General features: G+C 39.7%; 3 protein-coding genes across 7 annotated transcripts; all 3 read left to right on the top strand.

Annotated features, from left to right (window-relative positions):
• Positions 1-30,229: 30,229 nt before the first annotated feature.
• On the top strand, positions 30,230-36,535 carry paplnb (papilin b, proteoglycan-like sulfated glycoprotein). 2 transcript variants are annotated; one of them, XM_042503760.1, is made up of 13 exons: positions 30,230-30,307; positions 30,505-30,603; positions 30,954-31,063; positions 31,681-31,741; positions 31,866-31,968; positions 32,237-32,367; positions 32,528-32,860; positions 33,263-33,439; positions 33,519-33,669; positions 33,750-33,830; positions 34,214-34,370; positions 34,491-34,569; positions 35,894-36,535. In XM_042503760.1, exons 2-13 carry the CDS (start codon positions 30,547-30,549, stop codon positions 36,179-36,181), a joined length of 1,728 nt encoding a protein of 575 aa, XP_042359694.1. In that variant the 5' UTR covers positions 30,230-30,307; positions 30,505-30,546; the 3' UTR covers positions 36,182-36,535. The 2 variants fall into 2 exon arrangements, with proteins under 2 accessions (XP_042359694.1, XP_042359695.1); XM_042503761.1 differs by having other exon boundaries at positions 30,264-30,307; positions 30,521-30,603.
• Positions 36,536-37,211: 676 nt separating this feature from the next.
• On the top strand, positions 37,212-39,473 carry LOC121955614 (enhancer of rudimentary homolog). Its single transcript, XM_042503646.1, has 4 exons — positions 37,212-37,345; positions 37,783-37,870; positions 38,483-38,603; positions 38,700-39,473. The coding sequence occupies exons 1-4, from the start codon at positions 37,343-37,345 to the stop codon at positions 38,800-38,802; spliced, it is 315 nt and encodes a 104-aa protein (XP_042359580.1). The 5' UTR covers positions 37,212-37,342; the 3' UTR covers positions 38,803-39,473.
• A 1,328-nt stretch (positions 39,474-40,801) lies between these two features.
• Positions 40,802-56,971, top strand: smek1 (SMEK homolog 1, suppressor of mek1 (Dictyostelium)). Of its 4 annotated transcripts, none has more exons than XM_042503203.1 (15): positions 40,802-41,902; positions 42,869-42,924; positions 43,016-43,114; positions 43,241-43,858; positions 45,078-45,155; positions 45,256-45,372; positions 48,900-49,016; positions 49,117-49,248; positions 50,266-50,386; positions 50,477-50,635; positions 50,762-50,931; positions 51,426-51,568; positions 53,537-53,727; positions 53,942-54,153; positions 55,780-56,971. In XM_042503203.1, exons 1-15 carry the CDS (start codon positions 41,761-41,763, stop codon positions 55,903-55,905), a joined length of 2,481 nt encoding a protein of 826 aa, XP_042359137.1. In that variant the 5' UTR covers positions 40,802-41,760; the 3' UTR covers positions 55,906-56,971. The 4 variants fall into 4 exon arrangements, with proteins under 4 accessions (XP_042359137.1, XP_042359138.1, XP_042359139.1 ...); XM_042503204.1 differs by having other exon boundaries at positions 51,429-51,568; XM_042503205.1 differs by having other exon boundaries at positions 50,266-50,368.
• Positions 56,972-72,089: the final 15,118 nt, after the last annotated feature.

Genomic DNA, 72,089 nt, shown 5'->3' on the forward strand with positions numbered 1-72,089 from the left:
TCTCAACATCGACCAAAGATAATCGTGATTGAGTTTTGCTGCCTTATGTACAGACTTCACCCCTGTTATCAAATTCTGTGCAACAGACTCCACAATGCCATGCATAAATACATAATTCCTGATTTTTGTCTTTTTAGGGGTATTTTTTTATTATCAGTCACACAGGCATTGTGACGTATTGTAAATGATTGTCTTGCACTCTATCACAGAATTGCTGTATCATAATACAGTTTTTATCATAGGAAACGTATCATGATAGTATTATATTGCAGGTTACTCTGTTTCCTACCTCTTTCCTACAGACACTCATAGATCACTGCTTTGAGCTCTATGAGAGAGTGTTTCAAGTAAAACAGTACAGAAATAAGACTGTTAAAGTAACTAACTATAACTAATTCTGTAACTTCTCCCTCTCCCTCTTTTCCCATCCTCCTTTGCCCCCCCTTTCTTGTCAACTCCTTCACGCCTCAGCTCCTACATGTGACCTCCCGGCAGGAGGGACAGCCAGCAGCAGGTGAAAGATCATGACCCCCCGCACAAAGACTTACTGCCCTCCTCCTGCGGGCAAAGAGAGCTCAGCTCCAGCCTCAAGCAGAGATTAGGAAAACGGAGGGATATCACATCTCTCAACACCAACAGTTTATCAGGGAGGGTTTCGAAAACACTAACAGAGGGTAGCCCTAAGTAGAAAACGGAGATTCAGCAAATCCCATCATCAACCTGCCTTCATATTAGGGGTCACCAGATTATTGGCCTGGCCGATTATCAGGGCAAAAATTTGGCATTTTGCCAATTATCTGTATTAGCATTTTATTTTAATAATCACCAATAAAATGATTTAATGAAAAAGCGTGTATATTACACTTATCCAACACCAGGGAAGGCAGTCTGTAATACATGCAAAGAAAGAGTCAGCATGAGAGGAACCTCAGGGAGCTATTTTCATTCATTCATTTTTATTCAAATTTTCACTGCACTTTATAAAACACGTTGGAGGGAACCTACAGTATATGATGTTGAAAGGTTTGCTAAAGGTATTTAAACACACTTTTGTGTTGGAGCTTGTTTTATTCCAAATTCTAAATTTTGACATACATATTATCATTTTTATTGTAAACGCATCCATATATCAGTTATCGGTCTCATTAAGTACTAATAATCAGTATTGGTTGACCCCTAATTCATATTGCTACTACAATTCACACAGCTGTGGACTGACACAGAAGAGCTGATACAGAACAACAGAGAAAATAGTTTGTTCTCAGTTTGTCTCTAAAATTAATTCAACCATTCATTTCATTCACTGTCTGGTGAACTTTCCTTCTACTCTTTGTTACTGATGTATCACACTCCCAAAAGGTACTGCAACTGCTCTTGTCATATATTATACTCAAGATATGTATCATGCCACATATGGGAGCACAGTTGGGTCTCTTCCGCATGCGCTGCGTTTGAACTCTGCACGCTATCTGGAACTGCTTTAGGCAGAGCAGAGATAAAAGTGTTGGATAACACTGGACATCGGGATAGCAGGTATGTAATGATTAAATACAGCATACATTTACACACACTTCACTGTTTTTCCTATAAACCATCAATATCAAACACACGAGTGTCGTACACCCGCACACACAACACCTGGACCTCAGTATAAACAGGGCAGGTTGCGGAGTGATTTAAGATCATCTTCAAGGGAGAGAAACATGATACAGCACGGGACCAAAGACATCCTGTGGAGCCATCCGGCTGAAAGACCTCCAGTAAAAACATCAATCAGGTGATAGAGAGAGAAAGCGACCTGACAGCTGCAGCTCTTTATAAACTTGACCAGCCGTCACTTCTACGAGTTTGTTTCCATGTGAAAAAGATGAGTACAGTAGGTTGGCCAATGGCTGTTTGAGCAATGACACACGAGGACACCTGTCCCTTCTGACTTTATGCAGAACTGATATCATGATTACATGGAAAGATCTTGTCATAAAATATTTGTGTACAGTATGAATCATCAACTACCATCGTCCAAGGGACAGAATTTTTGCAGACACTATAGGGGCCGCCTTTCAGATAAATAAATAAATAAATAAAGTGAAAGTGTGTGTTTGAGACAAGAAAGGAGAAAGTGAAAGGTTGACTATTGCATGCATGCAATATTTCAGTACGTTATCAATAACTTACTCGGATGCTGCTTTGTCACTTCTTAATGTATCACTGCTACTTGCTTATAATAAGCTGACAGATGGATCTAGAGCATCTTTAGTGGTATGCACATGAACATAAATGTGATCGGTAAATCGTTCCTAATTAAATTATTTCTATCTCAATTGTTTATGGTGTGTTCCTCCTCACATTTTCTGAACTGGTTAATATTCTGTGGGCCAGATGAGACTGTACTTTGGGCTATGCTGACGTTCAGCAGGTAAAATGTTTATCGTCTTAGGTTAAGGTATCAGCATACTAACATTTGCGAATTTAAAAAATATAGTTTTACCATGGTACCTGATGCAAAGTTAAGCCTCTAACAGACTGAGATTTTAGCAATCTCATTAGTTTAGTGCTGGCTACACTGTGCCACATGGATCTACAAAACTTGGGAACGACATCAAGTCTGATGTATGCAGACTATATGATGACAACACAAATTGCAGGCTACAACATACGTCCATCGACGTCAATACACAATACATAAAGAAAACATCATCACTGTGTGTCGTGCATCTATGCCGCTATAGTGTTGTAAATGTAAATGGAAACAAACGAATCAAGTCCTTTCTATAATCGCATTTTTGTGTGTCAAAAAAGTCTGAAGAAAAGGAGGAGTATGTGGACGCAGTCGTGGCTGGTGAAAAGAAGATAACCTAGCATGCCAAATTTACAATGAGCATTTCGCCTTCAGTAGTCGGGCTGATCAGGGAGTCATTTAATGCTGCATTTCTATTGGCTGGTTGGTAGAAGTAGGTCACAACAGCCGTCACACAGCGAGATGCTTCTCCCAAATTTCTGACACTTTTTTATTTTATCCCTGACTGTTTTTAATCGCAAGGCTGTGACAATGTCGACCATCCTTGAACCTCTCTAACTGTACAATGTAGGACCCTCGTTTCAGAGTCACAACCAAAGATATCACCACGCTTCTTTCACCTTGGCCATCTTTCATCTTGGACAGCCCAAAACCATAATAGGAGGAGGGAACATAATTAAATGGTTTTAGAAACCCAGAGCCACACTGTCATTGAGGAGACTAGCGGAAGACAGTAAATCACTAAGACCAAACTACTGACGGGACATGAGAGGAGAGGGTCTGGTCTGTCCTGGGTTTACCGTTACAGGGTGGCACACCGGGGGGCGAAGGTGCTAAGGTCGTCCAATCTCAGATTACATTCTCACGAGATTTAGAGGCGGGAAGAACACCTGCCATCCTTCCTTTAACTGTGAGGGAGGAAACTGCCATCTAACTGTCTCCTCTCTGGTCAGGGACATTTAACATTTAAAGATGATCTAATCAATTTTTCAATGTTGATATGACTATACTGCACAAAAAACGATCTTTGCTAAATAAGGTTTATAATATAAAGGACTGGTTAGCCATTAGAGCTAAATGTGATTGATATAAGTCTGTACGGTAAATATGAGTTAGTTTTCTATTCCATACAAAAATGTAAGTGTAAAAAACGAACAATTCCTCATTTTACTAGGGATGTTCCTGAAACTAATTTCCCTGATGTTAAAACGGACATCTCGACTTAGAATAGTTGGCAAGTCAAAATTTAAGAAAACACTCAGAGACAGGGTTAAAATTGAGTACAATTTGATCTATAAGTTTAAACATTTCCCCACAAAAATTGCATATAAGAGTCATTTGAATTTATTAATCACATTTTTCAGAAACCAAATCCTATTTTAAATACCACAGAAATGTGCAGCACTTTACCTAAAAAACAACAATGCAACAATTTACTGAATAAAAGTTAATGAGTTGAATATTCTTTATACTTCCTTTGTTTCGTCTTTTCTCTAAATAAAAGCCTCCTGCTACTTTCATGTTTTTTATTGGAGGGACAAATGCACATGTTCTAAATATTGAAAGGATATGTCCCCCCCCCCACATGTCTGGTGTAAAGACATGAGAGTGATCTCGATCGTCTCAACCAACTCTGCAAGAAAACAAATAAGCGAATCAGCCAAAATGTCAATCTTTTCATTTAACTCAGGATGTAACAGCAGGAGCGGATGTTATGGTTGCAAAAGGGCCTTGTCAATCAAAAAAGGCTCAAACTTAATACGTGTTTTTCTGTGTTGATGTTCAGCATTAATCACCACTTGTGAAGATTAAAGTGTGATAGTCACCTGTGAATATCAAAAACACAGCTCAGTTTTACCTCATTCCTCCATCTGCTGCTGTTGCATAACAGCCTGAAGTCTGTCCAAGTTACAAAAAAAATCCTGGCTTATCTGAAACTGACAATCATGACACACCACCGTGTCCAGAGAAGAGCATCAATCTCTGGCCCAACAGGTCTTTTGTGAGCTGATGCTCCAGTTATGTAAGATCAATTTCAAACAGGGTCAGTGTCAGAGTTCAGCATGTCTCATCACATGACCTTATTGACAGCAGAAGAACTCCATGTCCTCTCTGTCCATCACACACATTTTCAATATGACTGGCTCATGGTCTTAATTATTTCCCCCTCTTATGCAACCTGTTCCACCATCAATCTCCCTATTATCTCCTATCAGCATTCATCTGTCAGCAGTTATCTGTCTGCTCTGCAGTCTGGCCTGCAGGCTGCGAGCACGCGCCCTACCTGAGCAACAATACACGACACAACACTACACAACACATAAGTAGGCCTGCACCTGAAAACACAAAAACATGTGTTTCTACTGTGCCAGTGGGCCTTTTTCTTTTTAGACAAAGCAAAAAGGGCTCGACATAAGGTTATTTATACTCACTCTTTTTCGTCCAAGATGTCTTTGCAGAGAGCACATGAGCAAATCTCCGTCTCCCTCCTCCTGCTGGAGACAAGTCTTTCTTCATTAAAAGCAGCTAAAAGTTCTCCTTCACACTTCACTAAACTGCTTTCACGTTAACCCACTTGGCAAGTTTGCCAGCTCGAACGCGGTGTCCTCGTGTGTCCAAAACCTCAATCACACTGCACAGGTCCTGTGGTATTGCGTCATCGTCAAACGGCTCACCTCACGTGAGTGACGTCGCAAATTTGAATTTGAGACGGTTCAAGTTGCGATCAATAGACGCAAAAAAAAAAATAAAAAAAAAATAGGCCTACTAGTTTTTAGGTCCATTAATGTGCTCTTGCTCTTTTAATTAAATCAAACACAAATTATAATTTATAATAAGCACAAATTATTATTACTTTTATTTATTTATTTTTTAATTTAAATTGAATCAAACTTTATTTGCAAAACAATAGGTTGGGGCAGATGTAAGTGCTTTAAAGGGAGAGTCCACCCCAAAATCAAATTTACAAACTTTACCTCACTAGATGGCACTCGCCTTGTGGTGGCCAAAGCACAAAAAAAAAAAAAAAAAAACCTGACAGAAATGTATCTAGACAGAAATCATGCTTGACCTGGCTACTACTACTACTACTACTACACACACAAACACACACACAAGTGCTTTAAAGGGAGAGTCCACCCCAAAATCAAATTTATATATATATATATGTATACATACAACATATTAGTTAAAAAGTACCACACAGGTAAAAACCAAATTAAAAACCAAACAAAACAAAAACTATATAAAAAGATAGATGGGGTACAAGCATACTAACATTATGGTTTATTCAGTCAGAGGATTCAGGGGGAAAAAAAATGCATCATTTTCCAAAAGCTTGACACTTTTTAAAATTGATGTATTAAACCTGAGTGAATTAAAGTGATAGTTCATGATCTTTGAATTTTTGTAATATTACTAAACTTACTTAGTGTTCTGGCCCTAAGGTCCTAAAATTCTGTAGAAGAAAATAACATTAAAAATCATAAATCTATGCAAAAATATGAGTGTGTTTTTCTTTTGTTTGGTAAATGTAATGTAATTAATTTTGTTTTCACAATATTTTATTCATTTTTTACCATATGTCATTATTCCCATAAATACTGCAGAATCCTAGTTTGTGTTGGAAAACAAGTCCAGACACAAAGATAACAACTTAAAGATACTGCTATGAGTGGAATTCCCTCTTCAAAAATGCCAATCAAAATGTTTTCAGAGCCCACAAACAACACATAAGAGAACCTGTTTATGCTACCATCTCCGCACCGAGCCCATAACATGTTGATCTAAACTTTCAACCTCACGGTTTAGTTTTCTCTTCAACAGTTTGCTCAAGGGAGTTTCAGCAACTTGTGTGAAAATTAGTCCCTGAAGGTCCATTCAGAATTACAAACAGTAGCTGAGGTCACATTGTTAAAGGTCATGTCAGTTTGACCTCTTAAAACATTCTGTGCAAAACATTTTCCGTTATGTAATCTCGTCATGCGCTCGGAGAATATGGAAACCTATAGTGACCAACATTACATTCCCAGATGTGATCTTTTTGAACTGATATCTTTATCCTCCCTTTGTTTTAGACACTTTCCTCAGTTATATAATAGTGATTGCCAGATAAGGCAATGATTTCTTCAGTCAGGTCAAATTATATGACCAAATTACACTACAATGATGATGATGATAATGATGATGATGATGATGATGATGAAATTAGAGAAATTGGACTGAATGTCACCCATCTGAATTTTTGAAGTGTACCCGTAAATTAATGTTTGCCACTTATTTAACCCCTGAAAACCTGAGAAAACTGACTTGATTTCTATCAAAAACATGGTATGAGGGCAATGAGCAGTTTAAAAAGAAATGACCCAAAAATTTACAAGCAATTAGAAAAAAATTTTTTTGATAATTTACAGAAATTATCAAAAAGGTAAAAGAACAAAAACAGGAAATGACCTGAAACGTGCTAAAAAATAAAAAGTATTTATAGAATAATAATATTTTTCCCTGTAACCCCATTATAAATATACAATTATAATTATTATTTTTTTCTCAAGGTTTTTCACGAATTATTCAATAATTTTCTAATTTTCTCGCTCTTTTTTAAGCTAATTGTCAGGTCATTTTCTTGTCACCTCCTTCATTTTATTCCAAGTCATTGATTGTCTTTTTCCCATGTTTTTGAAAGAAATTAATTAATTTGCTCACATTTGAAAGGTTTAAATGCTTGTGAAAAGTGTCGGAAAGCAGCACTCGAAAATTAATGTTGACTTGACTACCCCCTTCAGAGTTCATGTTGCTTTACCTCCTTGGACAACCGTTACTCCTCTTTGTTGTTATGCTGACATTTACAATACCTGTAATTGACTCCAGTAACCTCCCTGCATGCAAACAGAATGTAAAGAGAAACTGAAAACCAAACTCAGTTTCTTCGTCTTTATTAATAGCATAAGGGCACAAAAACAGTGCAGGGGCAGGACGAGTCTGAGATCACTAAATGGAAACTGGGCCATTGTGAGGAGCCCATGGGGATGGAGGACACTGAACCTGTTCCTCATATCTCTGCCCCTCCTTCCTATCGACTTCAATGTATCTTATTTTCTTGAAAAATGCTGAGATAAACAGGATGTTAGCCACAGTTTGCAGCTTGTGTTTGCAAGAGAACCATATCATTTTGTCTTGATAATATTGTATATAAAAAAGACCCTTTCTTCATATTGTGGCTTATTGGCTGCACTTTTTCTGGTGACTGGTGAGTCACGTCTTGGCACTGGTATGGTCACAGCCTAAATGACTGTCCCACTGGGGATAGGCTTGGCCCCGCAGCCTTTTCATACAATATCATTTTTCTCACAGCGAGATGACTTCATTGTCATATGAAACCGCTGAAATCCTGAAAGTGATAAGTATTTCCCCTCAGGTAGCAGCCGAATAGACAAATAATACCAAAGCTGTCTGTTAACACCGCTGTCCTCTCAACATGTCAGTGTCTAGTCCTCCAGTGAAAGAAATTATAGTCAGCTAATAACTGTTTTTCCCCATACGTGTAGAGGCGTGCCTGGCCATTTTCAGTTAAGTGGAAGTCCCATAGTCCAAATAGTTTTGAGTTCAAGTAAGAAGGTTGCGGTCATGAACCTTCAGCAGCCTCAAAACTATTATAGGCGGTGACTACACCACCTGAAAAATACTTTTTCTATGAGTATATCAATCTGGCTGTTTTGCTAACATGAGCATTTCTGCTTTAGTTAATCATTTGATGGTGAATTCCACGTTTGAGCATCCTGCATTTCCTGTGCGGCTTTCCAAAATAAAGGATATTCTGATGAAATAAGTTTAATATGGTTGTGTCCTTACAATGTGCCCAGCTGTGCTATGTTGCGCTGTGCAACATCAGGAAATAATGTGCTGTTCAAAAACAAGCATTTATCTCAGATGACTAGGGCTGTGAGACACACAAAATGACTTCCTGGCTTCAAAATAGATATTTCCTGTGTTTAACGATGTTTATGCATGTGTGATAACGTGCGCACATTAGCTGTTTTGTCATTTCCAGCTACAGTAATCCATTTGTAGTCACTGTTTTTTGAAGAATATTGTGTACAGAACTTGCTGCCATTTCTGTCTGAATGACTGGATGTTAAAGTTCCCATGAAATCAAAACAGATGCTCAAGTTTTTGTTTTTTTCAATCAACACAAGTTTTGCCCTGATCATTATCATTATATCAGTATCTAGACCAACAATGACCAAAGAAAGATGTTTTGTAGGTAGGCCTATTCATTGTTATATTTTAGAGTTTTTAATTCCCTGGATTTTTTTTTTTTATGTTGATGACTCATCCTGCACTCTGGGGCGTATACTACTTTTGCATCCAATGGCATTAATACAACATTCTAGGTAACTGTTTATTTCTAGTTACCTTGGGCCTACATTCGCTAGATTAATTGTACTGTATTGTACTTTCTTTTGGGACTAAATGTTAATATTTGACTGGTGTTTTTTTCCTGGCGTAAGGGTCAATGTAACTTTTATACTTTTGTGAATCTAGTGTCCATGTTACTGTACAAATCTATTTTCTCAGTTAGGTGAACTTTGGTCCAACTAGCTATTGTTTATGGTGTCAAATGTTGTCTTCATCTTTATTTTTAAGTGTTTTTTTTTGCTTCTTGCAAAATAATAGAATTGTGTTTTCAAGAAGTTGCGTAACAGGATGCTATGTTCTCGCCATGCATTATGTCACTGGTTGATGTGGTTATAAGTGGAAGTACATCATATACCTGAGCTACCTGAAATTAGCAAGTTCAGCAATAAAGTAGCAGGTTTACACAAGAAGAAAACACTGCTTTATGTGCCAGTGAAATGCTTTAAAGTCTCTGTATGGCTTTTTTATTATAACCAGCACAATAATGTGAAAGTGTTACTATTAAAGCTTGAACTCCAGGAGCACATCTTGTTGTGATCCCATGAATATCAGTTACATTTTAATGAAGATGAGTATGCAGCCATGTAAATTAGTTTGGTATGTTGTTGACATAAAACTGATAAGAACATTGAAATAATTGCAGTTCATACCCAACATCAATTAGCCTACAGCTGGTTTTCTTTGCATGTTTTCAGAGTTTCAATCACTTTATTGGTGTGTGACTCAGCTGGCTCGTGTAGGCCTAATACTGAAAGGCGAGATGGTTAACTGTGAGCTTATCTGTGACAGACTGAGGAGGAGATATGGCGAGGACTGCTGAAATGATGCCAGCGATAAAAAATGTCTTGTGTTTATGGTGTTAAAGGGCATTATGACAAATGAGAATCCAAAAATAGAAAAAAGATTTTCCTCTCCCATAAACAAAGGGTGTAACTGACAGAAAGATGAGGGCAGCCACATAAAAATCGAATAGACTTTGACTGAAACTGTACATGTTAGATATGATTAGATGACACATGAAGTTGGCTTCAAAAAACTCTTTATAAAGCCTTGCAGACATAACAATACAGAAAAAAAGCACTGCAGGCTCAAACACTGTGCTAAGCTCATGCCCTCATGTCTTTAGCCTCAGTACATCCGTTTGTGAGCACTCCGACGTTTTTGACACAGATTTTGTGCCGCTTGGCATCAGTTTTACAATTTCCCAGACAGTTTTTCCCCTCGGGCTGAGCAGTGCACTGTTTGTGTTCTTACACATGCACACACAAGAATCTGTGCATGTACACCTACACACACTAGAAAGCTTATCTCCACCATCGGCTGTGAAATACTGGGAGCCCCCGGTCTGCTGCTTTCAATTCAGAGCAACGACTGTGAGAGAGAGAGAGCCTTTGTGATATCAGACCCTGAGACAGAGAGAGCTGTCGAGAGTTTGCCAGGATTAATGGACATTAGCACATGAAGTCGTGAAGAAAGCAGGAAACGCCACAGGAAATGCCTCAGAGGGTGTGTAATGCTATCTCTGATCACTGCCCATGTGGCACCCGCATTATGTATGCTGATGTGGTGGGAAAATAGTGGGGGCTTTTGTACGTTAAGAACATCAGTGAGATGCTAAATATACTGAGATATTTTGGGGAAAAGTGATTCTATCATTGCTGTTATAGGACACCAAGTATTCAAGGGAGGGCAGAAATAACAAAAACAAAACTCACATGGAGGGACAAATCTTTATATTTATATAATATTTTGATTACATTTTCACCAATATTTTTTAACAATCAGAAGTTTGATATAGAATTTAACCGAGGCATTTCCTCAAAATCAAAGTTCAAAGTTATTTGTTGTCAAATGTACCACAAACATAAGCATTGGTGGGTTATGAAACAACATATATGCAAAGGGCCCCTTTTGTTTGTTTTTTTAAGATTTTGTGTGTGTGTGTCTTTTTTAATAGGATAGATTGAGCGTGAAAGAGGGAGAGAGAAGGGATAACATGCAGCAAAGGGCCACAGGCCGGAGTTGAACCTGTGGCCACTGCGGCAAGGACAAAACCTCTGTACCAGGTGAGCTAATGGAGCCCTTTTATGTCCCTGTGGTCGAGAGAGATCGCCATTCTTCCGGCCGTCTTCAGAGCCTCCCCCCACACTCAACATCTCTTCTGGGTGAGTGCCTCTGGTGTTTATTGTTTTGATGGTGCTTTGAATCCTCACCTGTTCTCATTAATCCCGCTTCCTGCTCCCACTGAATTCGTCTGCTCCTCTGCCTGCCTGACGCCAACTCTGCTTCCTCCTCGACCACGAGCCCTGCCTGCCCCTCTCTGGAGTCCCAGCTTTTCCCACAAGCTCTGTGCTGTAAGTATTCCTGCAACTTACCTGATACATTCATCTGCCAGTCCGCTCCCCGTTCACCATTTCCCCACCCGAACTTTGAACTATCACCTGTGAACGTGAGCTCACCCCAGTCTCTCAATGAACTCTGCTCCACCATGAACTGATAACTGTCCCTACTTACCTGCAACCTGATTATTCTCACCTTTGCTCCATTCAACCTGCCAAAACATAACACAGAAATAAAGGTCATTACCAACTATTCACTTGCTCTGTTGTGCTGTAATTTGGTCCTTCCACACCCTGTTACATCTACACAGTGAGTTTTATACAAAGTATTCTTTGTGCTTTTGTCTGAATTACTGTCTCATTGTCACATTACACTTTAATTCTAACAGGTATTAATTCTGGGCATTATTTGTACAACAGATCTACAAACTATAAAGTCCATGTTAAAGGATGACTTCATGAGTGCCTGAGCCCAGTCTCGTCTGTCCCCTATGTGTGTTTTTCACACTCACTGAGACAGAAAGACAGCAAGTTGCTATCTAATCAGCACAGGAAGAGACTACTGTGGGTCTGTCATCACTGTCATCAGGCTCATACAAAATCCTCAGGAAACGCAAGTTCACACTTTGTTATTCTTTTGAGTTCACTGATTAACAATGAAACACTTTTCTTTGGGCTCTGCAGTCGTAAGAGAATCAAAATAAAGAAGGTGGGCATAGAAGCAGCTGGTAGGCAGGTGCCAACATGAGCTGCATCACATGATCAGATAATGTTAAGAGCGTGTTTTACAAATCCATTTTGTACAGTTTGTCCTTCTTTATGGGCCAGTGATGGCTGCATTTTTGCTATATAAGCTGGGCACAAGATTGGATGATAAATTTAAGGTCCCTGTGCAGAAATATGACAGGAGATGTTATGTAAAAGACATCAGTGTAAGAGGACCACAGACACACCCGCAGCACAATCCATGTGTGACCTTCAATAGAGAACATTTCCATTCATCATGTCTGGTGTCCCGTCCTTTTCTTCTATTTTTAACATATGTTTCGTTACATCACTACCTGGTGTCAAGTTGTCCAGAGGTAATGATGTCATCTGGGTAATTTAACTGGCTGCATTGAAAGGATGATCCTGAGAACTCCTTAACACATATGTTCTTTATGTTGTCTCTAGATTCTGTTGTTCAGGCTATTCAATGATTGAAATGATTCAAGAACTAAATAATGCGCTACCTAAATGATGATGCATGATGCAGACTTATGAGACACAAATTTTAATTGTGTATCACAGACACAGTGAAGAAACCCAAGACACAGACTCATTGACTCTCAGGTTTCATTTTCCTTTCTCGTTTTACTTCCTCTCACATCCATTTTTCCTGTTGACATTGGCTCTATTTACTCATTGTTTGGGGTCCTGAAGACTTAACCCAGCTGGAATCAGATGTCAATATGATGTCAGAAAGACGCTGGACTCTTATGTCAGACAGATCTTAAACTTTGGTAAGAATGAAAATTTGGGTTGACGATACTTGAGATGTGTAAAGACATTACAATGTCACATTGTGTGGATGTTAACATCATGACGTGCAAATGTTGGGTTATGAACTCCATACCTTATAACTAAATGTTGTTGTTCTACGTCAAGATGACATGGGCACGGAAACTTCGTAAGTTGTTGGATTTTGGTTACTACACAACAACTTGAAATTCACAACCTAAATTCAAACGAATATCATAATCTTACGATGCTGGTTGTTAGCTAGGAAACAAAATTAGATGCAATAACGACAATAATATTAATTTTAAAAACCTGTCAGTCAGTCAGGGTCCTGATGAAAGATTGAACTGAGTGTAATAGACTTATTTAAGTTGCCTGTATTAGTTAGTTTGCCTTTGCTTTTTACTCAATCAGTTTATTATTAAGAGGATTGTGTTTTGGGGTTTTTGTTTACTGTGGGTCTAAACCATTTCCATGCTGTCACGAGTCCGCACACCATTTGACAGATATTGTCGCTGGCAGACACCTCATCTGCTGCTAAATTTGAGCAGCGAGAGCAGCATTTGTCACCACAACCACATGTCAAGTCAGTTTCAAGTCAAGTCAGTTTTATTTATATAGCCCATTATCACAAAACATGGTTTGCCTCAGAGGGCTTTACAGTGTACGACATCCCTCTGCCCTTAGACCCTCACATCACCCAAGGAAAAACTCCCCAAAAAGAACCCCTGTAACGGGGAAAAAAAAGAGGAAGAAACCTCAGGAAGAGCGGTAGAGGATAGTGAGGGATCCCTCTTCCAGGACGGACAGACGAGCAATAGATGTCGTAAATAGCAAGTGAAATACAATCATGGCAAAAAAGGAAAGAGAAAGAGAGGGGGGGGGAGGGGGGAGGGGGGGGGGGCACAGAACAATAGAAACAGATGCATGTCATTGTCCAGTACAAACACAAAAAAATAGATGGAGATGGATAAAACAGCAAACTGCTGAATGTTGTTCAGGCTTTAATAACATCATATTATGAACATTACCGTCCATACAGGCAATTATTTGTCAACTGGGAAAGCTTCCATGGCTTTTGTCTTATAGACCGACAGTTGTTTACTTGTCAGTTGAGAGTTACTTGGTCAGATTATTTCTACAATTAGATAGATTACAGATTACACTCCATTTAAATAGCTCTCCTGACCCTCGCAGTTACATGTTGAGCAGTGCACCGGCACACCAAAATACAGAAGACCCAGTTCTTCCCCTCCTGTGTTTCTGCGCTGCCTTTCCCTCCTTTGCTCAGCTGCACACCTGCTCTGCAGCAGCCTCGGTAGTCCTCCCTGCTCCTCAGTTTTTCTCAGACAGTCAGCTCCCTGCCTGTTCTCCTGCCTCATCACTTAATTCCCCTCACCCGGGTTTCTGCACCTGCGCTTCATGCCCTTGTCAGACTAGTTTGTATTTGAAGTCCTGGTTTTCAGTTCAGACTTTGTTGGCTCCTTGTTTTGGTTGGGTGATTTTCTGTTTGCTTTTTCCCTGTTCTGACCTAGTTATCTGTTTGATGTTTAAGTTGCCTGCAGTCTCCTGTATTTGGGTCCACCAGCTCTATCACGCTTGCACACACGATTTGGTCCATGCAGACTGGCTCATTTTTGGCACTTTTTAACATTGGCCTTGTTTTTCGACCCTTGAGGTTGCTGACATCTAATCTCAAATAACACCTTTCAAGAGGATTTCACTTTGCACCTGGTTTGGGAATTTCTAAACTAGGTGCCATTTTACCACCATCTCCTGCGACTGATATGTTTATATGTTCACTTTAACAAGTAAGCTGAACGTGAAGTCCCACTGGTTCCCCATCTCCTCTGTGTGACCCCACAGCTCACTTTCCCAGAAACCTGATCCACCGCTACCTTACAAACCTTGACTTTAAATCCACCCCTCATAACCTTGTTTCATCTTCTTTCTCCTGTCATCTGTTGCGTTACATATCATATTTGAGTCTCATCCACAGACCCAGACTCCACTGCAGGAAGGAAAGTGACAGGTGGGGTCTGTTCGAAGAGGGTGTCTGTTCTCTTCATCAGGGGAAGTCTAGGTCATCAAACCACAAGAGCCTCTGGCTCACCTCAGACAAACTTTGGTTTCATCTGCCACAAAGGCATCAGTGTTTAAAACTTTAAACAATGGCTATTATTATCAGGCTGCGAATGTGAGAACATGTGTGAAATCATTCAATTTGAAGACCTGGTGACAAGGCAAAATTTCTCCATCGCAGTTTCCAATTCTTGTGAGCAAGTACTGAGTACTGTGCAGTTAGAAGGAAATACTAGAAAACACAATAACTGAGCAAAGACTTGATTTTAATAGCAGACTTTAAAGGTGCAGTGTGTAGGATAATACAATAAGTACTCTTTCTTTAGTGTTACATCTGAAAATAAGGATTGTTGTGTTTTTGTTACCTTAAAATGAGCCATTTGTATTGACACAGGGGGGCAAGTCCTCATCTACAGAGATCGCCATATTGCACCACCATATTTTTACAGTTACCCAAAATAAATGTGTTTTTCATGTCCACTGCCATAACCAGAAACCCCACCACAACAAGAGCATTGGGGAAACACTGATTCGTAACATGAAACTGCTTTATTTAGTGTTTTTACTAGCTTAAATCACCAGCTCCATTTGTTTTGGAGAGAAAGAGACCTCAGTGGATAATCTGGCTCCTGGTAAAAACCTCCTGAATGTCTGAATCAGAAATAAGAAACATTGATTTGTGACGTGAAACTTCTTTATTAAACATTTTGGCCCGATTTATCCACCTGAGGAAGAGACCTCTACAGATAATTCAGCAGTTCACAACACCTCCTGAACACTGAACACTGAAATGTATACTAACCAGAAGTTTCAGTTGGTTGCAATCTGCAATCCTCACCACTAGATGTCACCAAATTGCCCTAAATCTTACACACTGTTTCTTTAAAGGGCTCGCTTACTTTTATGATCTATCTCCCTTACAGCAATGAAAACATCTGCATAAGGACCATTTCCCCCATAGAGAAACTAGTTGCAGCTTGAAGTTTCAATAAAAACTGTTCATAGTAAGGTCTGTGGATGCTCAGAGTTTAATTATTTCCGATGCCATGAACTCACAAATTAATATTAATTTTCCCACATTGTATTGGAACAGAGGCAGAAATTTAGGAGATGGATCATGATGTATCACAATGAACTGTTACACCACTTACAGCAAGTATAAATGTTTCAAAGGGAAATCAATTTTGGGAAATAGGCTTACACATATTCACTTTCTTTCAGAGAATTAGATGAGAAGATTCAAAGCACTCTAATGTCTTATATTGGTATTCATCTTCTTATCTTAGTCTTGGCACAAAAAGGAATAATTTCCCAAAATGACTAATTATTTCTTTAATAGGCTACATGAGAGGTCCAGCTGTCTGATGGATGCTCAGAGCAGCTGTGTTTAAAAAGATTTAATTTGTCCATCTTCCAAGACACAACACCATGTTTGGAAAGTCTCAGTAAAATCACATGCATGATTGTGGTCAGTTGCAAAAGGTCTCAGTCTCCTTCAGTGTATCACCAAACTGAACCAGGCTGGACCAGCTTACAGGCTCCCGAGATAAAAGTTCTTGCTAGAATATTCTAAAAGGAGTCAGGATGTCACCAGCAGGCTCGCCTCCATCTCCCTCCCTACTTTATAGATAGCGGACAGATGGAACCAGGCTGTCGCTTTGCTAAAGTTAGCAATGCAATTAGTTCACACACTAATTAGCTGTGAGAGGAGCAGAGGCACACCAGATTTCCCTGGTGTCTCAAACCTGTTTCCCAGCCCTGAATAAGAGTAAATGAGGTCCTGGCAGCAGCAGCAGCAGCAGCAGGAAATATCCAAAAAGAAAAACACGGCAGCTCCTATAAAGGTTTATCAAAGAGTTGATGCAAGTGTGGTTTAGTGATGAGACATGGGAATTTTTATTCTTCTGTGTCGTATGACAGGGACAAATATTTCACGTTGCCTAATCAGATTTGACTAGAATGACTTTTTCCAGTTTATAGAACCACAATAGGTCTGAACTTTTTTCTAACTTTACACCCACAGATTATTTTTATTTTCAAACTTACAGTCGTCAATCTTGACCAACACTTACTCAAGTGACTTGAGGTAATTTACCAGACTGTCTTCATACAGTTTTTTTTTTGTTTGTTTATTGTCTTACACCTCTGCGCTGATGATAGCTGTGGCCGGAGGCACTATGCTTTTGTGTTGTCCCTCCATCTATCCATCCAGCCCATTCTCGTGAATGTGATAACTCAAGAACTCCTTAAAGGGTTTCTTAAAAATTGGCTCAAATTCCCACTTGAATGTAACGATAAACTAATTCAGTCTTGGTGGTCATATGTCAAAGGTTAAGGTCACTGTGACCTTGTGTCCATCTCATTTTTTTAAGCGCAATATCTCAAGAAGGCCTTGAGGCCATAACTCAAGGATTCCTGTGCTTATTATGACAAAATCTCTCTCACACATATAAGAATAGCATAAAATGATGAAGGGATGACATTGTATATCCAAAAGGTCAAAGGTCAACTTCACCATGTTAGGCCTGAGTGAAAACTCAGGTAACTAATGTAACTTCAGAGTGGACAAATGTGTTCAAGAAAACGAGAAGAGCTGTAACACAGTTCATGTTATCCAACTGAGTTTTGTGTCTTCCTATGAGATCTGTGGGCCTGTTTTGAAAAAGGTTGTGAAACCAGTAAAAAAGTGTCAACACAGTTGCAAGAAAAGACTTCTGGTGTGCTGACAAGGTGATAATGAAGAACAAGTGGATCTCACTTTCATTAAGCATGCTTTAGCAATCAAGTAAAACTATAAATGTGTCTCAGTCTGCCCTCTTTGCTCAACGCGGCTTTGATAAAATGTGCTTCCACTTAAGGATGAGCGATTCCTGTGAAGGCCACATTCCCGCACACTTTTATTTGTTAGAACTGCTGGCCAACCGTAGCACTTCACTGGAAGGGAAAAATAATGTCTGATGACTGGTGCCTCAATCTGACCACATGTGTGTGAGTGTGTGCTGAGGTGAAACGGCAAGCCCAAGAATGTGGAAGGAACATAAAACAATTACAGCTCTGTTAAGGGAGTGCAGCGCTGGCAGGCGTCACACATCAGGTGCAGCAGAGACCCAACAATGGAGCGCTCTGGGCTGGTGAGCAGATCATATGTAGCGCTTATCATGAAAAGGGCCAAATGCTTCTCTTGACTGACACTCTGGACACATTAGACATTCATAATGGACACGAGTCACAAGAGGGTCAACTCAATACATTCTGCCTTGAATTACACGCCTGTAGTTTTAAAAGGATTCTCCTGGTTATCTTCCAAGGTCTTCGATTGGGGTCACTACTGTTTGCACTGATTTCAGGTCACACATTGAGAGACAGTTTTATTGCCTTTATTTATGTAAAAGCATCCAAGTAATCATTCCAATAAGTTGAGTCATTCCTTTGAACATGTCCCAAAAAAGACCACAAATCACACATTTTCCACAATCTGTTTCTGTTCTTCCAAAGAAATCACGAGAAAAAAACTATTAAAACCTTCCGTCTTATTCAGACAACCATAGTTTCAAAACTACACGTTTCTCTGAGAGTGAAGACGAAATTCTCTGGCACCAAATGAAAGCGGAGGAGGTCTCACTGGAACATTAGCTATTCATACACTTGTACTCCCCTGGAGGGACGGGATCAGGAATCCCACCCATTTACGAGAAAAAGGCAACATCTCAGGAAAACTGATCCAGATCTGAGGGCCCAGGGTGGAGCGCCGCTTAGCTGTTTTTCTTTCACTTTTTTCTTTAAAACTAAATCCCGTTTTTTTACAGTGCTTTTCAACATCATCACAAAAGGCATTAACTCTTTCTTTTGTGGGGATTTAGCTGTCAATCACACCCAGAGTGACTGACATTTGAAAGGAACTGTAAAGGACAGTTTTGTTAGAAATATCTTTTAAATCACCAAGGTAAAAATGCTCCCCGTCTGAAGGCCAATTTGTTTTTGTTCAATGATTTTTATCCACAAAATGTTTCTCATATTGCTTCACACTGCATATTCATCATTCTCTAGATAGCTGGGGATACCGGCAACATTTGGTCCTTGATCCAAAACATGAGTGTGTGGAGACCAAAAAATACAAGAAACATGTGGTGGCATGTGTCCCTCATCAGCATCATGAACACATGGATGGTGTTCTTGCACAAAAAAGTGACTTATTCTAGTGTAGCTGAGTGATGTAGCAGGTCAGTTGTTTGGTCACACAAACTGTGTTGTTGAACATGATCCTGAACCAATGACATCCTTCTTTCCTAGTTTTTTATATCTTTAATTTATTTTAAAAAAAAGTTAAAACCTTTTGAAAATATCTGTGTAAATCACATCTATGTTTTGTCTTTTTTGTGTATGTAGTGTTGGTTCCACATCTTTGAGGTTTTGATGCTGTTGTGTGGTTGTTTATTTTTGAAGCCGTGTTTACTTATATTCATACAATGGTTCATATATCTTATACAAAAGTTATGCTCATGGTTCATGTGATATCTAACTAATTAGCGCCTCTATCAGTTATATTAGATTAGTGTTTAAGAAAAGAATGGGCGTGATCATGTAATGTGACCGTGACTTTGTATGTACCTTTAAAGAACTTTTTTTGTTTTCACACAGGACAGGAGCAGCAGCCTCCTGGGTCAAAGTCCTGTGCTGTTTGATTTCTCAAACACCCCAGCCTTCCTCTATTTGCAGAATTTATCACTCTTTATACTATGTGACCTGACTTCCTCCTTGGCTGTCATTATACAATAGATGATAGTAAATAGGTCATGTGATCACAGCCTGCTGATTCATGATTATGTCAGCTATGCACAAATTATTGTGCATTACTTTTTGTATGTATACAAACAGAGAATGAAAGCAGTTTTTAAATAAACTGGCAGTAATTGATTTTTTTGGCCACTTGGGGGCAGCACAACAACAACAAACTTGTGTGACAATGAAACAAAACTTTAAAGTTGCTGGCCATAAGACCAAAACAACGAGTTGAAAGTTGCTAAAACGCTCCATGAACTGAGGGCGACCGTAAAATGGATGATAATTGACGGTGGGTTCATCACACCCCCATTGCACATAGTAATTTCATACAATTTTGATATAAACATTTTTATTAATGTAGATTTAATGTTTTCAATGCATTATGTAAGTACTTTGTGTTGTATTTTTGTAATACAGGCAACAAAATTCTCTCACCTCTCACCTTACCTGATAGTCTTGCCCTTCATGCTGAGTCATTACAGTTTTATTTTTAAAGCCCAAATATCAAAGATTGGTCTTAAATGGCTTCATATTTTCAGAGGTCACTTCTTTTAGGGTTTCCATCTTTTCAAGCTTTTCAGTGTCCTCTGCCTTTACAAACCACTTCATATCCATAAATACACACTTTATTACCCCACACTCAGTCCCCAGCCAAACCACCCCATTTACCCCATTTAACCACACACTGATCCCTACAATTCATCCCATGAACGTCCCAGCAGAGAGACTCCATCTTTAACTCCATGTCCCAAGTATCGACAACAATGCCCCCGCGGCACCAGATGGAGAGCCATAAATCACAGGCACATGCACACCCAGGAGACTCCATAAATAGTGTAACAGTTATGAGGGTAGCCCCTGGTCCCCCAGGGGTCTGCAGAGTTGGGGCAGCATGTGAGCCACTGGCCCATAACTCTCCCATTCTTTCAGTGACAGAGAGATTTTTTTAATGCCCTCATTTACTTGTGAGTATATCATAGAGGGGAAACGTTACCATGCATGTTCGACTGAACGACCAGTGACGATGGTGGGTTGCCTGGAAGCGTTCTGCAGAGACAAACCAGATGTCGGGGTGGAGACTGTGTGAGACAAAGAAAGACAGAGGTTAGGAGTTATTTAGTTATTTTCAAGTAATTAATATGACTGTTTTCTAGAGTTTCGCAACTCTGTGGGACAGACTAAGTGCTAGAAAGTGCTATGGTTTAGAAACTTGAACTGAAAAAATCAACCACCTGATGCTCAGAGGCAATGTAGTGTAATTAAAAGTGGGACAGACTTAGTTATGTCACTAATTAGTGACATAACTAACTAAAAATTGGATGAAGAAATTGGTTGAAAAACTAAACTTTGTATATTAAAATAGTGGAGCTCTCTGATGCCCCTCTTACCCCTTAAAGGTGCAAAATGGTCTAGTCTGCCCCTGCACTAAGATTCATTTCTAAACACTGCCAGAGCTAAGTAACTGATTATGCTGCATAGGTTTCCAAAAAAGAAAAGAAAGAAAGAAAAGAAAGATAAAGGGAAAAAAGCAAACTGACCTCAAATTCAAAAGGTGTGTTAGAGAGACATGGATCAAGAGATGAAGGGTGGGGGTCCCACAGAGACTGCTTATGGATAGGGTCCAGAATTCGGTGCTACGCCCCTGCTGATGCTTCAAATGAACAAAAACAACCACCAACAATTCCCCCTTTAGTCATAAAGTGATATTTCAGATCAGATTAAACACACTGTGGTACTAAAAGCACTGAAACACCAGTGACAAGCAGCCACATACAGATGCCAGACTATAAAAACTGATACATTTAATCCCTCCACTTTTATAAAAGAAGTTCAAGCATGATCATAATCTAAAGGGTCAGGTGGTTCCTGCAAGTGTGTTTCGGTTAAACCCCCATGAGCGAATGTATTTTCTGAGGCACCTATGACACTCATCTGGACCGCAACAATGCCCCCTTTCTCCTCTCCGCCTCACGCTCGGCTGGCTCCTCTGAATACGACCCAGGGTGAAATAATCCATACCCCTGAACCCCCCACACAGCACTCACATACAGAGAAACACACACAAGAATACACATGTTGGCACTTAAATGGTCACACGTGTTGGAGGCTGATTGAAAGTCTTACTTCTTGCAGAATTTCCAAGCACATGCATGAAATACCTACATATGATGTGTTCACATTCACACAGAGGAGCAAATAAAACAGAGACAATGCACATAATATATATGTAGGAGCACTCTGCAAGAGTGCAAACCAGAATCAGAAACTAAGAATAACAACACTGCCCTCATGTGATGACAATGAAGAAATACAAAGGTTTTGATATATGTATTTCTTCTTCTCAGTTAAATTTGTATAAAACAGAGGTCCAACAATGGCTGAAAAAAAGGCTAAACCAAGGCACTCTTCTTGCCTGTTGACCCCATGTTTGACCCCTCTCCCTTATTAATGTCTCCGAAAGAATACATACTTCTTTTAAAAAATGTAATAGATTGGTTAAATATTTCTTTAAGGGGTCAATATTATACCATGTTTCAAATTGTTACCACTGTCTCTATGTTATTTGTATTCATATACTGTGTGTTATTTGATATGTTAAATTGTTTGCAGAGGTTTACACTGGGCTGTAGTGTGAGTAGGTCTACTGAGGTAGCCTTACCAGGTGTTTCTCTTTTCCTGGGCCTGCTCCTCCACCAGCTGATGTTCATCTGACTAATTACAACCTGGTTAGGTAGTCATGTTGCACCCCTTTCTTTGTCATGCCTTAATGAAGGACGTGTGTGGTAGAAACATATTGGCTTAATTTTATCTGTTTCACCATGAATTTGCCTTCATTAAGCTTTTTTTTCAGTTTTGCTTAAGTTGATGTTTATCTAACACAATAGTATTGATTGTCTCTGCTTTTGACGCTTTGCTCCATTATTTTTCTAATGTCTGACAATATGTTTGCTGGACTTCCCAACTGTCAAAATTTGTGGAATTAATGGTGTCTTGTAAGCCCATGCAGGTTGGGCCTGTTTATTTGCATGATACATTAATATAGAAATTAATTAATTCATTTATTCATTCATTCAGCATTACAATCTATAGCCAGTTCATGCACTTTTAAGATATAGCACCGTTTCAGCCTTAATAAATATCTGATTAATTCAAGAAAATAAATGCGTTTGCATTTGGTTTTTTTTTAAAAAAAAAAAAAAAAAAAAAAAAGACATTCATTAATTTAAACTTTATTTGAACAGGGTGGCTCAATGAGAGCAATTCACTCTCTTTTTAAATACTCTGTTTACAGAGGACAATAAATAACAGACAAACATAAAAACATACAAGACTGGAAATAAATGAAAATGACAAAATTGAGAAAGTGGAAAAAAGTGATTAAACTGGCATCTAATAAAATCTGAAACACAACGATATGTGATTAACGGGGGGTGTCCCTTAACGCTAACTTAAGTTTCTGTGTGACTTGCTGATAAGTGTTCAGTCTAAAACAGGAACATTACGACCGTCATGAGTGAATATGGTTGCTGTGAGTTGGGCAGAGCCACTGTGTTGTGGACAGGATTCATGTTTCAGACCTTCATCTAGTCTTCAGCCTGCATGTTGAAACATCCTGGATGCTCACATTACATAACAACAGGAACAAGTGAGTAACACGTTCACTTTCTCATTCTATGGTTAGAGATGATGTTGATCCGTAGATGTGAGGGTCTAAGGGCAGAGGGATGTCGTATGTTATAAAGCCCTCTGAAGAAAACTGTGTTTTGTGAAAATGGGCTTTATAAATAAAATTTAATAGAATTGAAGTCAGTCATTTTGACAAATAGTAGGTGTGCTTCATCGTAAATCCAAATATTTGCAGTTTTTTCTCAACTTATTCTGCTGTGTTATGAGTGTTTTTATTGCTACTATTAAGTGACGTATCTCTGTTAATATCTGATTACTATGGGGGGCAAAAATGGCAACACTTGGGGTTAATATATATTTAATGCCATATTTTTTATTTTTTATTTTCGCAGTCAGGGTCCAAGAATGGGGGGATGTCATATGCTGTAAAGCCCACTGAGGCAAATTTGTGAAGTTGGGCTTTATAATTAAAATTGAATTAAATTGAATCATGGTCTGATGCAAAAGGAAATTGTACCTTTCTCTTTCTTTCAGAAATGACATTCAGATCAGCCTTCATATTCTAAGGAAAATGTAAACTCTGCTGTAACTTCACAGGCAATGAAAGACATTTCATCTGCCTTTTATCCTCAAGAATCGGCAAAAACAAACTTTGTTATTTTAAAATAATACCTTAATAATAATTAACCTTGTGATCTGGAGATAACTATTAGAAAATATATTTGCAAGCACAGCAGTTGTCAGCTTCCTTACAAAGGCCTAATAAACAAATATGAGGTCCTCTGCCTTACATTGTGTCTTTGCATTGATCTAAAGTGCAACAAAAATAACTATATTCTTGTTCTTGTGTTGTCTTTTAACAATTAGCTTCACTAAGTGCTATGTTCTACAGAATTTTTGTTTTTTTACAATAACATAATTGTTGTAACTAATTAATTGAATTGTTCCTGTTGTTTTATGGTTGATGATCCAAAACTCCAAATTATTATTTAGTTTAGACACAGCTAATGTTTACACTGTTATATTTACCTCTCAGTAATGGTGTAGTCTCCCCCCACACACTGGCCCCCCTGCTGCCATTTGGTTTGTTGTGATAAGAAACTGAAGGTGGTGAGGTGACTTTTTCGACTGCTTATCTTTATAGCCATTTAAAGGGCTGGTGCCTCTGCCAGCTCTTTAACTCGTTTTCACACACGTGGGTTTTTGTCAGCACTTTTGTGTATTTTCTCGTTCTATGAGGTGACTGAAGGAAACACACTGGAATGTACTTTTGGAAAATGCTGCTGTTAAAGATACATGAGAATAAGCTCATAAATACTATGCATTAATATGAAATGACTTCTACCTACTACAAAATAGTAATAAACCAAACATTGATTATTTGTAGTGATACCTCTTGAACATCTCTACAGTTTCAGCAAATTCAGGCAGATAAGCCACCATAACATATAAAGCTGTAAAACATAATATTTCTAAATGCTTGATAGATAAAAATAGATTGAAAGGTCCAGTGTGGGGTGTATCTTAGCATAAATATAATACAGTATAATATAATATTATCTGATAAGTGTGTTTATTTTTAGTTTCTAATCACCTGAAAATAAGAGCTGCTGTGTTTTGTTACCTAAGAATAAGCTTTCTATAAGTTTGTATCTACATAGGGCATAGCAGGTTCTCATCCAGGGAGTCTGAAATGTTGCACCACCATGTTTCTACAGTAGCGCAGAACGTGTAAACGAAAAACACTGGCTGTAGATATAGCCATTTATGTTTATGTTTGAAATCTCAATTAACACACTACACATCTCACATGTTTTCATCATCAAGCCCATGTATATTGGTTAAATTACCTTCGCTATATTTAACTGTGAATTAAAACTTTTCTATCAAATTTAAATTCTTTTTTTCACAGTTAAAAGCATTTCTGTCTTGAAATGTTGTTTAACTTAGTTTCATATTTTTGCTGGATGATGTGCAGCTCCAGTGTTTCTTCTTAGTAGAGCTTCATTTACAAAATGAGCCATAGGAGGGCGTCATCTCACAGAAGTCTTTCTAAAACTCATTCTATACTGAGAATCCAGGGTAAATATTTGTATAGTGTAGACACCACTATATCTTTCTCTGAGTGGACCATTTGATTTAACTTCAACCTACACATCTAAGTTATTGATAGAAGAATTTTAAATATGTAGGGTATACATAGCAGCACTGCGAATAGTCATTCTAAAATTACAGGATTATGACTTGTTTGATGTTTTTCTCTTCGTAGGTTTGTGGTGTCATAATAAAAGATAGATCTCTGCATCAGCTTTGTGTCCTCAGAATAGCCATGTCTTAAAACTGACTGGTTTAATTACACAACACATTCAGTTTGGCCCACTGACAAGTTCATTACTAGAGCAACACCAGAGGGAAAAAGGGAGGCAGAAAGTTGGAGGCATAAGCGAGTATAGAAAAGAGATTATATCCCGTGTATGAGTGTGTGCATGTGAGTGTCAAGGCCACCCACAGATGAGTTCATGAGGACGAGGGGTTAATCTGTCTACTCAGACAGCCGTGGCAATGAATAGGCTGGGAGGAGGAAGAACCACGTAATCTGATGTCCCGCCTGCCGCTCACTCCAGCCAGCAGTGGTCTGGGTTGGGGAGGGTGTTGCTCGGGATAGCTTCTCTAAATGGATTACAGGACAGCACATGCCAGTGAAAGGGCACCTGGACACACACATACACATACACTGACGCACACACACACACACACACTGTACATGCAGGTACACAAGCAGAGGAGATTAGGCAGGAGCGCATTTTTCACCCCCTGCAAGGAGCTTAAAGTCATTACCAGCTGAGAGAGACAAGAGGTGCTGGAGCTGCTCTGCATCTTTGACATTTCTCAGCCTTTTTATCTCAGTAATTCTGTTCTTTTTACACTTTCATTGGCTACCAGCTAAATGACTCCGCTTTCTTTCAGATATCTGTTTTAGTAACACAAGTATCAGGTGAGCTGCTACAACAGCAGGATGGATGCAAAGGCAGAGCCAGAGTCTGAGGCCCAGGCTCCAGACGACACACAGGCCGAAACTCTGGACACATCTGGGTTCGAGGTAACTGCTGACCGCCTGGAGCAGCTCATGAAGAGCATGGAGGTGCTGCTGTCGGACGTGGAGCAGCTGCGGGGCCACTGCAGCCACCAGGCCACCGAGCTGATGCGTGCGGCAGTGGAGCTGAGGCAGCAGCAAGACGAGCTAAAGGAGGGTTACGCTGAGTTGTCCAGAGAGATGCAGGAGATCATGGACACAGTGGACGACCTGTTCAACACCAAGACTGCCTTCGAAGCCAAAGAGAAGCAAGCACAGAAACTGAACCGGCAGCTCTGAGGGACAGAAAAGGACTGACAGACTTTGTTTATCGCTGAGGAGACAACTGTGGGGGGAGTGGTTTTGGGAGCTGGACGTGTGGGTCAGAATTTGGACAGGATGGGTTTGGAGGTGGGGTGAGACGCTGGGGTTTGCTTTAATGGGATTATATAACATTTTTGTTGTGCAACATTGTAGTTTTCAGGTTTATATCTGACACCCACAGCCACTGAAAAGGAGCTTGTAAAACGCATGAATCTATATCGCTACACGTAGTCCAATAAATATACAGCCGCAAATATTATTTTAACCCTTTAAGGTCCTCTCTAAGAAAAAAAAGCTATGGATTTTTTTTCTTTACTTTTTTTTTTTACTTCTGTAGGGTAATGATAACTTTTTTTTTTTTTTTAACGGAGCCCATAGTTGTTTAAATATAGGTCTCTACCAAATGGTTGAAATGTCACTTCATCGTATTTGTAAAACAGAAAGAAAAAACATGCAAGTCATGCGCTGTTATAATGCTTGTAATGCATTAGTACAACATATATACATACATATATACATACATATACATACATATATATATACACACACACACACACACACACATATATATATTAACATATATTATATATGTATATATATATATATATATATATATATATATATATATATATATATTATATATATATATATATATATACATATATATAACATATATCAATTTGTTAATATGGAACTTTTAGTTTTACCAGAACCAATATTTTTCATGTATTTATTCTAGGTAATTACCGTTAAAGTACTTTAAAACAGCTTGGAAATAGTGAAAACATTCTAGATATATATTATTTTCAATCAAATACACAATGGAATAACATTTAAAACATGGTATTAACAACAGTGAACATTCATCCTGTTTTAAATTTCATTAAAATTGTGAATTTATTATCTTAGAATCATTACCTTTACCATAAGAGGACAGCTGAACCGTTTGGTTGAGCATGGGTTAAACAATAACAAATCATCTTTATGAAACTATTTCTGCATATATAATGGATCATTTAAAGACAAGGAGTGATCAAAAGGTTTCTTATTTTGTAACAAAGTCAATATTAATCACATTAGCTTAGCTTCAACACCTTTTCCATAAAAGGCCACATCAACTATTTTGTAGAACATGTTTTTAAAAGATAATTTGACCCTTATTAGATTTTTGTTTTTGTATAAAGTTACATAAATCTGTTCATTAAGACCTCTGAAACTATAATATTTTGAATAAATATGCCTTCAATTGAAAATCCCACCACACCAAGCCATCATGTCTGGTATGACTTCTTTTGTTACTAGCTTCCTGTAGAAGTCATTAAAAAGGCAGACTATTTAAAGACACAGTAGCCGTGTCCCAATTCAGGGTCTACATCCTTCGGAGGCTGCATTCGAAGGCCGATTATATCACAGCTTTGCGTGAAGGCTGTCCCATTTGGTCACAATTCGAAGGCTCCTTCTTATGCAGCCCACAAATGTGGACTTCTTCTCACTCTTTTTGGAGGACACGTCGCTACTATCCTTCGCGGCCTTCCATTTCCCAAGATTCCTTGCGCGCCCGCAGTCTTCAAAAATAGTCATAATGGCGGCACAGAGCGGAGATCGGAGCGTTGATTTAACTTAATGAGGGTTTTCACTCATTTGAAAATCAAACACCAGATATGTTAAACTTAGAGTGACGTTAAAATCTCGTAGTGAAGCTATATAGCAGAACCACACCTCTACCACGCCTCTTCCGACTTAAATATCCTCCTAACCTGATCTCCCCTTTCGTTCTCGTTATTCTCTTATTCTCTTATTCTTCTCTCTGTAGGGTCCTAGGGGGTCTGTCGTGCCCGGGAGCCACGGCGGATTCCCACCGAAGCGTCCCCACACCGCACTCAACCATCCATTCCAATAATTCAACATCAGTGTTTATACCAAATCTACATTCACGTCAATAAATTGTTAAAATAAATTCCTATTGAGGTGTGGTCCTTGCTAGTGAAATGTCCTTCATAATATGTGACGTTAGTAATGCTAACATGTAGCCACCTAGCATACTAGCCAGGAAATCCTCCGAAGACTAGACTGTCCCATTTAACAACCATTGATGCGGCCCTTGGAGGGGCCTTCGAAGGAGTTGCCTCCGTAGACCGCGTAGGCTGCGTCCTCCGAAGGATGCAGACCCTGAATTGGGACACAGCTAATGACATCGAGTTGATTTTTTTTGGTATAACCTAAACCGGATGGTAGCGATAGCTCAGTCAGGTTGAGTTCAGTTCAACACATTTATTAAGACATAGTGACTCAAAATGTAATCTACCAAACAGTTGAGCAGGACCTTAAAGGGATACAGTTGAATCATCGCCTGTCTGTCGTAGTTTTAATAAAATATTCTTAACAAAGATACAGTCCATTGCATTGCTTTCATACAAGATTGCTGCTGTCTTCAATGACAAGATCATACAGACCTGCGCTGCCTTTCAACCAATGATTTACTTTATTACTTCTGCTATTACTGAATTTTTTTTCCTGCCCACCCACGAACAAAAACACACATCACAGCTATTATTAGGCACAGACAGTGTATTCAGTGTTGACAGTTGAGACTAAAGTATACATTATATGTTACTCTTGTCAGCCTTTATAGCTCCTACAGCTTCTGCTTTGCTAAATTTATGGCACAGGAATGTTGCTCTTCACTGATAGCTGCTGGTACATCGTCCATATTCTCTTCCCATCCGGCTCCACTGTGGTTTCTCACTAAAATAAACCTAAATAGAGCCTTAGGGTGATGTTTACCTCCCATCCAATCCTCTGCTGTGACTTCCTGGTCTGTATTTAGCGGTTCTGGTATGTGTGAAGGGGACAATCAGTGGCCAGCAACCTGAAAAAAATCAATCATCGGGGAGCTTCAAGAACTCATTCACCCAGAATCTCAATTTAGTGGGTTTCTGATGTAATGTATATATATGTGCAGCCATTCATAGATGTGTATTTGGGGTGGACTCATGGGAAAGCTTCCCCATCAGTTTTTAGAACGTTCATTTGTCCAACCCACAAAAAACATTAAGTTAAGCAGCTTTTATTTGACACAATTAAAGACAACCTAAAGTGATAAAGAAAAAGCACAAATTGGTGCATAAAACGTCACCAGAATGCAGGAAATTAAATGTTTGATATGAATTTTTTTTTGGTGGAGAGCCTTCAAACCCTCCATTTCATATCTGTGTCCACCAACGTTGACTCCTATGTCTTTGCAACTATAAAATTATGTGCAACCAAATACTATCTGTTAATGCAGGAGCAAGCAATTATCTTAACTACTTCTTGCACGAAAACATGTTTTTTTGATTATGATAATTCCTTTAACATAAATACGTGGGTGCAGATGAAAGGACTCAACATAAAACTACAACATATGGAGTCACACAGCCTGAGGGTCTTTACTGGAAAAACCCTGCTCCAAATCGAAGCTTATATTCAGCTTTAAAAAAAGAAGTCAAAATTTTGTGGTTGAAACCTGACACTTTCTGGGCTGTGGTGTTGGTGTGCAAAGAGGGTGAGGAGATAGAAAGCTGAGGCGTCAGTGCCTACCTTCACTACTGAGGTGCACATCCCTCTGGACTGCTGGTCAACCAGCTGGGAATTCACTTCAAGAAGGTAAGACAAATCTGTTATTAGCTGTTCTCACCTATCGCTTTGCTCATGAAATACATTTATTAATACAGTAGTGAAGAATAACCAAGGATATCAGGAAATATAGGTGTTATCTGATATATATGTATTAACGGACTCATCATTCAAAAAGAATTAAAATTGTTGCATTGATTTTTCTATTTTTTATTTTTCAAATTTAGTTTCTATTGTCATCAGTAGTTCTGCAGCAGCTTCTGGTGAAAATGAACGTCCTGCAAATTCTGGGTCTCCTACAGCTGCTGGCTGTACCTGCTTTCACTGTGAGTCTGCACTTTTAACAATATTAATCATATTGTATGCCTACTGTTTGAATGTCCATAATAATTACTTACGTGCTAATGGAAATTGCAAAAGAACACAATGTCCTAATCTCTACACAAAAAAACTACACGTGTATTTTCTGACACATGCGTTTTGCCACACTGTGGGTTTCTGCAGTGTATATATGGGACTGTTTGTGGTTAAATGTTCCAGCTTCTATATTTGGTGTCTCTAGCATGCTCTTAGTGTGTGTTAGTGGTTCGTGGTGGGTTAGGATATGGTGTGATAGAGAACTATGTGTTCCAGACGCTGAGCAAGTGGGAGTTTACAGTTTTTTGTTGTCTTTCAGTTCACACGGCCAATCCATGACTACTGGGGAGAGTTTGGACCCTATGGGCCCTGCAGCCGTACCTGTGGCACGGGAGTGGCAATGAGAACCAGGAAATGTATCACTTCGAGGTAGGGCCAGGGTAGGGCACAGAGAGTAGGGTGATGGGATGTCTTGTCTACTAAATATGCATATTTGCAATAGGGGACCCTATGACTTAATTTGTAATAAAAGTTGCTTTAAATATACTATAAATCAGTGATTCCCATACTTCTCCTTTGTCATTAGTTCACGTTTCACACATTTGAAAAACTGCCAAATATTCAGCTTTGTTTCATAAAATGTAAACAACATGCTGGCTTAGAATACAAAGAAATAAAATGCATTGCAAGAATGAACAGAGATGGCACTTCAAAACAAAAGCTCTGTGATTGAAATTCACGACATTTCATAATAAAGTGTGCTTTTTATAAACTTCACACATTCATGAGACACTACGGTCTATTGTGTCTGTTATCCTGTGTAACTATCACTCATGGACATACAGTATCGGTATAAGTGAAAGGTAAATATAGTTTTTACATTTGTAAAAAATTTCACTTTACAGAAGTCGTATTTTTTAAATTGTTTTATCGTTTTTTAGTTCTCAATCACTTTTTTTCATTTTTTTCTGTTACATCTCTCTTTTTTATCAATAAAGAGAAGTGTTTAGCATGCAAATGAAAGCATTCTTTCCCCTCTCTTACAGGACGGACGGAGGACATAACTGCCTTGGATCCTCTAAGTCCTTCCGAATTTGTAACACACAGGTAATTATCCTTGAGTAATTTTCTTTTCTTTTGTTTTTGTCTCTTGAAAACGTTACATTTAACCACAACCTGCACTAATGTATTTTAAAATATGCCAATAATCCAAGACTTTGTGTCACTGCAGGACTGTCCGGCTGGGTCCAGGGACTTCAGAGAGGAGCAGTGCTCCCAATTGGACCACACAGACTTTCAGAGCAAACGCCAGACATGGGTGCCTTATTATGGAGGTTTGGGATCTATTATGTACTGTGCAGCCACATTACTTGAGTCCAAGTGCAGATGCACTGTCAAATAATTCTTGGTGTTATATTTAAGGATTATCAATTATATGTACGTAACAGACATGCATTCTGAGTGTCACGTTACTGTGATTGTCTTCTCTTTATCTTATTTTTTGGATTGTGTTAGAGTATATAAAAAATACCATTCACACCATATCAAAAGTTAGGGCAGATTCTATTTGATCTATTGATCCATATATTCTTTGTCCTGTAGCAACCAATCCATGTGAGCTGACGTGTGTCCCAAGAGGAGAGAACTTCTTCTACAGACACAGACCTGCAGTGGTGGATGGGACACCGTGCTATGTGGGACGCTCTGATATCTGTGTGGATGGCGTCTGCAGGGTGGGAACAAAACTGGCATTCACAATATAATTACAGACTTTCAGAGCTTTACATAGTGCTGTTTTTCTAGAATAACATTGCCCATTACTCTTAATTGGTAGCTTTCATTTGTATTCACATGTACAGTAGTGTAATTGAAAATAAATTTGTCTCTCTCCAGATACTGACACATGGAGACATTATGGGTTTGGATGAAGACACTAATTCCGTGCATGCTGCTGCCTCCGTTGCTGTTGCTCCTCACCAAAGAGACACCCTAAAATACGTCTACAAAACTGGTGTTTACGGCCAGTGCTCTGCCTCCTGTGATGGAGGCATGCAGTATCGCAGCGTGCAGTGCTGGGTTCAGGACCCAGCAAACCCCCGTGTGGTGGAGGAGACTAACTGCATCACCCAGAGGCTGCAGAGGCCGCAGAGCCAGCAGGCCTGCAACATGCATCCATGTGCTTCTGCTGCTGCTGCTGCTGAGTACAGCGTCTCCAGCTTCACTGTGGTTTGTACCTTGGAAAACTTTTACATTTTGACATCATACAGGCAGACAATGAAATGTTGCTTCTGGTAATGGAAAGAGAAAATGAAGCAAGCTGTGGAAAAAATAATAATAAAAGTGTAAAAAAAATAATTTGCAGATAAAAAATAATAAAAGTGTGTCAGTCAATTTCACGCTTTCCATTAAATTATGTATTCAAAATGACCAAAAAGTGACATTTAATAGCCTCAAAGAGACAGAAAGAAACTTCAAAAAGAGTCAGGGTGGTGGGGCCTTCTACATGTCTGTGCCCAAGGACCCATTTCTCATAATCCACCCATGGTGTAAAGGCATAGCAATATGGTAATGTAATAATGCTCATTTTGTTTTGGGACTGACAAATTAATTGTCACATATGGTGTTCAGTGCTCGGTGACTTGCGGGGAAGGCCGGCAGACGAGGGAGGTGACCTGCGTGGGGTCGAGAGGTGAACGCCTGCCTGAGCACGCCTGCAGTGGACTTGCAAGACCTGCATCTGTCCAGACCTGCCGAAGACCTGCCTGTCACACACACATCACCTGGCATGTGACCGACTACGGACTGGTAGGTGAAATGCAGCGAAAGAATAAAAAGTGTTGGACTGGGAGGACACTTTCTCTCCTGTCCTGTCTTGTCCCTGCAGTGCACTAGAAGCTGCGGTGGCGGTGTGAGGGAGAGGAGAGTGGGCTGTTTCGATACAGATTTGAACCCTTACCCAGAGTCCCGGTGTGGACCAGCCCGCAGACCCGTTTCTGTCGAGACATGCAACTCACAAGCATGCCCTGGAGCACAACGTGAGCCAAATCGAAACAAACACTCTTTTAGTTTGAGTCTCTTTGCTTGTTTGTATTTAACCGATGTATTTTATCTTTAGTGGTCCCAAGTGTGCAGGACCCGAGGGCACATGAAAACATTGTGAGAGGATTTGTGCCTCATGCTCCAGAAGACCCTTCAGGTATGTGAAGCATGTGTCTGATTGAACATATGATTATTTTATATGTGTAGCCAAAGCAGTTGTAAAGAAGATTTACAAAAAAAATCACAGAATGAATGCACAACCAGTCATCAGGTGCAGGTGATACTCAGATTAGTTTCAAGTGAATGCTTCTTCAGGCAGTAAAGAAAGTGTATGTTGTAACCGTTGCTGTCTAGACTGCAATTGCACTGCTTTCTCACCTCCATACTTGCTCACAAACATAAAGAGTTTCTCTTACTGCTTTTCCACTCCTGCCAGTAATATTTACATTCTAAAATATATCCATCCAAACTTAACTACTGCCAAATTTAATCCAGTACAGTGTGTTTGTTTGTCTGCGTCTGTGTTGACTTACTTTATAGCTTCCCAGCCACATACAAACATTGCGTATGATCCCTACACGGCTGCGGTTAGTCCTCACTGTTCACAGTCATTCTATGGCTGCTGTCCTGACGGCCGAACATCCGCCACGGGGCCCAGAAATGAGGGCTGCTCCCAACAAGACTGTGTTAACACCAGGTAACACTGCTTCCTGGATCCTACTTTTGTAACCAACATTAATTACATTAATAAAAAACAAATTGCCTCAATGTAAAATGTGTGCAACTTTTTTTTTCTTTTTGAATCTCTCTTCCATAGATTCGGCTGTTGCTTGGATGGGGTGACTGCAGCTCAAGGATTTGGACGGGCTGGATGTCCTGAGTTCCTTACAACTGTGGTAGGAAGCACATCACTTTCTCATCTTGTTTTAATAAACTCATTGAAGTTGTTAAATAATGCAGATGCATTAAAGAGACACTCTGCTGATTTAACACGTCATAATTAGTCTACTCTTTGTGGAAAGTGCTATTCTGCCTATAAATAAATAAATAGTTGTGCAGTCTTCTTTGGCTCTGGAGAGGCCTTTGGCAAGTTTTAGAAAATAACCAAAGTGATGTAGTGATGTCATTCTGAGCCAGTTATCCTGAAATGTGTCTTTGCACTGCTGCTTGGCCTTAGTAATGTTAACACTACTTCTTTGAGCATCCTAGGGTTTACCATTGTTAATGTTGATATCACCAGTACTGCTGTTTGAGCATGTCCTTTCTGATTTTGACAGCGGTTTGTCATGTTTGCATGCCTACAAGTCCACATCATTGAAACCTGTCTTTATTCTGGCAAGAGATGCTTGTAGTCATCTCTTGGGGGGGGGGTGTAGTCTTATAGAGAGAGGGAGAGAGAGTTAGCCAGGTGTGTTTTTGTCGATTGTCAGTCCGTCTGTGTTCCAGCCTGTCCTTACGCATTTTTCACCAGTGCAAACAGTGGCTGAAATTTATGAGACATTGCTATAAATCTGTGCAGAGAGGGAACAAAAACAAGTAGCTACAGCTGCTTGGGGCTTTATTTAAATATTTTAACAAAACAGGTTTGCTATCCAAATTTTAACGTATTTAAAACATTAATTTATGTCTAGTTTATATTATCCCTTTTTTTCTTTCCTTCCTTTTTGCTATTTTTTTATTTGTTCTTCCTATAGTCATGATGCCACACACTGCAGTAAATTAGATCGTTTCATGCACCTTTAGCTAAGGTTGTTTTATAGACAGTAAAATCAAAGAATAAAAAGAACCTTTGTGGAAATTTCATTATAAATGCTAGATTTGCAATCCTGCACTGAAATCTAGATCCCTTTAAAGTACAAATGTATAACAGAAAGCCTCAAATTTAGGGTGTGGAGTTTGAAACATGTAGGCAGAACCCGGCAGAGAGAGCTAACTAAAGATAGTAATGAGTTGCATGATGGGAAGTGTAGGATCCAGTTATTTTGGAGCTTGACTCAAATAAGTGACTAAAAATCAGGATAGGTATTATTTTAATTTGTCTCTCACAAGTCCCCCAACTTTATGAAAGCACAACGGTAAGTCGCTGTAATAGATACCTCATTTTTAAACTGCAAATTACCCTCTCAATAGTCTCTGCTACATATATACAGCAAATATTATGCTTAATTTATTGGTTATACACGATGATTCACTATCTCTCTTTCTGTCCACCTTCCTTAGCAAAACCCACCACCTCCCGCCCCTCCATCCACTGGCAGTGTGTGCTCCCTGCCTCGTGATGAGGGCCCCTGTGATACTTGGAAGGTCCGCTACTACTATGACTCAGGCGCTGGCAAATGTACTGAGTTCTGGTATGGAAGCTGCCATGGCAACGCTAATAACTTTATGACCCTGGAAGCATGCCAGAGAGAGTGTGGGGGTGTGGTGACGAGGGAGCCCCCACCTGCACCTCGAAGAGGGGCTACAAGGAGAGGGTCATCCAGCGGGGCTTTGAGGGCGAGGGCATAACAATGGTCACTACTGACACCTCTAAATCAGTGCTGTCTTTATGAATCAGATGATATTTGTACACATAGAATTTACATAATGAAGTCACACACAAACATGTATTGTAAAACTTACCACACCGTAACTTTCATTTTAGCGTCAGGCTTTACATCATCGAGAAAGTGTTGCATTTTAACTAACATGATTCCAGCTCATGGTTTGGATTTTGTTATTGTTTTGATCTTTGGTATTTTGTTTGTGATGCACACCGTATTCACATACATATTTTGCCTTAGATCAGGACTACAACAAAATGATGTCAGTGTGAATCATGAACCTAATCAATAAATTGCCAGCTATCCGGTAACCTTGAAATAAAATGATGTGGTTAGTCTTTGTCTCCATCTGCTCCTGCAATATTTCCTAAAATTAATCTTATCATAATTTGACAAACATTTAATCAAACTGTTGATCTGTTTTTACTTTGACAAACATTTTACTGTTGATCTGTTTTAATAAACAAAACAAAGTGGTGTGATGTAACTTGGTTCACTTAGTAAAGTAATGTAGTCAAGTTTGAGGTAATGGCATGATGGTATCATTGTAATAGATTCTCATTATCTGTTATTTTATACGTCTATTTTATTCCTTTACTCCATTACATGTCATTATTACTACACAACAGTATCAAACAGCTTTAATATTAGAATAACATGAATGCATCAATAAACATAATCCATTAATAATTATAGTGCAATATAACACTGGGGTTATAACAGTGCATAGCAAATTATTTTTATTTTTCTGATGATGAAAAATTATTATTATTATTATTAGTAGTAGTAGTAGTAGTAGTAGTATTAGTATTAGTATTATTAGTATTATTATTATTATCGAATGACTTTTTAAAATGTGTTTTTCCATCGCACACAAAAAGTTTCTTTACACATTAGAAATGAGATTGATTCTATATTTTTACGGCCATACTTTTATTTTGAAGCAAAAACTTTATTTTGAAGGGACCTCACTTCACAACCGGAAAAAACTTACTCCATTTCCGCAGAATATTTTCCTTCAAACGGCTAGCAACATCGGACAGGGAATCAAGTAGTAATAAACACCCAGCGTTTTTGCAGCTTTGCATTCCCCAAAAAATAGACAGAGTCTGCACTCAGCTCAAACATGGTAAGAGCGTTTTGCGTTACGTTTGAGGAGGTAAAATCACGCAGTATTAGATATTTAGCTCTTGTTAATCCGCCACAGCTAAGCTAACAAGCTACGAGGCTAACGTTCATGTTACTAACGTTACTCTGTCAAACCTGTATTTTATTTAGTTTTTTTCTGTTGCTATAAACACACAGTTTAACGTTTAGTTAACTCAGCTCAATTTTTGTTCGTAAATGTTGACAAATTGACTTAAATTGGAAATCTTTTGGAAATTTAGCCATTAACGTGATGGTGATCTGTTGCTAAACAACCGTCCGTTTGAAAACCTCTGGGAGAAAGTTAACGATACTTTATGTATCAGGACAAAACATAATATTGCACATTAATCATTCAAGAGATGTGTTATTTTACGAGATGGCATTATTGTGAGTATTTAATATTAATTATCTTTACAGTCGCACACTATTTTGCTTGTCCAACCAACCAAGAGACCTGAAGGCCGCACATATGCTGACTATGAGTCAGTGAATGAATGTATGGAAGGTGAGTCTTCAGCTGTTTAAAATAGTTCTCAATAATAAATCACGTTTTGTGATCACCTTTGTTGTATTAAGTGCAGTCTAAACCCATATTTTGATAGTAGCACGATTAAATCTTAACTTCAACAATATTGCTCAATGAGGCGACAGAATACTTTAGCATAGTACTGGCTTCTTAGAGGGTAATAGTAAAATATATTTTACATATCTCTAAGATAAAATAATATTTAAGACTGTGAAAAGTTTGGGACCTGTGTTAGGTGTGTATGAAAATAATAGGTTTATTTGTTTTACATTTATTGTGTAATTTCTTTGTTATTGAATGATTAGTGTATTGAGTGTGCAGTGATATGTTGTAACACACATGCACAATAAAACTGAGTTGAAGCTACAATTATTCATTCATTAATAGTTGTATAATGGTGTTCCTTTTATCATTATTGCTTTATTTATCCTGTCTATTTCTCTTTTGAATGAAATCTGTTGTGTTATTTACTTTAGAGTCTTTGCAGTGAACTTTATGACATTCTCTGTGCTATTTTAGCTATTTTCTTTTCATGCACACTTTTTGAAATAGTTTTGCTTCCTTTCAGCATGTCGTGCACCTCTCTTCCAGGTGTTTGCAAAATGTATGAAGAGCATCTTAAGAGAATGAATCCTAACAGCCCCTCCATCACTTATGACATTAGTCAGTTGTTTGACTTTATTGATGACTTGGCAGATCTCAGCTGCCTTGTGTAAGTATGATTTGTCTGCTAAATGACTACTAATTGAATTAAGATAAACCTTGCCTTGAATGTGTTGATCACTATGTTATTTAAATTTTGTTACAGATACAGAGCTGACACTCAGACATACCAACCATACAACAAAGACTGGATTAAGGAAAAAATATATGTCCTGCTGCGGCGTCAAGCTCAACAGGCATCGAGGTAAAGGCATCGGAGAGGAGTTGTCCTGCTACACACATTTTGAAGGAGTTTTGCTGCACTTTATTTCCACAGCGTCTTGAAGATCTGTGTACATGGACAACACTGACAGTTTGAAAAGGAAAGGGTTTACATATTATACTTTACATGGGGAAAGGAAGGGGTTAAAAAGCTGGGGGAAGGTCAGAAATTTGGTGCATTATATAGAAATGGGGTAGTGCTGTGCAGCACACGTTAATTTGTTACATCAAGATGAGAGTGGAGCGAACTGTAAAGACTAACTTATTGATGGCGAGGGATTTGGAGAAATTCTGCACAAGATAGGTAAAACTTTTTTCTTTTTTTTTTTGGTCAAATTTATAATGGCATGTTTTCAATATCCCTAAAAGTTATGTGACATTTTTCATATACCTTTACTGGGCAGTTGGATGTGAATTTTGAATGCAGGTGATTCGTTTTTAATTAGATAAATGTGTGACTAACCAATCAATGATACTGTCCCCGGAAGATCTTTTTTTTTCTCCATATTTCATTGATTATTATTTTTATTGTTACTATATCCTACCATAACGATGTAAAATGCTCTTTTTGTTAATGTTTTTGTTTTACGTAGCATCTGATTTCTGCTATCCCTGCCTGTTTTCTGTGATCTAAAGAAAATAAACGATTGTTTTCTGACTGATTTACACTCTTTAATATACAACTGTAAGAACAGGGAGGAATACTTCAAGCTTTTATTCAGTCTCAGTGTAGAAACTGCTGGTTTACAAGGATCTACATTTTGTTCATGTTTTTGTCAAATAGTTAGACTGGTGTAAAATGGTGTGTAGTAACAGGATGATAAAGGACTGGTATTTACGGGGGGGGTGATAGAAAGGAGAGGGATGTCAAATCATTTTTTTAGCACTTGGGAGGGGCTTATGTTTATTATTTAAAAAATGATTGTAATTTGAATTTATTTTACTACTGATTTTTTAAGAAAAGATGCCTTCCAAACCAGTGTGTTTTTAGGCATGTTTTTTTTTTCTTAAAATATTGCCAAAATATCACAATTTATTCTTCAGCTTGAAATTGTAAAAACATATTAGCATTGGATTTTAATTTTTTTGACAATCCTTGAACATATTATGTGGGACAAATGCTTTGTTTAGATGAAGTAACATAACCAAATCTAAGTTTAAAAAGGTGATATTTCATCAAAATCACTATTCTATGTCTGATTTAATTTTTTACCAAAAAGAAACAATTTGCACTGACTAACCAACATACATGGTTGTGAAAAACTGGCTTTTTTTTTGCAACTCCAGGATGTTGTCTTCAACATTTAATTTTGAAGCATAAAAGGGTGAGCTTTAAAACCTAATAACTATGTTTGTGTTGGAGGGAGGATCATGCATTTTCCCTCAGTCACTTAAGGAGGCTCAAGGAAAATACTTGTTGCTCCAGGGAGGGTCTAAACAAAACAAAAAGTAACACTCATGTTCTAACAAGATACAGTTTTTTTTTTAATTCATATTTTGCTTTTCTCATTTTGTAATTTCTAAAACAATAACAAAAACCAATGCTACACTTTTTTCTTATAATACTTCATTCCAGAAGAAGGAACAAGATAAACTTAAATACCTGTCCCTTTCTAACTAATAACAGAAGCTATTGCAAATAGATACAAATGGCCAACTATTCTATATTTATCATACTTTTTCCCCCACAAATCATTGCAACTTAGCAACAGTCACTTACAGTCATCTTAACATTACTGTTACTCAGAAAGTTCATAATGTCCCATTGTTTTTTCTTTATACCTTCTATTAATTGAATAATATTTGAGCTGCATTTAAAGTCATTATCCAGAGAACTGATTCAAATATACTGTTTTTTCCCCCTGACTTGGCCTCCCTAACTCTGCTGATCACCGTCAGAGGTGAAATGTGTTACTGTCTCTTTAAATGTGGCGGGCTGCCCTGTTGTTGCTGTGCTGGAAACCCCGTACTGACTCTGAAGGGACCCAAGATGGCTGAATACTCACGGGGGGACAGTTAGCAATTATCTGAGCAAGACGTCGGGAATGAATGGCAAATAGCATTATAATGTAAAGCGTTGCCTTGGAGTAATTACCAGACTACAGTTTGTTGGTTTGCATATTTTTTTAGGATGCATGAATACCAGTAAGGAGAGAGTGGTCTCTCCGCGGCCCCGAGCCAGAACATGGCGGAACACTTGGGGAAGAAATAGCAGCTAAGGCTAGCTAGCTGGCGTATTATTCAGATACATTTAGAAACATAACTCCAGAGTTAACACGGTGTCTGCGGTCAGCGAGTGTGAAATAATGTTATCGTTGCACGGCTGTGGTCGTTTTGCTTCAACGGGTTTAACATTGAATTTGTGGAGCGTAGGCAGTTAGCGTACTAGCTAGCCAGTTAACTCGTTAGGTTTTCTAGCTAACTGGCTAACGTTGCCCGCAAGCGTACACACTGTTCTATTAAAAAAGCAGGTTGTTTTTGGGGGGCAGAGATCGTGACGTTGATGCTTACTCTGAAAACTACTCCCTCAATTGTGTGCTGGGACTTCCTGATGTCTTGTCAGTCATTGTTTTGTCGATTATAGCTAAAGGCAGTAGCCTCCGCACTGTAAATTGTTAGCTTGCTATAATGGTCTGTAAGCTGATTTTGTGTGGCGCGTTGCCTGTAACACTGGCGAGATAAGTTTTGAGGCAGCTTTTTCGAATAAGCAGATATTGTAGTTGCAGCTGCACCTGGGAATCTTCCTGGATATACCCGGTGTCCCGCCTTTAAGCTCCTTCAAAGAACTGTTATCCTGGTTGACCCCTGACATTAGAGACGTGCATTGTAGAAGTGGTCAGGTGTAAATAAAAACAAGTGAATTGCAGTTGTGGCGTTACAAGGTGAAGTCCTGTAAAAGCCAAGAAGGTCCGGAAAGGGGGAAACGGTTACAGCTACCTGCCAGGATGACGGACACTCGTCGACGAGTCAAAGTGTATACCCTCAATGAGGACAGACAGTGGGATGACCGTGGGACCGGGCACGTCTCCTCGGGCTATGTGGAGCGTTTGAAAGGCACGTCTCTCCTGGTGCGAGCAGAGAGTGATGGTGAGTAGCGATCTCAGACAAGATGAATGACACATCCCGACCTAGAAATCACTTAAAGTGCATTGGACACTGCTATAGTTATTTAATAATAATATATGTAAACAATGCTTTCCACGCGCAGATTTTATTCGGCTGTGTTTGCTGGAATCGTGCATGCAATCCTCACTTGTATGCAGCAAATACCCTGACCCAGTCATGTCCAAAGTTTGGCCCTCAGACCGATTTTAAACGGACTTTCAAAACATACTGTGTGATAACACAATATTGATTAATCAAGCAAGATCACTGTGCATTTATTTTCATTCACCTGGCAGTCATAAAGTTTGAATTATTGGGGCCAATATCTGTATTTGCGTTTTTTTTAACAATCGCTGATAAAATTGACTAATTAAAAGTGCAAAGAAAGTGTCAGCATGGGAGGAACTTTTACTTTCTAAAATCCTAGGGAGCTATTTTCATATATTCAATTCCTATTTAAATTTTGACTTTACTCATAAAATGAAATTGCTGGGAACTTGCTGCATATGATGTTGAAAGTTTCAGTTTTGATTAAACTTTTACCAAAGGCATTTAAACAAAGGTTTGTGTTGGAGTTTTTTATATTTGATATTCTAAATTTCGACAAAAATATTTTCATTTTATTGTAACACCAGATATTTACTGCAATGTAGCAGACATGGACACCGCAAAGAAGCATAAAGTTGACAGTAAGGGCTCTGCTTTGAGGAATGGTGGAAAGTTGTTTCCTTTTCAACTAAAGATGAAACAGTTGTATTAGTGTCATTTATGTGTGATTATTTTTTTTAAAATAACTCCTGATGTGAGAAACGGCTAGCCCCCATGTGTATTCACATTAACTAATCCGGGCCACATTTTAAAAAGTTTGGACACCCCTGCCCTAACCTGTCCTCCTCATGACAGTCATATTGAAAACACTTATGTGCCACCTTTGTTTTCACCTGACAGGTTCCCTACTGTTGGAGTCCAAAATCAATCCAAACACAGCCTACCAGAAACAACAGGTCAGTACATGCCATGCTGCAGCTTATTCTCATATATATATATATATATTTAAATTATGTGTACTGATTGTACTGTTTTTCTTTTGGAAAGGATACGTTGATAGTATGGTCCGAGGCTGAAAATTATGATCTGGCGCTCAGCTTCCAGGAGAAGGCTGGCTGTGATGAGATCTGGGAGAAAATATGCCAGGTAGCTGCACTTATCTTTGTGTGGGTGTGTGTTTGTCTGCTCCGTCTGTGTATGCGTTTGTATTGAGTGTGTTTGGGTGTTCCTGGTCACATCACACATCACTCATATGTTTGTGTCATTGCTAAGGTGCAGGGAAAGGACCCGTCAGTGGACATCACTCAGGACGTGGTGGACGAGTCTGAGGAGGAGCGCTTTGACGACATGTCGTCGCCAGGTCTGGAGTTACCGCCATGTGAACTGAACCGCTTGGAGGACCTGGCTGAGCTGGTGGCCTCCTCACTACCTTCACCACTGCGGCGTGAGAAACTGGCACTGGCCGTAGAGAACGAGGGCTACATTCGCAAGCTCCTGGAACTGTTCCGTGTGTGTGAGGATTTGGAGAACAGAGAGGGACTGCACCACCTGTATGAAATAATTAAAGGCATCTTCCTGCTCAATCGTACTGCACTCTTTGAGGTTATGTTCTCTGAGGAGTGCATAATGGACGTCATTGGTTGTCTGGAGTTTGATCCAGCACTCCCGCAGCCACGGCGGCATCGGGAGTTTCTGACTAAGACAGCCCGATTTAAGGAAGTGATCCCCATTTCTGATCCGGAACTGCGTCAGAAAATACACCAGACGTATCGGGTGCAGTATATTCAGGACATGGTGCTGCCCACGCCCTCTGTTTTTGAGGAAAACATGCTGTCCACCCTGCACTCCTTCATCTTCTTCAACAAGGTGGAGATTGTGGGCATGCTACAGGTGAGATAGGCAGACAAGTATTACAAGGTTTGCCAGTAAAGGGTTTTCCTGTTATTTTCAAATAAGATGTGTACACATCACTTTTTCACTTGGTGAAAATGTTCTCATTGCAAAAGCAAATGATGTAAAGGCATATATTGTACAGCATTTACAAATGCACTACCCTGCTGTAACAGCAAATGGCACACATAAGAAAATATGTTTTAAAATAGTGTTTATGCAGTGAGGACTGGAAATTACAGTAATTGTAGGATAGTACAAAGGTTTTATTTTCGGCTGATTGTGCTTTACCCAGTCTGAGTTTGTCTGCTAGTCTTTTATGGTCATGTGACCTTTGTGTTTTTGTACTGTGTCAACTCAGCAGTGTTTATGTATGGCTGTCTCCATAGAGATGGGGAAGTGTTGTGTAAATCAGTTATGCTGCGCTAGAGGAAAACTGAAACTGGTACGCTGTTGACTCTGGTACACTGTGCTCTGTGAAGTTCTGAAGTCAAACACTACTGATATGGACCTTTCCTTCCTCACCCACCATGAGACAGTGTTGACATGTGAACAGAGTGTTTTATTCATTTTGACCAGCACATTATGTACTGGATTGCACATTTAACTGAAAGGAACTGAGTAGAGTCAGTGTAAAAAATCTTGTGTGCATAACCCATCAGGAAAATCCACAAAAATGTGGTACTTCTAAAGAATTTTTTATGCAGAGAGGATGGATTTTTTTATATCATGTAAACATGCTTTAGTTCTAAATAACAATTGACAAAGTATATGTTTTTGATTTATTTCTGGTTGTAAATTCAGTCTAAAGAGATGTTTATAATGACAAATTATAATAAATCACTTTTCTGAGTTCTTACGACACTTAACATACAGTAGCACAAAACAAAATAGGTGTAATGTGAGACTGAAAAAATTGAAGTCTAAATGAAAAAATAGTGAAAATGAAATTGTCGTCAAAGGAACAAAACAAGGTCATACTATACCTTAAAGATCAGTAACTGGTAAATGCGTTTGATGTTAAGATTGTTTCCTGTTTTTTTTGTATCTGAATCATGCCATTGCAGATCAACAACAACTTTGTTACTGTAGAATTATCAGAATGCACAATACGCCCTGGATAAACGCGAGTGTCAAGGATTATTTTTCCATATCCTGCTTTGTTGACCCTCTATTTGATCCTCACCCCCCTCTCATCTCCCCTCCTTTTTGATGTCAGGACGATGAGAAGTTCCTGACAGACCTCTTTGCACAGCTAACAGACGAGGCCACCGATGACGACAAAAGACACGAACTGGTATGTCAAACCTTTATCAGACATTATTCACCAAATACTGTTCTCGTTTTTCTCCTTGTCCAGTTGTTTCATGGAGCCATGATTTGTTTCTTCCTTCCAGGTGAACTTCCTAAAAGAATTCTGTGCATTCTCTCAAACGTTACAACCTCAAAACAGAGACGCCTTCTTCAAGACGTTGTCAAACATGGGCATTCTACCTGCACTAGAAGTCATCCTGGTGAGTTCAGTTCTTGGAGTCAGTAGCTTTGGCAGTGGGGTGACCTTTTCTTGCGTGAAGATCGGATCATGTAATGTGCCCTGATAAGTTGAAAGTAGGGCTGTACGGAAAGTCATTTCTTAAAATTCAAAGTTTGCATTAAATTGTTTGAATGATGCTTTGAATGTCTGTCGTCATTTTTTTATGACGTCATCACCTTTTAAAAGGAATTAAAATCCTTGAGCAAAATCCTCAAGTTGAATAAATGATTTATTAGAGTAAATTTGTTAGTCTTTTATATATTTAAAAAAAATCAATTTTCTTTAATGAACAAGTGTAACTTATGGTGCTAGATACAGGTGTGTATCTTTCTTTGTTTTTTTGACCTCAGTGGAAATGTTTTTGAAAAGCCAAACGTCAATAAATATGGACTAAAGCAGCATATTTTCTTTGATTAAAAATTAATTTTGGAAATGATAACATCTGTAAATCTATGTTTTTTCAATAAATCTTGATTTTTGGAGATGTTTGGATCTGACTATCTCAGAAACAATCCTGTGCAGCCACAACTGGAATCTATTTCTACAAATAGTGTAATACTAATAATATCAGTGGAGCCTGACCTCTATATACAGCTGTGCAGAATCACTGTGAATGAACAGAATGAATAAAAAAAGCTGTTTAGCATTCGAGTGCTGCTTTAGAATTTAATTGTCAACTTTATGAATGAAGCTCCGAACTATTTGGCACAGCCCTAATTTAAAGTTAATTTAGGTGACACTCCTAGGAGAAAATTATGAAGCAGAACATCAGTGAAGATCATGTCAGTGTGTCGGCAGTATGTTGTTTCAACTGTGCATGTACTCCAAACTGTGATGTGGTTATTAAGAATTTTACACATCATAAGAGCACCTTGTTGACTGTAAGTGTGATACTAAGTTACATTGTGTTGTGACTGAGTAGCCAGTTTTATGATTTGTGGGTCTTGTGTGCAGTTCTTGTTCAAATGAATTATATTGAGTGTTTGTCTCTAGTTTAAAGTTTTTAAAATACTTGTCATTATGATCAACATTTTCTTCCTTGGATGAGCAAATTAGCTTGTCGTGCAATATGCAAAACCAAATATTGGTTTTGTCTGCATTATGTTAAACCTTGAGGTTTGCCACCGATTGAACATACATAGTTAAACACAGATACAAAACAATCATCGGGGTGGCTGCTGATGGTTGCTTTGAGTTGTATTATGGCGGTATTCTTCTCCCATGTCTTAGATACTTATTAAACTGGTGCAGCTAATTTTACTGGGTTGTGGTATCTGTCCAGAGTACGCTCTCACATCGGCTCTTGGCTGCACTGAAATCCTGTTTCAAATGTGTGCATTCAGAGGGTGTTGTGGCTAAATTTCTGTTATGTGTGATTGTAAATCTGACCAGATGTTTATTTAAAAAATCTGTAGCTCTACAGTTGTAAAAACACAAGAATTATAGACCCTTTTACAGTTTGTAAACAGTTATGCTGTATGTAGTGTGCACACAGTACGGTAACAGAAGTATGGCCGAGTGCATTAGCTTGTCAAGCTATGCAAGGCCTTTAACCACCAAAGATACCAAATACTGTTCAAACAAATTGACATTGACAGGCAATGACCAACTTCCCTATCTGTCTACTAAACACTACTGTGTGTAGGAAATATTTGCAAGTGACCCATTATTTAGTGGCCAGATAAATACATATATTTGTTAAAGAAAACTAGCATGTAATGTTATACCAGCAAGAAGAGGTAGAGATGCTGACGACTACATTATCCGTGGTCATGTACAGAATGTTAAATAGACAAAGCGTTCTGTGTCTTGAAATGAGAAATCCTTCCTAGCCAAAAACAAGGACTCAACACCACCATGTAGGAGGCTTGAGTTACAATTAAAAAGCCAGAAAACTACACCCTCATAGGCAATGGTAACACTACCTGTGTTATTGTTTTGTGATGTTGGCTTACTAACTAGCATAGTTAAGAACTTGATGATATAGTTGTTATGCAAACATGAAGTCTACCTCTGTTTTACTGTAACACAGGAATCTTCGATTGTGTCCTCAGCTCAGTGGTTGTCAACACTTTTACTAGTTTGCAGCCACAGACGTCGCCGGTGTATTTTGCTTTTTTGTGACTGTGTCGACTGTTAACTTTCAAATGCATCTGTTGTGCTTTTAGTAACATGCATAAATGGTTGGAGTAGGTAATAAACACACTTGAGTATGTATTGAAAATTAAAGTAAAATTGCAGGCTTGTATTAGGAAAACTACATATTGTGTTGCCATTCAGTTGAGGCACCTGCTGGTGCTGCCACTTTTAAAACCCAAACGCTGCTGCTCTGAAACGATTATGATTATGTTGGAAACATGCAACAATTAGACATTCTGATGCTGGTAAAAGTTTTAATTAAGTGTTTAAAGCCGAACTTTAAAGCCTAACACATGCATATATTTTTCTTGACGTCCACTGTAAAAGGTTCTATAGATAGGCTGCAGTATGTGTAGCAGGTGTGATGCTCATGGGCTATTTTTCATTCAAGGTTGATTTGCTAATTGGTGAAGAGATCTGATCACAGATCAATAGAGTTCTCTCTCAGATGTCGTGTGTGTCTCATGGTGAACACAGACACGACTAACTTAATTTACCACTGATTCAGGTTTGACTCAAAGAACTGAATTTGGGACCTCTCAGAAAAAAAAGAAACCAACAACAATTTATTAACCCACCCAAACACTGCATGTGCCTCACAGCTGTCATGATACGCATGTTTTTCACAGAAATTTGCCATTGCACCTTTCCTGTCATGTTCAAAGGAACAATTTTTGTTTTCACATTTTTAGTCTCAGTTTTTGTTGTTGGTTGTTGCAGTTACTTTGCTTTTACAACCACACCAGTGACTGCAGAGCAATGAGAATAATGGATCTGTTACAAGAGCACAGATTTTTCAGCCAAATACACTTTGTTCTCAAACAAAATTGACTATCAGGTTTTCCTGCAACTAGCAAGTATTTGGACATGCACTTGGTTAGGTTCTTGTTTTGTCTTGTTTTTGTACCCTACAGTACAACCCACTGTCTGTTTTGTTAACCTTGTCGTAACCTGGGAATACAATACACATAAAGTTTGGAGAAAAAATGTCTAAACAAATAAAGCAGATCAAACAACAAACAGCAGGTTGATCACAAATACACGCTCATGTGTTTAATAAATGTGTACTTGCTCCATGTAACACAAGTACATATTTACACATACAGACATTTGTGAGAGTGATGATACCTTCTCCCCTTCTTCCTTCCACAAGACACACACACACACACACACACACACACACACACACAGAGGAGTAAACTAAGGAGAGGGGAAAAATAATCAGTGTGGGTGAAATTAAACACAGTTGGCTCCCTTTCTGATGATCACATTTGTTTCCATTTGTTTTTAAGATGATAAAAGACTTGATTGATCTCTAAGGGGTAATTCTTATTCTGCTGACAAGTATAACTTATGTTCATGAAACAGGGAATGGATGACGTTCAGGTGCGTGGGGCAGCCACGGATATTTTCTCTTATCTGGTGGAGTACAACCCCTCCATGGTACGAGAGTTCGTCATGCAGGAGTCTCAGCAGAATGATGATGTGAGTATATAAACAATGTGTTTGTTTTGATCATCATTCCACCACACGGGTGGATATAAATGAGTGTTGTGTTACTAATGATCCTTTATTGGCCTTCCAGGACATCCTCCTGATCAATCTGATCATAGAACACATGATCTGTGATACAGACCCAGAGCTCGGTGGAGCAGTGCAGCTGATGGGCCTGTTACGGACTCTGGTGGACCCTGAGAACATGCTGGCTACTGCAAATGTGAGTTTGCACACTACTCCTGCTCCTACAGAGTTATGCTCCTTTCACACCAAAACTGGTGTGGAGATTGTGGGACTGTACCTTAAATGGCCCTTTTTGTGGAGGAGTGGAGTGGGGAAAGAGAACAGGGTACCTGCAAATCATTAAGTCTTTAGTTCATTAATCTTAGGTTTAGGCCTTAATAGGTATTAAAATGTCTTAAATCATTCTTTCAAAAGTATTAAAAATGCAAAGACCTGGGAGGTAGGATTTTATTAAACTTTTTTTTTTCCTTGCATTGTAAAATTTCAAAATGATGAGTAACATTTACTTTTTTCGAAATAATTCACAAAAAGTCTCTTTAATTTATGTCACCCAAATCAGGAAGGCTAAACCAACAACACTCATATTTTGTTTTCTGGCCGAGATGCTCAGAGCAGAGCATCCGCTGCCTGTTAGCTAGCTGTCACAGTAGCCCAAACGAAAAGGGGAAGTGCAAATTCAATGAAAACTGGCTATTTAACCAAGATTTTATGGCATAGCTGAAACCGATGCAAGGCAGTGGCAGTACATACGAGGTTTGGTGTGTTTTATGAAAAAACTTCATCAAGTTAGTCACGACGGGAATCAAGTTAGTGGAATTCCACATGCAGAGTGAGAAACACAAGATTCCTAAGAAAACCTGCCAACAAATGCCAGTCTTACCAGTTCTGAAAAAGTCACATTTTTATTTTGCAATAAACATTTTTGCAAAATTGTCCCCAAACTTAAGCAGCTGGTGTTGATTACTTTTTTCCCTTCAGTTTGTATTAGTGTAAAATATGTAAAAGTTGCATTAAAAACTGCAGTAGTCTTACAATTGAAATATCTATACCAGGTAGGATTTTGTTGCTGATTAATTATCTCTCCAGTAGCTGAAAAGTTGGTGGCAGGTTGAACCATAGCTCTGCACCTTCACCATTGTTTTTAATAGTTGGATTCTGTAAATGTCAAAATCCTGTTACTCAGTTAAAAACAGGTTATTTTTTTCTTTTCCAGAAAACAGAGAAGACAGAGTTCCTGAGCTTCTTCTATAAGCACTGTATGCACGTCCTCTCCGCTCCACTACTGGCCAACACCACAGAGGAAAAACCAAGCAAAGGTATTGAATACCTGCGAGGTGTGTGTATATGTGTAGGTTTTGTAAATAAAACTTTGGCATTCATGCACAAGTATTTTACGTTAATTACTACCTGCATTCTTCTATTAGATGATTTTCAAACATCCCAGCTGCTGGCCTTGATTTTGGAGCTGCTGACATTCTGTGTTGAGCACCACACCTATCACATAAAGAACTACATCATCAACAAGGACATTCTCAGGAGGGTACTGGTGCTCACTGCCTCTCAGCACGCCTTCCTCGCACTATGTGAGTCACATACAAGCACTCAAATTCGTAGTACCTCATTTTGCACCATTAGACTGTTAAAAGCTCATTTTGAATATGAATTCATTTGTTTTGAGCTCAGCATTCATCTTATGTTTCTGTGCCTAGGTGCCCTACGCTTCATGCGGAGGATCATCGGTCTGAAGGACGAATTCTATAATCGCTACATCATGAGAAACTTTCTCTTCGAGCCTGTCATCAAGGCCTTCCTCAACAACGGCTCACGCTACAATCTCATGAACTCAGCCATCATTGAGATGTTTGAGTATGTCCGTGTGGTGAGTATTTTTGGATTCCTCAAGAAATATATGTATACATTTTTTGGTAACAGTTAACATGGATACCATGTCCTTTTTTCCTTATTTTTTACAAATGTTTACATAAACTGATTATCAGCCAGCTACACCTCAAAAGTACACATTATTTTATATTTGATGATGTTTAAACTGCATATAATTGCAAATTGATCTGTAACGTGTTTTAATGCATTTTTGATACAATTTCCTGATCAAATCTAAAAAAAGGAGTCTGTGTGTCAGCTGTCAAATCAAATCCACTAAAGCTGTAGTACATACATTTCTTAACTTGTTTGGTGTGTTTTCTCTTCTCCTTCTCTCTCTTACTCATTTTCTCCACTTTCTTCCTCTATTCTACCTGTTTCTTAATTACTTGTCTTACCTTGTCCACACACTGTCCCTCATTTCTCCTTTCTACTGTGTCTCTACACTCCTCTCTCTCTCTGTCTCTTTCTCTCTCCTCCCATTGCCCCTAGGAGGACGTGAAGTCTCTCACAGCTCATATAGTAGAAAACTACTGGAAAGCTCTGGAGGATGTCGACTACGTTCAGACGTTCAAGGGCCTAAAGCTGCGGTATGAACAGCAGCGAGAGAGGCAAGACAACCCCAAACTGGATAGGTGAGAAAACCAAGGCTGCTCTACTGCAATTATTTAAGAATGAAACTAAATGTAAAGAACAATGTCAGAGTGACATTCTAGTCACATGACTTACATTTATAAGCTATTAAAATAACCAATATATTGTTTCTCGTGTGCATTTTGTGTTTTTGTCATAGTGCCTTTTGTCATACAATGTATTATGTTTTTGTCTATTTTATTATTTCTTTTAAAGTGCTGCTTGTACACTTGTTATGCTACAGGTTTGTGTGGTGACTGGTTGAGATTGTGCAATTTCCACTGACTCATTTATGACTTCGAAGTGCAAACAATCAAATCAGAAAGTGTGCTGAGCAACTGTGCAGAGCACGTCATTTATGATTTCGCTACAACTTAAACTCAGCATACTTGCCAACACCATCAGGCGTTTCCTTTTTTTTTTTTTAAAAAAACTTGACTTTGCTCCTGTGATTTTTTTTTTTGTGTTGTTAATCAACTACTCTACACACTGCAGTGGAATCAGGATAAGACCAAAAATCAATTTCTGACTACACCTGTAAATTATTTAATACATGAGAACATCACTGAAACAAAATTTGCATTGCATTTCATTATATTAAAGAATACATTACTGGAATAAATTGTGCCCTGCACACTGGTGATGCACTACCACAAGTGAAGGCCAATCATTTTTTACTAATCTGTAGAAATATGCTGTGTAGTATATGTAGAAAATAAGTATAGAACAAACAGATGGCCCCAGTTTTTGCTTCAAAAGAAGGGTAAATGCTAACAGAATTACTTGGCAGAATAACTTGGCTGACCAAACCATCTGGCACTTTTAAGTGTATGCATTGCCCTCACTGTAGTAATGTTGTGCAAACAAAAGTGTGTACTGATGTTCATACAGACAGGACTTTGATTTCATTAATTGTAGCACAACTTTTGTCCTGTCACGCCTTACCTGCCCATGTTTGGAGGGTTTTTTCTATGTCGGCCGTACTAAAAGACATCTTACGGATCGCTTTGCTGAGCATAAATATGCTGTCAGGACTTACAACCGCGATTACCCCGTGGCTAGACATTTTTATGGACTTGACAACTCTAATCACACTCTGTTGCGCATCGAGGGCATTAAACACATTCAGCCTTTAATCAGAGGGGGAAGCACAATACAAAAACTTAATCAAAGGGAGGCTTTTTGGATGTTTCCTGTAATTTGTCTATGGACAGCTGGTGGCTTTATGGATGTATGGTCTGTGTGATATATTTCTATGTATGTGTATATATGTATACATGCATATATGTTTTTGTATGCATGTATATATATGAGTGTGTATGCATATTTATTCATATATCGGAGTCATCTCATTTCATGTTCCTTTTTTGTCATTACGTTTTGTTATTCATTCAGTTTTTACCTGTCTATCATGTGACTGCGTGATCACGTGTTACTGGGTCCTGCCACTATTAGGCGGGGCTATGTTCACTATGCGTATGTTCTTGAAGCCCTGCAGAAAGGCCGGCCGTTTGGTTGAAACATGTTGGCTTTTTTAATGATTTAGCCACTATAAAATAGGGTTTTTAATGCAGTTCCTCCTTGTTGTTCACGTTCCCATACTCTTGGAGTGCCTGCATTTCCCTCGTTTTTGTTTTATCCTGCTGACAGAATTAATTGGACATTACTAAATAGAGCAATAAGTGCAGAAGGCTCTATCAGAGGAAAGCCAGTTTATAAACACAGATGTGATATATCAATGCAGGGTTCCCCGCACAGTCATTAATTTGTGGCTGTCTGCCACGGTTAAAACATCTGTTGCCACGAATTGATTTTCTATGACGAGCTCCGCCTGAGCTGTTTTCACAGAGCGGACACTGAATGATTATAAAAAAGGACACACGCACACACACACACACACACCCTGCCACACATAGATCCTGCTTCTGTGGTAAACACTTGAATTTATGTGTATTTTGGTTTATCTTAAGCATGCGCTCCATTCTGAGGAACCACCGATTCCGTCGTGACGCACGAACTCTGGAGGATGAAGAGGAGATGTGGTTCAACACAGATGAGGATGACCTCGAGGATGGTGAGGCAGTGGTTCCTCCTTCTGACAAGATGAAGACTGAGGAAGACCTCATGGAACCTATAAGCAAATTCATGGAGAGAAAGAAATGTACGTATGGAAACAGTTTTTTTACTCTTAATGGATACTTTGGGGTGAAACTGTGACGATGGAGAGAATCTCATGCATGTTGATGATGGTTGTATCAGTGTGGAACCTCTAGTTTTTACCGAAGATACATTTGATTTACTCACAAAATGGTTAAAAAAAACTTAAATATTGAGAATAACGGTTCTCTTGTCCACCTCTCCCTCTCCACCCCCAGTGAAAGACCCAGAAGACAAAGAAGTTCTGGGGAAATCGAGTTTATCGGGTAGGCAGAACCCCAGCTTCAAGCTGTCCTTCTCTGGCTCCACAAAGACCAGCCTGTCCAGCCCTCCGTCATCTGCCTCATTGAACCCAGGTTCTCCGGGATCGCCAGGTTCTCCGGGCTCAGGGGCACGAAGCTCACCCTCCACCACAACTGTAACCACAAAGGTACCTCTCAGCATAGTGATGATAAATAACTCAGACACGGTTGTTTTCTGTGGAGACAGTCCACTTATCTGTAGTGATATTGAGAGACAAAGTTTAAAGACATTCTTTTGCACAATGTCTGTTCAGTATCAGGATGAAAGTAAGGAAGAATTTGGTAAAAAAAAGTGAGCTTTAACTATGAATCTTCACACTTAGACTGGCGTTTTTCACACAACTCCCACCATCCTTGTTGTGTCTTACAAAGAATGGTCATCACCACAAGTGTGTTTACAGATTGTGTACTTGTTTGCTTTATTTAGATGGGAGGGGGAATAAGAATTGCATATGAACAAATCAACGTGATTTACAGGTGAAGTCAGATTTAAAATAAGTGCATTTACCAATGATAGCAACATCATTGTACAAAACAAAAAAAAACTGACATAAGACAAGAATAATTCACACGAGAAGGGAAATACAAGTAACAATATACAAGTTGAGACAAAATACAAACACAGTTTAGGTGGTGAGCAGTTTGCTGAGCGCTATTAAACTTGGGTGTTTAAAATGGAAAAATTGATAGACATTTACAATAGCGAGATGGGAGTGGTAGAGATGTAAAGAAACACAGAATTTGCAGTTCGTTCAGATGAATTCTGGGGCCACTTTGTATGTTCGGCGCCGCTGCTGCCGGCTGACAGTGACCGTGTGAAATGGTGACTTTCAGCTAAATGTATAATCAATTATTAACTTACTTAAATGGTTGGCATAGATTAATATGTATTTTAAATTGATTAAAGTAAAATAAAATTATTAGGACACGTGCATGTTCTGTTTGTTTTTAACACCTGCCGTCACTCCGAACAACAGCGATACATTTGGTGGAGACTCATCAGTTCACTCGTCAAACACCAGACACTGTTGTGTGTCTTCTGTTTGTGATGCAGGCTGAATCGTGTTTATTTGGTCATTGTCCCAGTTAGAGCAACCTACGTTATAGTTTCAGTGTAACGCCACAGTGAGCTGAGTTAATTTATTCTGTGGGACCACCGCAGCCCCCTACACAGTGTCTCAACCTACTCCCTACTGACCTGACAAGCCCAAATCAAATCAAATCGATGGAAGGAACTGTCATCACTACATCACGTAAACTGAACATTTCATTTTGCAACAGCTCTGTATGTTGTGTGTGTATGACCACCAATACTTACATCGGCTGTTAACAGTCCTTTCACTGGTCGGGTATCAGAGAATTTCGCACTTACTGCAAAGAATGTCTCTTCAGTATGTGACCACACATCGCTGAGGAAGATTCACGCGGTGGAAGTTCAGTAAAACGTAAATTTTCCGAAAAGCGGTGTTTCTCAGATAAGTGGGAGAGATTGACAGTACACTGAGCTGCAGCGTGTGCCGCTGTGGTGGAGGAAGTATTCAGATCCTTTACTGCAGTAAAAAAATAAGCCACTAATAATACAGCACTGTAATAATACTGCACTACAGGTAACAGTCCTGCATTTAAAATGGTATTGAAGTAAAAGTACCTGTTATCTGCAAAATGCACTTTTTTTCCCAACAGTCCTGGCAGGGCTCTAGTGCCTTCTATCACTCTGACCAAATAATGATTTTTGTGTACTTTGTCTTCATCAGGGAGGTTTAGTGGGACTAGTGGACTATCCTGACGATGATGACGAGGAAGAGGAAGAAGAGGAGGAAGAAGGGGAGAGTAAAGAGGACCCTCTGCCGCCTTCGAAGAAGTCCAAACTGAGCTCCTAAAGAAGCGCCACTGTCTCAGCTTGTGCTCTGCTCGGACAGTTTCAGCGCAAAGACTTAATACAGGAATGATCAAACTTGTAAACAAATTGAATGAATGAATGAGAGCCACCCCTCGCCGTCAGCGGGTGGCCAAAAGAGGAGCAGACTGAACAGATAAGAAGCCTCCTCAGACTAGCCCACTTCATACAAGTGCCAATCAGGAAACCAGGAGTGAAGACCCGCCTGACACGTGGAGCAGACGCGTGGAAGTTGGGGGAGAAACGATCGTCAGCGGAGTCCGGACAGCAGGAGACAGGTTGGTTATTAAGCAACTGGAGGAAAAGACCACATACAAAAACATGTACACACAGACTGAATCCCACAGAGCTCGCAGGCTCGGACCATAACCCACTGCCCCCCGCCCCCACCCCCACTCCGGGAAGGACATCACAGCGACCCAAATGGGTCGGCCAATGCAGACCCAGAACCACCACTCGCACCCCCATCCCCCTCCTCAGAATTCTCCTTCCTCCTCGTTTCTTTCTACTTCTTTTTCTCCTCCGCTCTTTCTCCCTCTCTTCGTCTGTTGCTTTTTGTCCCTTCTCTTTTTTTTTTAAGTTAGTATATAGGACCAGACGGGAGGCAGCACGTGGCAAAGAGCTGTCCTTGTTGTCATTTGATGATGTCATCAGTGTCGTCGTTCCTCAGCGGACGTTTCTTTCTCTGAAGAGAAAAAAAAAGCCAGCAGTTTCTTCATTATTTTCTTTTTGTTCTCTATTTGTCTCTCAATCTTTCTCCTGTTTTTTGTAAATGACAACAAAAAAGACCTGCCTTTAAATGTTCAGGACATTTTCAGTCACACTTGAACAGGTTTTTAAAGACCTCAGTAGGTGAGCTAGATTTACCCTTTTTGCCCTTTGAAACTGCAGATTTTTTGGAGAATTTGTAATCCCGTCTTGATTAAAGATTGAGTGGAATTCTAGATGTGATGAATTTTGTCATATCTTTTCTTTTTTTTTTCCTTTTACATGAGTGTACACTTAGTTGTTCAGAATATTTGGGACCATTAAAATGATCTTTGCTGTAAGATGTCCTACTACCCTTTGTCCTCATAACTCCAGTGTTTCCTTGCTGCATCGTGCTGTTATTGATCAGTCTGGGTCTCCTCGGAGAGTTGGACCGTACATTTGTAGCACAGACCGTGCTTTTGGGTTTAACATGGTTCCACACACAATCATCAGGCCACTTAAAGGGGAACTATGGCCATTTTCAAAATTCATACATATTTTTCCTATGGTCTAAGGCAGTCCTAAAACCTTAACATGAACAATTCTCACCCAAAACTAGTGCTAAAACGCAAACTCGTTATGTCATAGGATATTAAGTCGGAAACTGCTCCATAAAATGAACAGTGATAGTTGATTAGAGTATATGGTCACGTTTTCTGGATAAAGCTCATTTGGGTCTCAAAGAAGAAAACAAACATTGTGGGTTCACAAAATCAGGGTCCCATTCATTGTTTGTGGAGCAGCAGCAGGTTTTATACCTGATGACGTCGCACATTTGAGACTTCACTTCTCTGGCTTCTCGCTTTTAAAGAGAGTAGCTCATGTTCCCAAATGTTGAGTTAAATTTCCTTGGCTGTGGAAGTAACATACTGGAATCCTTAATTTAGGTGGTGTACCCCTTTAGCTTAACACTAAACAAACACACCAAACTGATCATATTTTCTTGTGCTAGGATAACGTCACTGTGTTTGCAGATCCTTAGATATCAGGCCATAGAATATTTTTTTTATTTGTGGGTTTTTTATTCCCTTAAACTTTTCGTCTAATTCCATTTTCTTTCAATGCCTTGTTGTCTGGAAGAGTCAAGCTCTTCTTGAAAGTCATATGTTACAACTTTCTAAAATAACACTGAACCTAATGTATTTTTACATCAAACTTACATTTAACTGTTGGTCAAATGTAGATTCATCTAATTCGTCATATTCCTGCATGCATCGTACCTCTGCATAGAGTGTATTATACACTACAATGCTTTGATAAGAAAAAGATTTGTTCAAAAATCATTCTTAAATTTTGGTTTAAAATGATCGTGTAAAGGTCTTCAAAAGCTTTATATTACGTTGTCTTGAAACACCCTGAACATGATTTGACTCAACTTTCAATATTAATCTCACACCTATCTTTGAGTTCTTCCAGGAATCAAAGCAATTTTTATATTTTAAAAGTCAGATTTACATTTATATTTACTTAAATTTATTGTCAAAAGCCGGTTGCTGACGTCTCTATGATCCACCAGGTGGCAGCGTAAGTCCATGAAAGAATTATCCAGCTGTTGTCTGTCCTCGTGGGTCATCTGTACTTTGTGGTTCTTAAAGCAAACATATTTGGGATGGGGTCTTTTAGCTAAGCCAAGGTTAACACTATCAGAAGATGACTAGTGAGCATTTGATGCATTATTGCCCATATAGCATTGATTCAGTGCCTTCCTGACAGTAATGTTATGTGACAATTCTTTCTATGCTGCTTTAGCAAAGACGAGAGGGGTATATTTTCTCTTTTCTCTCGGTTTGTTACTTTTATGCAGATTAAGTGTCAAAAAAGACACTGCATATGACAGCATCACTATAAACGCATATATGATGCTCGTGTTGAATATTTAAACACAGCATGGTGTTGAAGTGAAAGATTACACATACAAGTGTGCTCATTGTTTAGATGGCTGTTCTGTCGTGTGAGTTTGATTAATTTCACCTACATTTTTGTGGTCACAAGTACTGTTGTTTAGCTGGAGAAAAGCCTGAGAGTCAACACACTCTTTCACAGTATCATAACTGAAAGCCACAGCGCTCTGGAGTACCTAAAAGTGTTTTTTTAAGAGTGAAAATAGTTTATGAAAAATGTCGGCACCTCCCAGCATATGTGGTCACCTCAGTGGGAGTTTGACTCAAAAAACAAACAGCATCAAGGCCACCAAAGAGTCACTGTGTTGTCCCTCCAAGTGCATTGTGGTCTTCAAACGTTGCTTATTAATTAAATAAGCCAACAGAAGAGGATCACTCGGTGCTCAGCGTGCAGCGAGAGCCGTCGCACAACGCCTATTAAGGCTCCCATTCACATGAAAGCCATCAACAGACAACGGCAGCTTTTCAGGAGCAGCCCTCCCCACCAGCCTCCGTTTGCTCCTCAGCAGGAGTGTGGCAGAGTGTGTGTGTGATCTCGCTCTCTGCCACTGGAGAGGCCAGCCTGCTCCTGGTGCCAGCCGCTGCTCCACCAGAATGCCGGCTCCACTCGCAGTGCCAAGGCGCTCACCCGGCTCTGCCCGCCTGTATGTCTGCCAGACTGAAGAGTCCCCATCGGTGACACTGCTGTCCAGCTTCCTGCTGAGCCAATGAAAAGCCTCTTTGACAGCTCTCTTGATTGGCTCTGCTCCCCGAGCGTCCAGGCTGCCAGTTATCAACTGTCTCTGGATTGATCACATCAGTATATCTGTGAAAATGCAAACAGTCACACAGCAGAGTTTTATGATGCACTGTCAACACGATCAGACTGTTTTTTTCATGAGACACAACCATAATTGCAGATTTGAGTTAAGGTTTAAACTAGGAATTATCCTGCTGCCATCCTCCCCAACACTCAAACACACCTCCAAATATTTCACTACCCTGACAACACTGAGTGGTTTTAAGCAGCAGATGGATGATCCATTTTTTATGTTGCGTAAGAAATGCTAAGCTATATTTTATTGCAAAGTCTGTGACTTGAATACTTAATTGTATCCTATTTAGTCTCAAATAACATTTTTACTTGAGCTCGACAGTTGAACCTGGACACAACACTTGATAAAGATGATCCTAACTCAAAGTCAACTTACTGGCTTATTGTGGAGCTTTTGAGCGTTTTTACAACACAGCAAACTTTATCAGCTTACTTGGACCTATCGTTTGTCAGATTTATATCACTCATAGGGGGATTTACTGAAAAAAAAAAGTCATTTAAAATTTAACTGATAACACCTCTGTACTTATACCTAAGTAGGACTTTAAACAGACCTGCCCAAAGCCACAGAAATGGCTGGGCCCTCTGAAGAGATCCTGTCAGTGTATGGGCCCTCTGAAATGATCCTGTCAGTGTATGGGCCCTGGCCAAATCTAAATGACACATATCAAAACATGCAAGTGCTCTTTCTCTTTCTTACAGTTCAGATCAGTCATTCAGACAAACTAGAATCCATTACCTCCATACTCCATATTACTCCATTACTCCATTTTGTTTATTTTTAAACACATATTTCTAGCTCTGTCTGAAGGTGATTTTCTTGTTTGTTTTTTTTAAAACTTTAAAAATATGTATCTTAACATTATTTTCTTACAACATTTTTACTAATTTCTTGCTTTTTGTTTCAAAATAAGATGTGTATATTAATATTTGGGATTAACTTGATCATTGCTGGCCAACATGGCCCCCCCTTGCAGCTAGTGCCCCAGAAACCTAAAGCATTTAAAAACAATAAATACTAACTTAGTAAGCACTTGCGTTATATTTTTGTCAACAGTTGCTGTCGTATAAAAAATAGATATGTATTGGCAGTGTAGTGTTCACGGGGAGGTCTGTAGGGGGCGGTAGAGACCACTTATGGAGATAAACTGCAGAAGATGAACGGAGGAAGAAATAACTCATTTGACCTCCACAGCTGGACCATTTTGTGAGTTTACAGCCCTTCACTGTAAACAAACATGGTTTACAGGCCTACACGATAGAAATTACTTGTCAATTAGATTAAATAGACTTGACTAACTTTATAATAACTTTAATTTATCACAGCGGCAGTAAAAATAACCGAACAGTGATATGATTTAATCCCATGTAATCCTGGTAACTAAATCAGGATATGAAATAGGAAGTGTGGCGCACATGCGGTTTTCGGAAACCCAGCCGAGGTTGTGAAAACACCCGCACAAAGTCGACCCTCATGTCTGCCCACCAGGCCTGGCGTCGCGGCGGACAATGACCTGTGTTTTCCGGCACAAAGTGCTCTCTGTGTCGACCGGAGCTCCCCCGCTTTAATGGAGCTGATTGGCCGTGTTGAGCACAGCACGTCCGCCGCTGCTGTGATTAATCACCGCGGTAAAAGTGAGCAGCTGAGCGGCCCGGAGGTGCAGAGAGGGCGGCAGGCCGACAGGGAGCCCGGCCGGCCGTGTCGCCCCGGGTCAGCACCCCGTCCGTGGTGAATGAAAAGAGTGGAGAGAAGTCATCATCCGTCACATCTGGTTTACATTAAGAGGTGAGATACAGTGAAGTCCACCACACTTTTCACGAGCTCTCCCTCTGCTGAACTGATGTCTGACACATAAATTAAGTCAAGAGGTCAGCCTGCAGTCTCCCAGCTGACATTATGATATTCAGTATATCCTAAAATTGTGTTTGTAGGCCCATATTTCTGCAGTAATAGTTGCCGCGAGTCCTCCTTGTAATCCCAACCACAAGTAGGCCCATTTTTTGGGTTGAAACTCACAATGCTGGATGCTAAATAACTAGCCTAAATGACTAATATGAGGCCTTTCTGAACAAAACTGCTGTTGTTGTTTTCAGTTGAGAAGGGGAGACCGGGGTTGGTTAGCACACAGCTATTTTCTGGTCCTTTAAAGCTAAAATAAATAAATAAATATGCATTATTAATTACATTATTGTAAGCTACTCATGTAGCCTAGCATAGAGTGGTGAAGTCATGAGTCCTAAAACGCACAAGTCCGTTAGCCGTTTAGCACTTCCGGTTCCCTGGTCTTAAAGCATATGGGTTTACTGAATGGGTTTTTTTGGTAAAATGCCTTAAATAAGGTCTGTGGTTCACACAGGCTAAAGATATTGAGAAGTTTTGTTCTTCAACATAAAATACGTCTGCGTTATACGTTATCACACTGGACACAGAAACTCATGAAACCCACTTGCCCGCCTTTACAGATTTACAGAGATGCACTCGAACTTGTAGATTTATCTGTTTAGAATGTTTTTTGATTGTTTTAACGTGTTTTTACAGTGTTTGTGATTGAGTCGGGTGACCGCGATGTAGTTTGTGTATAGCCTAGCAATAGCTTTTTGCTTCTGCCAATTTCATTTACGCTTCAAAACACACAGACGTGGTGTTTATCTGTGAAGATTATCATGCTGAACAAAATGTGTAAGTCTCATAAACTTTGTCAGAGAGCTTATTGTTGGCGATAATCGCAAATCCCATAAAAAAAAGCTAATTATCGGGCTGATACTTGGAATTTTGATGTTTATCTGTATCAGCCTTTTATTTTAATGATTGCCGATACATAACATACACATGAAACATAATTTCATCACAAAGTTATTAGAGATAGATATAGATAAAATGTGTGAGATTTAAAAATGGGCAGATATTCTTTTAAATGTTCATTTTTTCTGGTTCCTGTTTGTAATAATTGTTCATGTTGTTTCTATTGGTAGCTTAATTTTTTGTAACAATGGCAGTTTAACATTGTGTCGCCTGATGGGGTTGGCATTTTCCAGTTAAACAAAAGTAATAAAAGATCTGCTTGAAACCAGTTTTTCCTCTCAGATTGTCACACCTGATTTTCAGGGGGGCGAAAAGGTAAAAATATACAGTATTTCATCAGATCAGACCAAGCAAATGAATACATGTAATTTTGTGCAACAGAAATGTGTTTTTTATCTACATTATCCCTTTAATCATCTTATGACCCTTTAGATTTATCCTGCGAGATGCTGGGAACCACTCTCTGTGCACATGCTCTTAACTTGCAGCCACTGCAGCTCAACACTTTAAGTTCAGAGCAGATACAACTGTTCCTTAATGTGCCCCATAAACCAGCAGTAAGCCCGAGCTTCCTTTGTTTTTAGGTAGCAGGCCACGGTGTCTTCATAACTCTTGTCGCTCTAAATCAAAGATAAATAATGAGCTTTCCCATGGCCACGCTGGGAGTGGAAGAATTTGGGGCTGATCTGCCATCGCTAAATGTTAAGTGGTTGGTATTGTGCCTCAGCATGGGGCACAGGAAACATGGATGTGAATGTAAGAGCTCTTGGGCTGCGTGTTAAATGGAAATGTCACAGTGATAAAGGGCGCACCTTCCGCACCCAGGGGTGTGTGAGCGAGTGTGTGCGCGAGATGGGTCGGAAGTATACTCCGGAGGCGCGCTGTAAATCCACACCATGAGCTGCAGATAGCTGGGTCACACACTGACTTGCACACACATGTACGCTTGGATCTCTTCCTAGAAATGGCAGGCTTTCCAGGAGTTTACATCATGTGGAGTCGCCTAATCGGGATCTAGCAGATATAATTCCCAACCGTATAAATTTTTGTGCCTATTAAAAGCGCGTAAAACTCACACTGAATAAAATAAAACCAACTTGACCGGCCCTCTGGGCGCGTATAGCGGCCTGAGCTGGAGGTGTTGTATGAAATGAGGCGGTGCAGCAGAGCGCTGGGAGACAGAATGGCTTCTGTGAAGGCAAACGCATGTAAAAATCACCCAGGGCAAGAAGGTGAATGACCAAACCATCATGCCTGGCGCTATTGAATTTACTTCACGTAATGTAGCATGAATGAAGCCCTTAAAGGTATCAGCTTCCAGTCAATAAACAGGGGAATCGGACGAACGGTTCAGCAGGAGTTGAACATGTGGGACCAGTCACACACACACACACACACACACACACATGCTGCGCCCCGGTCAGGATACTACTGTGTATGTTCAACTTAACAAATCAAACCTCTCGCTGTATGTTAATGTCTTGGCAGGCTGCGGGGTTCTTGCCCGTAACACAAAACTAACCAAACAGAACTTTTCCCCCAAATACAGTAGCAGTCAAAATGGTGTTTGACATTCACAATTTGTGTCCACTTTTGTTTCCAGAGGAGTGAATGCCTGTTTATAATCAAAACTGTTTGATTTTCTTCTTCTATGCAGCCGTGCCTGATGGCTCCTGCTGCTGGAGTGTCTGAGGCTTTTGACGGCGGCTCTGTGTCGTGTGGCGCTGGCGTCCGCGCCGTGCCAGGCGGCGTGTGTGGTCAACGGGCGGCTGGGAAGCTGGAGTGAGAGGGCTGCGGGTCAAAGCAGAAGCCCCCCTTCGTTTCAAGTTAGTGCCTCGCCATTTATCTGTTCTATTTCTGTTCATCTTTTCATCTCTGGCTGACCTTAAATAACTTTTACTGTACGCATGTGCCTCTTTTATGATATTTGCATCCTGCTAAGACATATTATCAACCCCCACCGTCCCTCGCACACACTTACACCTCATCTTTCTCCCCTCCCTCCCCCTTGTGGCCTAGGGGCATATGGTTTGGCTGGGCAAGAGATAAGAGAGATGTGTCAGCCTGTGGTACTGAACAAACACATCTTTCATTTCTTCCCTTTCTTCTCTCTCTTCCTTTGACTCCTCCTCTCTCCTCTCCTTTTTCTCCTGTCCTCTCCTCTCCCTGGGCTGCTCACCTCTTTCGTCTCTGTGACGTCTGGGTACAATTAGGAGCGAGAAGCCTTTCGTCTTGTCGCGCGGAGAGACGTTGTTATATTTGCGGGTGATGGAGAGGGGTGGAGAGGGAGAGAATGGGCTTCAGATGCTCTCTAGGAGCGAAGACGAGGAGCAGGGGGGGAGGTGAGGGGCTAAAGGAGAAGAGACAGATCTCCTCGTGCTGAGTGAAAGGCCCTCTTTCCTCTCTGGTAGGGCACATCAGAGGCATGCGCTCCTCGCTTTATGGAGGGAAAAGTGGTTTCCACCAAACTCTGCTTCCATTTATCTTTGGCTCGCTCGCCCCGCGCACACACACGTCCGTTCACATTTGTGCGGCACATGCACGCTCATGCACATACTGTACACATGCTGGATTTGCTTTGATTCTTGATTGCTTTGGTTTCTGCGGTGGCTTGATCAGGTTACTGTTCAAACTCCGTGCCAAGCCAGTGTGTGTGCGTCTGTCTGGGCCCCCTGTGAGAGTGTGTGGAAGTGTGATGATGGTTCCTCAGCCAGTGGTGGGAATAACACAGTTTCAGCTTCTATTATTAGCTCTCTGTTCCACAGGCCTGATTTTTTCCCCCCTTGTCTCCTGTCTGACACCAGCGTTTCATTATTATCTGGCTCCAGCGCAGGAACAGCTACGCTATCGCAGCGTGCTACAGGGAGGACAGCCCTGCTTTCATTCCCAACAAGGCTTTTTATAGGCTCAGCTACTCCTGCATACATTGTGTTACTTAGTCAGTGTGTCAAGGACTCGGGGCGTAATAGTTCCCAGAGTCAGGCGACACACACTTACTTTACTTTTATTGTGTTACTCAAAACACTTGCGCCAAAGACGCAGTTGGCAGACGCACTCTTGACTGGTGACTCTTTCAAGGGCACAATCCTGGCTGTGATCCTCGCATGCCACGCTTCAGTCATTCAAATACAGTCACCGCTCACACATGCAAAGACAAATGCATGCATAGCACCCGGTCCACGACCCCCCACCTGACTTTCGGACGCACAAAGTGTCTTCCATTACAGATAAGTGCAGCAGTGATATTGACAGGGTCATGATGGACCATCACTGCCTTGACCTTTGAGACTGCTATCCATTTGACCAGCCAGATGGTCAGACAGAGAGACAGAGAGAGAGAGATGACCTCCTGCCGGCCTGTGGCCCTAAAAAAAAAATGTGAAAAAACATTCCTTAAAACATATTCCACTCACTGTAAAAGAACAGAAACGTTGTGGAGGTTAAAATGAGGCAAGGATGTTCAGCTTGCATTGCTCGGGGCAAGTGGTGGACAGGAATAAAGTAGATACAGTCTTTTAGTATCTTTACTGTACTTGAGAATAATTATTATTCTTTTTATATTTTATTTACATTATTCAACATATATACAATACACATCCCAATGGAACAAAACAGAATCCCGCTACCAAAAGAAAATAAGAAAAAAACAAAATAAAAGACTGCCAAACAAAAACGGACCCAAACAATAAAGAAAGACTAACAAAACACAACTAAGAAAAGGAAAACACCTGCAATGCATAAACACACAAGCTCAACCCTATTATCTTCATGTTTAATCAACCCAAGCAACAACTTTCCAACAAATAAGTGGATAATTATTTTTTTAACTTTTTTTGAAAAATATTATTTTGACTCCTCTACATTCAAAAAAGATATATTGTAGTTTTGACTCTGCTACACTCCTATGAATACTCTCATTACACTTGCTTTAATATCAGTTAAAAATCACTTTTCTAAAAATGCTCAGTCCATAAACTGGGATCATGAAGTTCTGCGTGTGTTTTTTTTTTATTGTGGAGGTGGTGTTTCTGTACCTTTACCTTGCACATGCGTTAGTCAGATTGGGCAGCTGAGTGGCAGAGACAGGTAGAGATCAGAGGTCATCAGCAGGAGGCTGTATTTGGTCATGTGGTGTTAGTAATGGCTACGGCAGCAGATTGAGAGGAGGACTTTTTTTTCTGCTTGGTTTTTTCCAAACCAATCAGAGTTGAGTATTCACCCAGACCGTTGTATAATTTATTATCAAAGTTAAAAGTAGTTTCACACCTGCATAAAATGCAGTTTTCCTGAAAACTAATTGTTTCTCACCACTTTGAAACAGTATCCCACACAGCAAGATGTCAGCAATATTGGCAGTATTTTTACACTGGAAAGTCCCACCAGTAAAACGGCGACGTGTACAGTATGTAAGGCTTTAGTTTCGTGGTCTGTAGCATACAGCTATTATTTTTTTTAATGCTGTGGTATTGAATCAGTACTTAATCATGGCATTTACTGAAATCCAGGTATCACAGTTAGTATCAGGGAGGCAAAAAGATTTGGCATGTGGGCTGTGAGTTGAGTATCGCTGCAGTAAAGGAACGGATATACAGATCAACTCAGTGAAAGCTCTTTTGTCTGCGGCTGAGGGGAAAAAGTATAAATAAACATTATTTCCAGGGTTGTACAAGATGTTAGCACAACGTAGCGAATCAGGGTCAGAGGAATTTCCTTGCTAATCACCAGTGTGTATGTTTACGTGTGAAAGTGTGCATGTGTCGTTATGTACGTGGATGTTTTGATTGCACGTGAGTCTGAACGAAAATAAACTTCCAGCGAAAAGCGCAGAAATCATACCGTAGCCCTTCTTTTCCCTTGTGTTTAATTTCCGACCCGAGACCAGGGAGATGTTGGTTTAGCAGTGTTGTAGATGTGTCCCTCGAGCTCTGAAAGCCGACCTGGGACAAGAGGACTGTGAGTTTAGGGATCCTGTGTGACGGGTCCTTTGTGGTTTTTAGCTCTGACCTTGGATCAGTGTAAGTTCAGAAGTTCAGGCTCAGTAACTATGAAACTGTCTCAGAAAAGTCACGAGGAATAAAATATGTTTTTTTTTTATGATGTCTTTGATCTTCTTAAAGTGTCATTTCTTTTTCATTGTCATTATAAATCACTGAATGAATCATATGTGGAGACACTGCACACGGGATGAGCTCTAAATGTGTCTCATCCTGTCGGGACATGTGTCCTTCTCTCACCCCCTCTTTTTTCTTTAACACACACTCCCTCTCATGTAGAGGATGTGTGCTGTTAGCCACACTTTATCATTTCATCAGCCTTGATTTCGGGTGTGAATTTATGCGAAATAGTAGCAGGATTAACAGCAGGGAAGAATCCACGGGGAGCCGTATTTCCTCTTCCTCTGTTACAGTACCAGGCTTTTATTGTTCCAGCAGAAGCGGAGAGGAGCTGGTGATGGTGGTGTTGGGGTTCAGTTAAATCCTGGACCCGCTGGTCATGTCGCTCACGAGGTGCCGCAGCATGAGGATCTGATGCCGGCTAATGGGCTGAAACGGCTCACTGTAAATGTCACTGGCCTGCTGGGTGGTCATGTTTGTCAGGTGGGGTTATAAACCCAACTGGTGCTGAAAAGGTTTTGGGCCGGGTCCAGGAATAAGTCCTTAGCCGGCCCTCAGACTCCTGGAAAGATATGAAAAGATTTGCCAGGGAAGTTTTCTGTTTTCTCTAATTTTGCGGTCGACTCGGTGAAGAATTTAAATAGGTAGCTTGCTAACTGACACATTTGGTCGTGACAGAATTTGTTTTACTCTGGTTGTGTCAGGCGTTTCCTCATGTCGGTGCAGTTTGTTTAACTTGTCAGACAATCAGCAGAGTGTAAACTTGCCGTAAAGCTCATTTAAGTAGATTTCAAAATAAAATCTTTCATCAGATGTCTCTCAAACATGTGAAAGACAGAGTATCTGCAGGTCTTAAAGTCTTAAAAAGCATTCATTTTTTTAAAAGGAAAAGAGCAGGAGCAATAAAAGCCTTCACAGGATGTCTTAAAGTTCATCTCTGTTCATCAGTATTACACATTTAGATGTTCGATGAAAACGATTCCTTCAAATCAGAATTTAAAATATCTTTGATGATTACATCACCTTCACCTCATTTAGTGTTTGTGGTCTATGAATTGCAATTTTTGACCATGACACAAATTGATTATTTGGTTTTTAACAAGTCTTAACCCTGCAAAATATATTTAAGTTCTGCAAATCATTCAAAAAACAACTCTTGGCAGCTTAATGCCAAAAAATGGACACTAGTTGTCCAGTTGTAAATGGCAGAGCGCCTAAATAAGAATGTCATTGATGAATTAAGTCAAACATCTATCCTGGAAAAGGTTAGATGATCAAAAAAGAGCCAAACTTTAACTCAGTCTGAACTTAAATGTAAAAAACTTCAACACGATGTCCATGTTGTACCTTTTATCGTGTCTGTGTGCTCTTTTTTTCACACACATATTCTCTCATTACTAACTGTTGTATCAATCTTATGTCATCTGACTGTGAGTCTCAGTCTTATCAATGCTCCTACATACTCAGCCCAAATACCACAACCTGGAGCCTGCACCGGAGGGTCAGAGTTCACCTGTTTCTGATCTGACCCCTGCGTGACCTTTTCTGATGTGATTGACCACTCGCACAAAAGAGCCCCAGTGGCCTGTGGTCGCTGATGTTCTGGGCCATCCGTTAGCCACAGCAGGGGCAGATAGGGGAAAGGTTTCCGGGTCAGGGGTCAGCGAGATGCCACATGCTCGGTCGTCTGTCACATGGCTCGGCCCCCCTCTCGGATGACAGTGGATGGCTTTGAGAGGCGAGCTCAGTCCCCCCTCATGGCCCACCACTTACGGATGGATGCGATTCATTCAGGCTATCAGTTCCCCCTGATGAGGGCGGCATGTGACATAGGGAGCGATCCAAATTGGACAAAGTGTTGAGATGCCATGTGTTGGCGCAATAAAAAAGCAATGGTGGGCTGGTGTAACTTTCATCGTAAATGATCTCCTATTAAATATCATTTAATCTAGTATTGCTTTATTTCCTTGTCCTTACTGCTGTATTAATTTAATCCTTAAAGAATAATAACAATTTGTTGTACAATAAAAGCAGGCGAATTATTTTTTTATAAACTTATTTAAGAAAGTATGATTTTAAATATTCAAGAGAGAATATATCTTTTTCAGATCTGTTTTCCTGTGTCCGCCTCTTTCTCTCGCTCTCTCTCACACACACACACACACATACACAGACACATATAGAGTGGAGGTGACCCTGTCCAGACGGGATATAGGGCTCAGTTCCATGGCAAAGCGCCGGTGTTACTGCTGAGGAGGTGAAATGTGAGCCAGCTTACTGTCCTGGATCGATGGACGCGCCTCTACTGCTGTCCCAGGAGTCCGCTCGCTCTCTATCACTGTCACCACTCCCCGTCTCTCTCTCTTCCTCCCTCTCTGCTCTCTCTGTCTCTTCCCATGTCCTCTCCTCTCTTTCTTCACTCATTCTCTTTTCTTCGATTCCCTGCCCCTCCCCTTCTCTGTGTAGGTACGTTATATCTCCTCCTATGTCACCAAAATAAGTGATCTCACTACAAGTGACAAAACACAAACACAAGCAAGTAAAATTAAAGGTCGAGTGTTAACAAAAAAGTACAATTAAATTGATAGTTATTGATATATCAAAGGCATATATATTTATTCTCAGTTAAATTATGCCTGTTTGAGGATCTGTGTACACCTATAACCTTATTTTGTCATTTTCTCCTCTCCACATCCTGCCTAATCTCTTCCCTCCTTCCTCTTTTCTTCTTGCCTTGCTCTATTTTTTCCTGCACTACTTTACTCTCAGTGTTCGTCTTTCTCTTTCATCGATCCACTGCGGATGCAACTAGTCTGTCTGCCTGCTGCTGAGGAGGAGGAATGTGGCGGGGGGCTTTTTCATTCATATGGATTCAACTAGTGTGTGTGTGTGTGTGTGTGTGTTTGTGTGTGTACATGTACACAAGAAGTTCACTGAGGAGGCATGCTGCAACGCATACTGTATATCTGTAAAGTGTGCAGGTTTAGGGGGTTAAAAACAGTATGTGCATGTACTATACATCTTTCTAAATGTGTGTTTAAGATAAAAAGATAAAGAAAAAGAAGTTTAAAAAGGAGCACCCAGATGATCATACAAGTTTCAAACAAACCGCCAGATTAGCTTATTTGGAAAAGAAAACAAAGGCAACAATTATTAAACTTTCTGTTGTAACATATATAACAATTTACTGGTTCAGCTACAGTAATTTGATTTAGGCTATATTATAACCTGCACCATCATCTGACCACTTGTTTGTAGGGACCTGTTGGTCTTTGTTGTAGTGACGCAGGCTGTTCTCATTCACTGTTCATATTTATACCCATAAAAAATAATGCACTAATTCATATATGACCCACACAGTTGTGAGGCAGGAGGCAGTGATCAGGTGATCCACAAGCAGCAGGCTAGCCCCCTTAAATAATGAGAGCAAAGGAGGAAGTCAGGTGATGTAGTATAAAGAGTGACAAAGTCTGCATAGGGAGGTGGTTGAAGTAGTGGATGGGTCAAACAAACACTATGACCCAAGAGACAGCTGTTTGTCGAGTTATTTTAAATTCTGTATGATAATAATGATAATAATAGATAGGACTTATATAGTGCAAGGGTGCTTTACATGAAATGCAAAAAGAAAACACAAATGCAAAATAGAGATATGACAGTTCAGATTTGGTGAGGCAGTGGGAGACAGGTGTTTTTTGAAATAGTGGGTTTTGAGTTTATTTTTAAATGAGGGGAGTGAGTCTGAGTTGCAGATGTTTGGGGGGGAAACGGCGAAGGCTCTGCCCTCCAAAGTGCGGCGCTTAGTCCTGGTGATGGGGTCAGAAGGTTGGCATCAGATCTGAGGTGGCGTTTGGGGGAGTGATGTCAGAGAAGGTCAGTAAGCTATGAAGGGGCAAAGTTATTGAGGGCTTTGTAGGTGATGAGGAGAATCTTGTGTGAATTTGGTGCTGTTTGGGAGCCATTGAAGGTGTTGAATGATGCCTGTGATGTGTTCTCTGGAGTGTAAGTGTGTAAGCAACTGGGCAGCTGAGTTTTGAACGCATTGACATTTTTGGAGGTCAGTGGAGGGGAGGCCATAAAGGATGCTGTTGCAATAGTGATGAGTCACGTTATGTCGAGTTCGTAATGTGACGACGCCTCATTGTGACTACATTTACGTTTAATTTGATGAGGGTCATGTAAACAACGACTCTGTGGATATTCTGAATTTATACATTTATACATTTATACACGTATACAGAGTATTCAAAATATGCGTCTCAACTGGGACTTTTATCAGAGTTTGCTGCACCCGGCCTCTTGTCTGTTTACAGTCAGCTCTGCGCATTGAACACAAACCAACTTGCCAGCAGTTTGCAAGGCTGTGGTAGAGATGCATGCCCAAAAGAAAAATACACCCTCTTTTTAACTTCATGAAATACTTGGATATCAACAGGTTTTTGGGTATGCACAAATAGTGCAGCACAAACCTTTTCAAGGTGGTTGGAGGAATGAAAGAGGGAGGCTGTATTTTCATGGCCCAACAAGTCCACCACCAGTAGGAGAATTAATAAAATATTCTATTTCCATGCAAAGACACAAAATGGCACAAGAAACTCCTGTTCAACTTTTCTATATTTTGACATGATAAACAACACGTAAGGGCATGTTAATTAGAGTACGCATGGCTGCATGTAAGCAGGAATCTTAGTATTCATTTTTGTGATGTAAACAGCTTTGTAGGAGTAGAAAAACCGGAATATTTTGTGCATGTAAATGTTGTGCTTGATTCTTTTTTCTTAACCT

This window comes from Plectropomus leopardus, chromosome 16 (genome assembly GCF_008729295.1).
Source record: "Plectropomus leopardus isolate mb chromosome 16, YSFRI_Pleo_2.0, whole genome shotgun sequence".
In the NCBI taxonomy this organism is placed as follows: Eukaryota; Metazoa; Chordata; class Actinopteri; order Perciformes; family Serranidae; genus Plectropomus; species Plectropomus leopardus.

Coding starts and splice junctions, on each gene's coding strand:
- LOC121955614 (XM_042503646.1), top strand. Junction 37,871..38,482: donor AGTGAATGAATGTATGGAAG/GTGAGTCTTCAG, acceptor CCTCTCTTCCAG/GTGTTTGCAAAATGTATGAA. Junction 38,604..38,699: donor GCAGATCTCAGCTGCCTTGT/GTAAGTATGATT, acceptor ATTTTGTTACAG/ATACAGAGCTGACACTCAGA.
- paplnb (XM_042503760.1), top strand. CDS start 30,547: ATGAACGTCCTGCAAATTCTGGGTCTCCTACAGCTGCTGGCTGTACCT. Junction 32,861..33,262: donor GCGTCTCCAGCTTCACTGTG/GTTTGTACCTTG, acceptor TATGGTGTTCAG/TGCTCGGTGACTTGCGGGGA. Junction 33,670..33,749: donor AGCATGCCCTGGAGCACAAC/GTGAGCCAAATC, acceptor TTTTATCTTTAG/TGGTCCCAAGTGTGCAGGAC.
- smek1 (XM_042503202.1), top strand. CDS start 41,761: ATGACGGACACTCGTCGACGAGTCAAAGTGTATACCCTCAATGAGGAC. Junction 41,903..42,868: donor GGTGCGAGCAGAGAGTGATG/GTGAGTAGCGAT, acceptor TTCACCTGACAG/GTTCCCTACTGTTGGAGTCC. Junction 51,569..53,536: donor GACAACCCCAAACTGGATAG/GTGAGAAAACCA, acceptor GTTTATCTTAAG/CATGCGCTCCATTCTGAGGA.